General features: G+C 42.3%; 1 pseudogene; it reads left to right on the forward strand.

The window, feature by feature from the left end:
- The first annotated feature begins 35917 nt into the window (after positions 1-35917).
- Positions 35918-38457, forward strand: LOC129501234 (thymidylate synthase-like; annotated as a pseudogene).
- Positions 38458-60948: the final 22491 nt, after the last annotated feature.

Consider the following 60948-nt stretch of genomic DNA (forward strand, 5'->3'; position numbering starts at 1 on the left):
AACTGGATTTGTTTTTTTGGGGGTGCCAAGTTTGATAAATTCTTTATAGACTTTGGATACTAACTAACCCTTTATCAGATATGTCATTTGCAAATATCTTCTTCCAATCTGTAGGCTGCCTTTTAGTTTTGTTGATTGTTTCTTTCACTGTGCAGAAGCTTTTTATTTTGATGAAGTCCCAATAGTTCATTTTCGCTTTTGTTTCCTTTCCCCCTGGCAATGTGTCTAGTAACAAGTTACTACTGCCGAGGTCCAAGAGGTTTCTACCTGTGTTCTCCTCTAGGATTTTGACGGTTTCCTGTCTCACATTTAGGTCTTTTATCCATTTTGAATCAATTTTTGTGTATGGTGTAAGAAAGTGGTCCAGTGTTATTCTTCTGCATGTGGCGGTCCAGTTTTCCCAACACTATTTGTTGAAGAACAGTGTTGTTTTACCTTTTACAATACCTGAAACTTCTTTTATTTGCCTTTTAAAAATATATTTTAAGGTTTTATTTATTCATTCATGAGAGACACAGAGAGAAAAGCAGAGACATGGGTAGAGGAAGAAGTAGGCTACCTGCAGGGAGCCGGATGCGGACCTAATTCCAAGACCCTGGGATCTTGACCCGAGCTAAAGGCAGACACCCAACCACTGAGCCACCCAGGTGCCCCTTTTATTTGCCTTTTATAGTTTTCCTGTTCAACAGGTTGCGGAGTGCAATTCCTAACTTAGGAAGGACAGAGAGATAAAGATTGTTTTCACAGAACGGGTCAGTGTCTGGTGGGGTTTTCACGTTTACCTCAGAACCAAGTACCAATAGGCAGAAAGCAGAAATACTGAGAAAGATTTCAATGTGCTCTCTCTCAGTCTCTCTGTCTCTCTCTCTTGTTTTCCTCTGTTTAGAAAGTTTGGGGAAGAAATCTCCAGCGGTTGCTCCTCTTTGTGCAGTAGTTACCGAGTTTCCTTCACACGAAGTTCCAGGGCTGCCACCCTGAAGCAGTGCCGGCAGCGTACCCACCGGACACCACGGTCGGCGCTCTGCCTCGTTCTGCTTTGGCTCAGAATGCAATTGAGAACGCAACCGGACCGCAGCATCTCCACTAGCGACCCGAGGGCTTGGTTCCAAAAGATGGGGCCCTCAAAATAGCATTTCATCATGCAATTTCATTAGTGTTCTTCCCTTGTCCTTCCCTCCAGATGCTATTTTTCTCCTCCCCTGCCCAGCCGGTGGAGGAGATTTACGGTCTTCCTGCCGCGTCGGGACCCCTTGAGGTTCCACGGGGACAGGAGAAGGAGTAGCTGTCCCTTCCCCTTCAGTAGGAAGTGTAGTCCGCACTCGAGAACCACAAACCAACACTCGCATCACGCTGGGTTCCTGCAGACCCGACGGAGCGCTCCTCCGAGCCTCTCTGCAGGCCCCAGGGGAGGCGGTGGGGTTCCTGCCCCGCGACAGAAGCCGCGCTGAGGGGCCGGGCCCTGACCCCTGGCCCCCGAGGATGGGTCTGCGAGAGGGGCAGAGCTCCCCTTTCCCGCCCAAGAAGCAGCGCGAGGGCGCTCACCCCCACGATCCGGAGACGCAAGGGTGAGGGAGCCCACGTGCCTGCGTTAAAATGACCTCCGCGCCCGTGTCGGGACAGCCGTTTGCCAGAGACCGACCGCAGGAAGACCGCGTGGCTCCGGGACCGGGGCTGACGAGAGAAGCCGCGCGGTTTTCCGACACAGCGGGTGTGTGGCGGGGAGGAAGGCCGGCGTCAGAGAGCACGCGGTGTGGCCCGAGCGTGCGGAGCATCCGCGGAGGTGGGTGGACAGTGCGGGGCCGCAGGTTGTGGCGGAGACCCGGGGTGCAGCTCCGGCCGCCCAGCCTTCCTTGAGGCGGTCTCGGTCCGCGGGGCTCGGTGGCCGCGTCCCTCGGGGTCCTCCGGGCGATGCGGGGCCCCGGGGTCTCACGCCGGCGCCTCCCTCCCGCGCCCTCGCGGCTCCTCGTGTCCGCAAAGGCGCGTCTCCGGGGCAGCCCCGAGGTGCGGCCGGACGTGTGGACCCGGCGGGGCTCCGGACGGGTAAGGCCCCCGCACAGGGTACGGTCTTTCTTGTGGGGGCTCCTTTAACAGAGAAAGCAGAGAGGGAACGGCCTGAGGAGACAATTCCAGGGAGGGCTGTGCGTCATTCAGAAGAACAGACAGACAGCTTATTGCAGAGGCTACTTGTATCTCTTAAAAACAGCTAGTTGTCCCCTCCCTGGTAGTCTTGTCGCTAGGATTAGGTCACCGCCCCAGCAGGGTTTCGATTTCTGGTCAGCGGGGATGTTTTTGTAATGCATCTGTATTTTCCTCCCCAGAAGTGTGGTGTGCACCGAGGGCCCCATAAAGAACTTCTGCACTGAGTTCCTAAATGCCGGGGAGGTCGGGCCCCAGCGTCAGAGACAACTCCCAAGCTGCGATGAGCCTGAGCAGAGATTCCTCTTATTCCACTCACCTTAGTTGGAAATCTAGGTCTCACTTTTAGAATTTCCATCTAATGAGAACTTGGAGCTTCCAATCTCTCTGTGAAAAAAACCAGAACCAGTAAAGTGAAATATACAAAATGTTGCAAGAATAGTAACATCCTGTTATCCCTCCCCTAAGTGCACCAGTTAACATTTCCCCACATTTACTTTCTCCCTCCATCCTCATATTTACAGACTGGACATCATTTGAAGGCACCTGGCAGACATCTCAAGACAATTGGTTGGGCCGCTCTTGCTCCCTCCCTTGGGCAATGTCCCTCCAAACCAGCCTCGCTTGGCATGACCTTTCTTTGGAGCCCAGGGGAGGGCTTTGTCCCTCTGGAGGAGACCCCGCTTGTCCCTTCAGGAACCAGACATCTCTTGCCTCCAGGCTGCAGAGAAGCTTCAGGCAGGTGGAGTGTTACTTGCCTCTTCCGGGATAGTGCAGGCCAGGCGTGCCCTGTGCTTGTAGGAACAGGATTAGGTGGCCATGCCCCCAGCACTGCCTGCCCTCTGGGCTCCTTCTGGTGGGCAGTGGTCCTGCACTTGGTGGTGGCCTAGGATATGAGTAATTAACACTTGGTCTCATGGCTGGTCTTCTGTCCAATTCAAGCATGTACTCAAGGACTGACTTGGGTGGAATGTTCATCATTTTACAATATCCAAATGCCCCAACACCTTCAGACTTGGCTATGGAGCTGTTTATTTTTTTATTTTTATTTTTTATAAATTAATTTTTATTGGTGTTCGATTTACCAACATACAGAATAACACCCAGTGCTCATCCCGTCAAGTGTACCCCTCAGTGCCCGTCACCCATTCACCCCCACCCCCCACCCTCCTCCCCCTCCACCACCCCTAGTTCATTTCCCAGAGTTAGAAGTCTTTATGTTCTGTCTCCCTTTCTGATATTTCTCACACATTTCTTCTCCCTTCCCTTATATTCCCTTTCGCTATTATTCATATTCCCCAAATGAATGAGAACATACACTGTTTGTCCTTCTCCGGTTACTGTGGCCAAGTTCAAAAAGGGTGTTGCCTGAGTTCTTCTCTGGGATTTTGATGGAATCTTGTCTCACATTTAGATCTTTCATCTATTTTGAGTTTATCTTTGTGTATGGTGCAAGAGAGTGGTCCAGTTTCATTCTTCTGCATGTGGATGTCCAATTTTCCCAGCACCATTTATTGAAGAGACTGTCTTTCTTCTAGTGGATCGTCTTTCCTCCTTTATCGTATATTAGTTGAGCATAAAGTTCAGGGTCCACTTCTGGGTTCTCTGTTCTGTTCCATTGATCTATATGTCTGTTTTTGTGCCAGTACCACACTGTCTTGATGAACACAGCTTTGTAGTACAACCTGAAATCTGGCATTGTGATGCCCCCAGATATGGTTTTCTTTTTTTAAAATTCCCCTGGCTGTTTGGGGTCTTTTCTGATTCCACACAAATCTTAAAATAATTTGTTCTAAGTCTCTGAAGAAAGTCCATGGTATTTTGATAGGGATTGCATTATACGTGTAAATTGCCCTGGGTAACATTGACATTTTCACAATATTAATTCTGCCAATCCATGAGCATGGAATATTTTTCCATCTCTTTGTGTCTTCCTCAATTTCTTTCAGAAGTGTTCTGTAGTTTTTAGGGTATATTTTGAGAACCATTTGAATGGTAAATGGTTCTCCAACCTTTTATTTTCAGGTTGTAGGTGTCCTTCTGTCTAAAATGAGTCTCTTGTAGACAGCAAATAGATGGGTCCTGTTTTTTTATCCAGTCTGAAACTCTGCGCCTTTTGATGGGGTCATTAAGCCCATTCACGTTCAGAGTTACTTGAACTTCTTCTTAAAGGGGAGTTTTAAGAGTCCCCCTTAAAATTTCTTGCAGAGCTGGTTTGGAGGTCACATATTCTTTCAGTTCCTGCCTGTCTTGGAAGCTCTTTATCTCTCCTTCCATTTTGAATGAGAGCCTTGCTGGATAAAGTATTCTTGGTTGCATGTTCTTCTCATTTAGGACCCTGAATATATCCTGCCAGCCCTTTCTGGCCTGCCAGGTCTCTGTGGAGAGGTCTGCTGTTACCCTAATATTCCTCCCCATGAAAGTCAGGGACTTCTTGTCTCTTGCTGCTTTAAGGATCTTCTCTTTATCTTTGGAATTTGCAAGCTTCACTATTAGATGTCGAGGTGTTGAACGGTTTTTATTGATTTTAGGGGGGGATCTCTCTATTTCCTGGATCTGAATGCCTCTTTCCCTTCCCAGATTGGGAAAGTTTTCAGCTAGGATTTGTTCAAATACATATTCTGGCCCTCTGTCCCTTTCGGCGCCCTCGGGAACCCCAATTAAACGTAGGTTTTTCTTCCTTAGAGTGTCATTTATTTGCCTTAATCTGTCTTCATGGTCCCTTAATTGATTGTCTCTTTTTTCCTCAGTTTCCCTCTTTGCCATTAACTTGTCTTCTATGTCACTCACTCGTTCTTCCACCTCGTTAACCCTCGTTGTTAGGACTTCTAGTTTGGATTGCATCTCATTCAATTGATTTTTAATTTCTGCCTGATTGGATCTAAATTCTGCAGTCATGAAGTCTCGTGAGGCCTTAATGCTTTTTTCTAGAGCCACCAGTAGCTGTATAATGGTGCTTCTGAATTGGCTTTCTGACATTGAAGTGTAATCCAGATTTTGTAACTCTGTGGGAAAGAGGGCTGTTTCTGATTCTTTCTTTTGAAGTGAGGTTTTCCTTCTAGTCATTTTGCTCAGTGCAGAGTGGCCAAAAACAAGTTGTATTGGAACACGGGGGAGTATCACTGGTCCCTCTAGCTGGTCTTCTGGGGGAGGGGCCTGCTGTGCTGATTTTCAGGTGTTAGCACTTGGGGGAGCTGCTCTGCCCCTGCCTGCTGCAGGGCTCAGCGGGGGTTGTTTACCCGGTCAGGCCCCAGGAGGAACAGTCGCAGTTGCTATGGCAACTCTGGAAGCCTGGATTCAGCCTCCGCAGGAACTACGGGGCTCGGGGCTCTCGGCTCTCCGTCCGCAGGGTCTGGAGGCTCCCGGGCGGGCCCGCTGATCTGCTCAGCTCGGGGCAGGAGCGTCCTCGCTGTCTCGGGCCCTCCCGGCCTCTGCCTGTCCCGGGGGAGGCCGGATCCTGGGCTGTGTCCCGGCGCCCTGTGCTCCGGGGCCTGCGCTGGTGGATTCGCGCTCCCGCCCTGCAGCTCCCTCCCTGGAGCCGCTCCCGAGCCCCTCCGAGCTGCTCCGGTCGGTCCCGCCGTGTGCGCTGCAGCCCTTAGGGAGCTCGGAGCACTCTCCTGCGCTCGCAGGTGTCTGTTAGTGTCCCAGGGAGCCCGAGGGCATCCCCGCTCTCCTGGGTCCTGCTCCAACTCCCTGCGAGCCCCTTTCCGCCCGCCCGGGAAGGTTGGTGCAGCTCCTGCTCCTCCGGGACGGGGCTCTCCTGTCCTGGGGACACTCGCCCCGGCCTCAGCCCGGCTCCTCGCGGGGCCCCTCCCCCTCGGAGGCCTTTTGTTTCTTTATTTCTTTTCCCCCCGTCTTCCTACCTTGATAGAAGCGCGGACTCTTCTCACTGTAGCATTCCAGCTGGTCTCTCTTTACATCTCAGGCCGAATTCGTAAATTTTCAGGATGGTTTGAAGGTTATCTAGGTAATTTGGTGGGGACAGGTGACTTGGGGACCCTGCTCTTCCGCCATCTTGCCCCTCCCTTATGGAGCTGTTTAATACATGAAGTCTGATTAAAGTGTTTGACTTAAAATTTGATCAAATAGAAAAAAAGAGGGGCACCTTGGTGGCTCAGTTGGTTGGGCATCTGCCTTTGGCTCAGTTTGTGATCCCGGGGTCCTGGAGTCCAGCCCAGTGTGCACAACCTGCTCAGTTGGAGTATGCTTCTTCCTCTCCCTCTGCCCCTCCTCTGCTTGTGCTCTCTCTCTCCCTCAAATGGATAAGTAAAATCTCTAGAAAAAAAAAATAGAAAAGAAGAAAGTGACAGAAGCCAAAGGAATCCTCTATTTCTGAAAGAAAGGCAAGGCACAGTCATTGCAGCTTGAGAGGAATAGCCTGGCAGAGCAATGTAATGAAAGGGAAGGGAAAGGTGGGGAGGGAAGGAGTCTCACTGCTCTTGGCTTGCAAGGAGCTCTCCCATGGCTCAGAGTGTGCAAGTCTCCAAGCTTCTGAAGCTTCCAGAAGCTCTAAGATCCAAGGGATATAAACTTTCAATTTGTGTTTTGTTCTAAATCAGGAGTCCTGACTGAGATGTGGGATTCTGAATTGAGGGTGTGAAAATCCTGAGCCCTTGCTTTCAGGGAATGGCAATATACCCTCTAAGCAGGGGCCTCTGCAGTGCTGAGCTCTCATTTGGCCTTAGTTCTTTCTGAAGATATTGTTCCTGGTTGAATTTTGCATATCACATGCCCTAAATTTGGACACAGCAGAAAGCTCTGTATTCAGGAAGAGATGGAGATGCTACAGTGGAGAAGTTGCTCACATGTGAAAAATGAAAGTAATATAACACTGTATGTTAGTTATATTTGAATGAAAAAAGAGAAAAAAGAAGAAAAAATGTCCTTTTAGAAACTGGATAGAATTAGTTTTTTTGAAAGAGTTTAAAGTACTATTTTCTGAAGAGTCTTGCCTGAAAATGCAAGAAATATAAGAGACATTATTTGCATCCTTGGAAGACTCCAAAGGCACCCTGTAAATAGGTCTAAGCTCTTGTTGAAAACAAGTTTTGAGCACACCTTCCAAGGAAGGATACACAAAGAGCCAAATTCCGGCAATACAAGAAAACTACTTTGTAGACAAGTTTTATTTCTTTTTTTAATCTTTTTTATTTATGATAGTCACAGAGAGAGAGAGGCAGAGGGAGAAGCAGGCTCCATGTACCGGGAGCCCGATGTGGGATTCGATCCTGGGTCTCCAGGATCGCGCCCTGAGCCAAAGGCAGGCGCCAAACCGCTGCGCCACCCAGGGATCCCTTATTTCTTTTTTTAAAGATTTTATTTATTCATGAGAGACACACAGAGAGAGAGGCAGAGACACAGGCAGAGGAAGAAGCAGGCTCCATGCAGGGAGACTGACGTGGGACTCGATTCCGGGTCTCCAGGATCATGGCCTGGGCTGAAGGCAGGGCCAAACTGCTGATCCACCGGAGCTGCCCGACAAGTTTTATTTCTAGAGCTCTAGATGTAAATATTTCAGTTATGTCCACAATTACTCCACTTGTTAGGGCTTTATTTATTTATTTATTTATTTATTTATTTATTTATGAGAGAGAGAGCGCCAGCCCACAGGGAAGGGGGATGTGAGGTGTGGGGGATGGGGCAGAGGGAGAGGGAGAGAAAATACTTTACTCTGAACCTGAAGCCTGAGTTAGGGCTGGATTCCCTGACCCCCAGATCAAGACCTGAGCAGAAACCAAGACTCAGCAGCCCAACAACTTTACCATCCACACACCCCTAGGGCTTTTTGTTATCTAATTAATTTTTGAAAGATTTTTAACTTATTTTATTTAAATTCACTTAGTTAACATATAGCATATCATAAGTTTCAGGTGCAGAGTTCAGTAATTCGGCAGTTAGATGTAACTCCCAGCGCTCATTACATCACGTGCCCTCCTTGATGCCCATCATCCAGTTACCCCATCCCATTCCCCTCCACCAACCCTCAGTTTGTTTCCTCTGGTTAAGAGTCTCTTAGGATTTGTCTCCCTCTCTGATTTCATCTTATTTTATTTTTCCCTTCCTTCTCCTATGCTCCTGTTTTGTTTCTTTTTTTTTTCCCAAGATTTTATTTATTTATTCATGAGAGACACACAGAGACATAGGCAGAGGGAAAAGCAGGCTCCCTGCGGGGATCCCAGAACTCTGGGATCATGACCTGCACCAAAGGCAGATGCTCAACCACTGAGCCACCCACATGCCCTCCTCTGTTTTGTTTCTTAAATTCCACATGTGAGTGAAACCATATGATAATTGCTTTCTGTGATTGACTTATTTTACTCAGCATAATACCCTCTAGTTCCAACCATATCAATGTAAATGGTAAGATTTCATCCTTTTAATGGCTGAGTAATATTCCATTGTATATATACCACCTTTTCTTTATCCATTCATCTGTTGGCAGATGTCTGGGCTCTTTCCATAGTTTGACTATTGTGGACATTGCTGCTATGAACATTGGGGTGCAGGTGCCCCTTCAGATCACAACATTTGTATCCTTTGGGTAAATACCTAGTAGTGGAATTGCTAGGTCGTAGGGTAGCTCTATTTTTAAATTCTTGAAAAACTGGTCAGTGCAAATGCCTGACCCACTATATGGGCCAGGGGGATTAAGGTGCGTGTGGAGGGGAGAGGGGGCACAAGAAAGTAACATGGTAGCAGAGATCCAATTTGCTGAAGTTCCCAGTGTTGTTTATTTGTGAGGTGCCATTGTTCTGTTCTGTTTAACGTTGTTGTAGTGACATCTGTGGTTAGGACTCAGTTATAGTAAGTGAAGGGATCGCAGAAGAACGTAAGTTTAGGAATGGGTTCTCAGAATTTGTTCTGGATTATCTGGAATTGGGTCTTAGACATCATTAGATTTGAAGGTATTAAGGATCCTGATGTGAGGGCACACTGTCAGTTTGTTGCAGGATTTCTCTGCGTTTAGTGTCTGCAGTTCCTGGTCACACCCCTTCCAAGAATGATGAGGTAAACTAGACAAAGAACAGTGGGCAGCAAAACAAAGTTTATTGAGCAAGAGTACAAAGCTCCCAAAGAGGGAGGGGGCCTGAGAGGGTTGCCCTTGGAGTTTCCAAGTTTAGGGGGCTTTATGAATTCTTTTGTGAAACTATCTTAAGCAATCGGGGTGTGCTGAGTCGTGCCAATCAGGGCTCTGGTCATGTATCTGTCTACTGATTAGGTTATCGTCTCTGTCCTGATCATCTTTTTTGCTGACATCTAAGGTCTTATGTCTTAACTGCCCCTTGCCCATGGTAGTGACAGATGCTTTGTGGTTAACTGTCTTATTTTAGGATGTTTTGCAGAAGTCAATTCTGCAAAGATTGCAAAGCAGAATGCTAGTGTGGTCCTGTCTGAGCTGTAAAAGAGGATGTTAGTGCTGTTTTATGTTAACTGTCCTGACTCGATATTTTCTTGTTGGGAACCCTGTCCCTGACTACCTCACTGTCCAGATAACTCCTAATAAGTTCATGGCATGCAGTAGCCAAACATTTACTCAAGAGGCTCTCACTGTTCACTTGCTGCGTTGACCAAAAACTTGCACCAAAAAGTGGCTTATTGTGAATGCAGTTTAAGTGCCAGGACTTCTTTGGTATATATTACAGAGGAAAGTATCCAAAGGCTTAGGGAGATCAGGATGCTAGAGTGGATTTACCAAAAAAAAAAAAAAAAAAAAAAAAGAGTGGATTTACCATGTAAGACAAGCTCATTCACCCCATCTATATTCTCTAGAAAGTCAAGGAGAACACTACTTTCAACAAGGCTGTGGGAAATATATTCAAAAAGCCTATATCTCTGGATCCTCAAAGGACTCTATGATGGCTGTTTTGAAAAGGACAGTGGGAACTGCTGCCACTGAACTGTTATCCGTAAAATTAATGGGGATAATAGGAAGATGGAGTTGAGAACGTCACATGGCAATGATTAATCTCCAAAGACAAGGTGGTCACAGTTAATACAATGGATAGCAAACCTGAAGCACTAATCAGAATAGCTCAGCACACTTCGTCATTAACTCATCAATGTCCCTAAATCTGAAATTGATGGGTAGCCTATTAAAGTTTTATTCGATCTGTAAAAGCAAAAACATCTAGTGAATCTAAGTCTGACTTTTTTTTTTAAAGATTTTATTTATTTATTCTTGAGAGACAGAGAGAGAGGCAGAGACATAGGCAGAGGGAGAAGCAGGCTCCATGCAGGGAGCCTGACATGGGACTCGATCCCAGAACCCCAGGATCACGCCCTGAGCCAAAGACAGACAATCAACTGCTGAGCCACCCAGGTGTCCCTCTAAGTCTGACTTGAATCACAATAGCCACAGATCCTCAACAAATTCATAATCATAGAGCCCTTTGAATGAAGGAAAGATAGATTCCCCTCAAGGAAAGATGCTAGTTATATAGCTAAAAATTAATACTCTTAGACTTTTAGCCCAATAGCATATTCATGCCAGAGTCCCCGGAGTAGAATGCTCTATTAGTAAAAAATAACTTTATAACAGAATATTTGACAGTTGAGTACCTGGGTGGCTCAGTCAGTTAAGTGTCTGCTTTCAGCTCAGGTCACGATCCTGGAGTCTGGGATTGAGTCCCAAGATCAAGTCCCACGATGGAGCCCCACATCAGGCTTTCTGCTCAGCAGGGAGCCTGCTTCACCCACTCCCTCTGCTCCTCCCTCCATGCTCTCTCTCTTTTGCTCTACACTCTCTCAAATAAATAAATAAAATCTTTTTTAAAAAAGGACTATTTAGCAATTGTACTGTAATCAATATTACTTTACCTTAACTATTATCGGTTATGCTTAATTGCCAAAAATATTATATAAGGATTATCATTAGGGATATTATTAGTCAAATCAGAATGAGGCAAGTTTAGAGTTTGAACATCTGTTTGACTGTCATGAGATCTACTTTTAGTAGGAAGCCAAAATAGACTAAGTAACTAAATATTTAAACAGCATTTAACAATTTTGTAGGAGCATACAATGAAATTATTTACAGCAACATTTGGTATTTTTAATGTTAGCTATTCCAGATAGATGTGGAGAGATATCCCTCTTTTTTTTTTTTAAGATTCTATTTATTTATTCATGAGAGACACACACAGAGAGAGGCAGAGACACAAGATAGAGGGAGAAGCAGACTCCCTGCAAGGAGACCGATGTAGGACTCGATCTGGATCCCGGGATCACACCCTGAGCTGAAGGCAGACACTCAACTGCTGAGCCACCCAGGCGTCCTTGGAGTGATATCTCATTGTGGTTATAATTTGCATTTGGCTAGTGGCTACATCACTATGTTGAATAGCTTTTCATGTACTTATTTGAAGTCTTTATATCTTTTCACGTAAAATATCTGTTCACCTCTTTGTCAATTTTCTAATCAGTTTGTTATTTTACTATTGATTTCTAAAATTATTTTTATTTTCTAGGTACTAGTCTTTTCTGGATATATGGTTTGAAAATATTTTCTCTTTGTTTTTTCATTCTTTTTTTTTTTTTAAAGATTTTATTTATTTATTCACGATAGTCACACAGAGAGAGACAGCAGGGAGAAGCAGGCTCCATGCACCGGGAGCCCGACGTGGGATTCGATCCCTGGTCTCCAGGATCGCGCCCTGGGCCAAAGGCAGGCGCCAAACCGCTGCACCACCCAGGGATCCCATGTTTTTTCATTCTTTTAATGAAGTCTTTTGTAGAGCAGTTTTTAATCTTGGTGTAGTCCAATTGATCAATCTTTCCTTTTATGGATCATGCTTTTGGTGCGAAGATTAATAACTCTTTGCCTAGTCTTAAACCTTGAACATTTTCTTCTACTTTTTCTATAAAAGTTTATAATTTTACATTTTACATTTAAGCATATGATCCATCTTGAATTGCTTTTGTTAAGTTGTGAGGTTTAAGCTGAAGACTCTTTTTTTTTTTTTGCCTATAGATGCCCCATTACTCCAGCATCATTTGTTGAAAAAGCCTATCCTTCTTCCATTGAATTGCTCTTGCACCTTTATAAAAAAAACAGTTGGACATACTTGTGTGGATATTTGTGGGTTCTCTATTCTGTTTCATTCATCTATCTATATGTCTATCCCTTCACCAATACCACAATGTATTGCTTACTATAACTCTATAATAATCCTATATAATAACCTACCTAATTATGACTTCTCCCAATTTCTTCTTCTTTTTCAAGATTATTTTAGCTATTTAAGAGTCTGCTTTTTTAAAAAATTTTATTTATTTATTCATGAGAGACAGAGAGAGAGAGAGGCAGAGACACAGGCAGAGGGAGAATCAGGCTTCACGTGGGGAGCCCGATGTGGGACTCGATCCTGGACCCCGGGATCACGCCCTGAGCCAAAGGCAGATGCTCCATAAAGACCCGGTGGCGCAGCGGTTTAGCGCCGCCTGCAGCTTAGGGTGTGATTCTGGAGACCCGGGATCGTGTCCCGCGTCTGGCTCCCTGCATGGGGCCTGCTTCTCCCTCTGCCTGTGTCTCTGCCTCTCTCGCTCTGTGTCTCTCATGAATTAAAAAAACAAAACAAACAAACAAACAAACAAAAAACCAAAGGCAGATGCTCAACTGCTGAGCCACCCAGGTGTCCCAAGAGTCTGTTATTTTCATATGTCTTTTTTTTTTTAATTTTTATTTATGATAGTCACAGAGAGAGAGAGAGAGAGAGAGAGAGAGAGAGAGAGAGAGGCAGAGACACAGGCAGAGGGACAAGCAGGCTCAATGCACCGGGAGCCCGACGTGGGACTGGATCCCGGATCTCCAGGATGGCGTCCTGGGCCAAAGGCAGGCGCTAAACCACTGTGCCACCCAGGGTTCCCTCATATAAGTCTTATATGCTTATCTATGTCTATAAAAAATTTTGCTGGTATTTTGATAGGAATTACACTAAACCTATAGATCAGTTTAGGACAGTTGGCATCATTACTACCTTGAGATGCCCAATCATGAAAACAGTGTATCTCTCCATTTGTTTAGGTTTTTAAAATTTCTCCCATCAATATCTTACAATTTTCAGCATACAAATCCATTATTTGCTTTGTTAGGTTTATACCTAAATATTTCATTTTCTTTGGAGCAACTGTAAATTGTATTGTTTTTAGATTTCAATTAAATTCAATTAAGTAATTTTCATGTGTTCATTACTAGTGTATAGAAATGTAATTGATTTTTGTGTGTTGATCTCATAGCCTGCAATCTTGCTGAACTCCTTTATTAGTTCTAGATTTGTTTTTCCCTTGGAATTTTCTATGTAGACAATTATGTCATCTGCAAATAGGGACAGTTTTATTTCTTCCTTATTAATCTACATGCCTTTTATTTCTTTATTCTTGCTTTAAATGCAGTGGCCAGAACTTGCAGTATGATATTGAACGAAAGTCCTGAGACCAGACATCATTTTCTTGTTCTTAATCTTTGGGGGCAAGTGATGAGATAACAAAAGGCAAGCTGAGAGCAAAGGGCAAGCTTACACTCCACATACCACCTCCCCTCTCAAGGTGGGAGTGGGAGATATGTGATATTTCTCAGGCACTCTCAGCTGCCCAAGAACAGAGGAAGGAAGAGACAAATGGTTAAGTGATAAAGATCACAGTCATACAGGACATAAAACTCCATTAGTTTGTAACTGTCTTAATGGTTTACAATAAAAGAGAATAGTCAGACCTCCAGGAACCTAGGCTCCCCTGGAGCCCTAACATCACCTTCCCCTTCATAGGATAAAAAATTGTATATAATCAGTTACTCCTCATACATAAAATGCAGCTTTTTCTGCCCATGGGTCCTATCCCCATGCTTCATAAAACCATTTTTTGCATTGAAAACATCTCAAGAATTCTTTCTTGACAAATTGTTCTTGGACCCAAACACCACATTATATCGGAAAACATTCAGTATTTTCCCACTAAGTATAATGTTAGCTGTAGATTTTTTGTAAATGCTCTTTATTAAATCGAGGAAGGACCTCTCTAGTCCTATTTATCTGAGACTTTTATTCATGAATGGCTATTGGATTTTGTTGAATACTTTTTCTGTGTCAGTTGGTATGATAGTATGTTGTGTCTTCTTTAGACAGTGGATACAGTGAATTATGTAGAGACATAATTTAGACAATAGTCTTGAGCAATGGAAACCTGGTCATGGCAAAAGGGCCCACAGCAAGCCTCTGGCTGAACACAGACAGGCCCATCAGGTGACCTACCTCACGACATCCTTAGGCCCTAACCAACCAATGGCCTACTTACAACTAGGCATGGTTGCTAAAAAAGAGAAAAGTGCATATATTGTCATACCTCCTCATCTTCCTTCTTTAAAAACAGCTCTGACCCCTGCCTTGTGGCAGACAGCCTCTCCTCTGCTGGCGGTATATTCAATCAATTTCTGTCTCCTTTGTGTTCTGCCTTGGGCGAATCCTTTTACCACTCTTGCCACTGGCTTCCACCTGATCTTTGCCCCACACTTAGGGCCCCCCCATCTGATTGAAAGAGAGATACCACAAATTATATCAATTAATTTTTTAGTGTTGAACCAACCTTGCACACTCGGAATAATTCCCACTTTGTCATGATGTATAATTCTTTTTATACATTGCTGGATTCAATCTGCTAATATTTTACTGATGATTCAATCTGCTAATGTTTTTGCATTTAAGTTCATTAGGGCTATTGGTTTACAGTTTTCTTTTGTAATATCTTTGCCTGGTTTAGGTATCAGGGTAATATCAGCCTCATAAAATGAGGTGGAAAGTGTTCCTTTCTCTTGTGTATTCCAGATTAGATTATGTAAAATCAATGTTACTTCTTTAAATGTTTCATAGACGTTTCCAGTAAAACCATCTGGGCCTGAAGATTTGTTGATTGGGAGTTATTTAATTAGAAGTGAAATTCTTCAAGCTTCACAGGATTTTTAGATTGTCTATTTCATCTTGGTTGAGTTTTGTGAGTTTGTAGTTATTGAGGAATTAACCCAATGCTTCTAAGTTTCTGAAAGTGTTCTTTGTTATTCGTAACAAGCTTCTTTCAACCACACCTGAGTTTCTGCTTGTTTTTTTAATAAAATATTTTATTTATTTAAGAGAAAGAGAGCTCCTGAGAGAGCATGAGCTGGGAAGGGGCAGAGGAAGAGGGAGAAGCAGACTCCCTATTGAGTGGGGAGCCCCATACAGGGCTCAATTCCAGGATCCTGGGATTCTGACCAGAGCCAAAGGCAGACATTTAACGACTGAGCCACCTAGGCATCCTTCACCTGAGTTTGTGTTAATGCAGGTTCTTTTGGAAAATCCCTAAGGAAGAGGGCTGGTTACTGAACTAACTGCTTGGAAGATTGGCACTTTCCATCCCACCTTCTGACCTCTGGGGAGGAGAGAGTGACTGGAGGTTGAATCAACCACCAATAGCCAATGATTTAGGCAATCATGCCTAAGTAAGGAAGCCTCCATCGAAAATCCCTGACCTACAGGGTTCAGCGAGCTTCCAGGGTGGTGAACACATGGAAGTGCTGGGAGAGTGGCGAGTCCAGAGAGGTTATGGAAGCACTGCACCCCTTTCCACATACCTTGCTCTATGCATCTCTTCCATCTGGTTGTTTCTGAGTTTGATATAGATTATATATATATATATTATTATATAATCTATCTATCTATTCTTTAAAGATTTTATTTATTTGTGAGAGACACACAGAGAGAGGCAGGGAGAGGCAGAGGGAGAAGCAGGCTCCCTGTGGGGAGCCTGATGCAGGACTTGACACCAGAATCATGACCTGAACCAAAGGCAAGATGCTCAACCATTGAGCCACCCAGGTGCACCTATATATATTTTTTAGTAATAAACCTGTAACCTAGTAAGTAAACTTTTTCCTGAGTTCTGTGAGACACTCTAGCAAACTAGTTGAACCCAAGTAAGGGGTTCTGGGAACCTCTGGTTTATAGGTGGTGGGAAGCGTGGGTAATGACCTGAACTGGTGATTGGCATCTGAAATGGAAGGGAGACAATCCAATGGGACTGAACCCTGTGGGTTCTGACACTATCTTCAAGTAGACAGTGTCAGAATTGAGTTAAATTGTAGGACACCCAACTGGTATTGCATAATTACTTGATGTGTGGAAAATTCACATAGCTGGAGTCAGAAGTGAAGTAGTATCATAATACTGAGACTAAAGGAGACAAACTAGGGATGTTTTTCCTTTACAACAAGTTCATTGTGGGGTAAGTTTCTCTCCTAGTTCTTACTGTTGCACTCAGGATGCTCTTTGAGGAGTATGATGATGCTACAGGCATTCCTCAGTGTCCCCTGATTTTTTTTGAACCTAGCCTGAAGAACATTTTTATTCTTAATGGTAAGAATGGTTGGCTACCACATCCTCTGCTATTATCTTGATTTTCTTTGGATAATTTTCATCCCCCAAACTTGCTGACTTTCTTCCACTTGCTCTCTTAGCTCTGGGCTCTCAGGGCATTGGTTCAGCTCAAGTTCTTAGAGAAAACACACCCAATAGGGGCCACAGTCAAGCTCCACCTGGCATTCCCAGGGCATATTTAATACACTTTTTGGTGCCTCTTGGACTCAGATAAAACAGAGTTGGAAAAGACCTTGAAGAGCTAAAATAATAGCCGTATTTTACTGATAAGGAAATAGGCCCAGAGAAGAAGAGATTTTCTCAAGTTCCCTCACTACTAGATGGCAGAAGAGTCACCACAAAAACCTTGGCCTCAAGTGTCTCTGTCCAAAGCACAATAACACACCCCCAAGGAATCCACATCTAAATTTCAGGGGACCTTGGATCAAACATAGGTATTTCCACTGTTAAAACAAAAAGCCCATCCTAGGACAATTCTTTTTTCTTCTTTTAAAGATTTTATTTACTTATTCATGAGACACACACAGAGAGAGGCAGAGACATAGGCAGAGAGAGAAGTAAGCTTCCTGTGGGGAGCCTGATGCAGGTGGGGCTTGATCCCAGGACCCCGGGATCACAACGTGAGCTGAAGGCAGACTTTCAACCACTGAGCCACCCAGGCATCCCGGACAATTCTTTTATCATAATTCTATAGTCCTATTATTTATACTCAGTCAATTTTCAATTGTGGCTGACACAATGGGATCAAGGAACACAAGTATTAAGTAAAATTTATCACAGCCATAATTAAAGTGTATTGATGTGCTTATCTATAAGACATCAGGCTGCTGCTCCAGAAGATCATCTTCCTGAGAATAGGCACTCTGTCCATATCCCCAGTGCCTCCACAGGAAACTGCCAGTTAAAACATTCAGTAAGTATCTGTGGAATGGATAAATAACAGTTACCAGGAATAACTAACTTTTACTGATGTTGTCCAATCCTAATCATATTTCCAAACAAATCCTATCCTGGGTTTGTACTGAAGAAATAAAAGCATGGCCTTAGGAAAAGCAGTCCAAGACCTGATATATTTATTTAGCTATTATTATTTTCTTTAAGATTTTACTTATTTATTCATGAGAGACAGAGAGAGAAGGCAGAGACATAGGCAAAGGGAGAAGTAGGCTCCCTGTGGGGAGCCCAATGCGGAACTCGATCCCAGGACCCCAGGATCACAACCTGAGCCAAAGGCAGATGCTCAACCACTGAGCCACCCAGGCATCCCTAGGTATTATTATTGTTAAAGTAAGCTCTATATCCAACATGAGGCTTGCACTCACAACCCTAAGATTAGGATGTTACATGCTCTATCTACTTAGCCAGCCAGGCACCCCATAAAGCAGTCCAAGATTTCAGTACCAGCTTCATCACATCTTACATGTGCTTTAGTGGATGATTACACTATCCTCTTTCAGTCTATTCTGCTTACATATAAAATAGAGAAGGAAGCATTAACCAGGAGAGTTTCTGGATGTTCAAATTAACATCAGTAGAAAAAGCTCCCAATCCCGGCATCATAGTCATTGATGTGCTTCTTAAATGAAAAATCCACAGCTAACATCATGCTCAGTGGTAAAAAACAGTTTTTCCTCTAAGATCAGGAATAAGACAAGGGTGTCCACTCTCACCATTTTTATTCAACACAGTACTGGAAGTCTTAGCTACAGCAGTCAGACAAGAAAAAGACATAAAAGGCATCCAAACTGGTCAGGAAGAAGTACAATTTTCACTCTTTGCAGATGACGTCATACTACATATAGAAAACCCTAAGGACTCCACCATAAAACTAATGGAACTCAGTAAAGTTGCAGAATACAAAATTAATATACAGAAAACCTGTTGCATTTCTACACACTAATAATGAAGTAGCAGAAAGAGAAATTAAGAAAACAAGTCCATTTACAATTGCACCAAAAAAGAATAAAATACCTAGGAATAAATTTAACCATGGAGGTTTAAGACCTAAACACCAAAAACTATAAAATGTTCATGAAAGGAATTGAAGATTACATAAACAAATGGGAAAATATTCCATGCTCATGGATTGGGAGAATAAATATTGTTTAAATGTCCATACTACACAAAACAATATACAGATGCATTAATCTGTATATAATGCAATCCCTATCAAAATAGCAACATTTTTCACAGAACTAGAATAAATAATTCTAAAATTTGTATGGAACCACAAAATACCCTGAATAGCCAAAGCAATCTTGAAAAAGAACAAAACTGGAGGTATTGCAATCCCGAATTTCAAGATATACTACAAAGCTGTGGTAACCAAAACAGTGTGGCACTGGAACAAAAATAGATACATAGATTAATAAAACAGAATAAAGAGTCCAGAAATAGACTCATGTTTTTTTTGTTGTTGTTGTTGTTAAGTAGGTTCCATGCCCAGTGTGGAGCCCAGTGCAAGGTTTGAACTCGTGACCCAGAGATTAAGACCTGAGCTGAGATCAAGAGTCATATGCCTAGGGGTGTCTGGGTGGCTCAGTTGTTTGCCTTCGGTTTAGATCATGATCCTAGAGTCTTGGGATTGAGCCCTGAGTCAGCTTCTCTCTCCTTCCGCTCCTCCCTCTGCTTATCCTCTCTCTGTGTCTCTCTCAAATAAATAAACAGAATCTAAAAAAAAAAAAAAAAAAGAGTCAGATGCTTAACAAACTGAGCCACTCAGGCACCCCTAACCTCATGCTTTTATAGTCAAGTAATCTATAACAAAGGAAGCAAGAATATATATGGAAAAAAAGCGTCTTTAATAAAGGGTGTTGGGAAAATTGGATAGCTACATGCAAAAGAATGAAACTGGACCACTATGCCCTACACAAAAACATAACCTCAAAATGTATTAAAGACCCAAATGTGAGACCTCAAATCATAAAATTCCTAGAAGAAAACATAGGCAGTGACCTCTTTGGCATGAGTTGTAGAAACATTTTTCTGGATATGTTTCCTTTGGCAAAGGAAGCAAAAAATTAAACTATTGGGACTACATCAAAATAAAAAGCTTTTGTGCAGTCAAGGAAATCATCAACAAAACAAAAAGAGAATCTACTGAATGGGAAAAGATATTTGCAAATGATGTATCCAATAAGGGGCTTAATATCCACAATATATAAAGAACTTGTACAGCTCAACACCAAAAAAAACAAATAACCCAATTAAAAAATGGGCAGAGGACATGAATAGTCATTTTTCCAAAGAAGACATACAGATGGCCAATAGATACATGAAAAGATGCTCAATATTACTCATCATCAGGGAAATGCAAATCAAAACCACAATGAGATATCACTTCACACCTGTCAGAATAGCTAGAATAAAAAACACTAGAAATAAGTGTTGGCAAGTGAGGATGTGGAGAAAAAGGAACCCCTTACACAAGGGTTGTTGGGAATGTGAGCTGATGCTGCCATGTGGAAAATAGTATGGAAGGTTTTTTTTTTTCATTGACCAAGGTCATTATATTGTACACCTGAAACTAATATGACACTGTATTAACTAATTATACTTGAATTTTAAGAAATAGCTGGGATACAGCCAAGAAACCACATTTCAAACAAATTCCCCAGGAGATTTTGGTCCAAAGGAAAAGCCCCACCATTAGGCAAACAACTTGAAATGAAGAACCCCCAAGGCCCTAATTGTAGTAAGAGTGAGTCAGTGGAAGCATGCAAGTCCTTTGTTCAGGGTGGTCTTTCAATGGTATGTATCCCTGGGAAAGAATGTCTCAACTGATTTGGCAAACAAAGAAAAACACTGTTTCCCCAGGGCATGTCTTTGGCTCCTTCTGCTCCCCCTTTTCTCCCTCTGCTCTAACTGCTGGGTGATCACAGCTCTCGTATGGATCATTTCTTCATGAAGTATCCTGTTATTGTCTTCTCCTCTTGGTGAAAGAGAAGACAGAGAATAGTTTGGATCTCCATTGTTCTAGGCTTTCTGCTAAGCCACCTCAGGGAGCTGAAAGAAATCATGACTGATCTAAGGTCAAAAAAGAGGATCCCAGAGGAGCATGAGACCATAAGGGCAGCCCCTCAGGGAGGATTGAACAATGGCACGGTCAAAATCAGATCTTTTAACATGGGGAAAACATATCAACTAATTATGGAGAGGATGCTGCCATGAAAAGAGAGAGGAGGAGGAGGACCATCCAGAGGAGTGTGAGAAGAAAGAAAAATGTGGATTAAATGAAGATGGAAACAAATGATGCTTTAGTTGGTGGGGAGGAGAATATTTACTGTTGAGATAGTCTTGAGAATCTTATCTGCAATCAGAAGCTTCATTAGTACCCAGGACAATTGAGAGTGCTTACACAGAGAGGGAGGCTCAATATGCCGGAGCTTAAAGCCTGAGGGCTTGCTTGTAGTCCAAGCTCCAATAAAATTGCCAGTTAACTGTCTGGAGTTACAAGCATACAAATAGAATATAAGGAGAGCTTCCTACCCAGAGAGGCTCTCTGCCCCTTGGTTGTCTAGCCAAACCAACGCCCAAAGCAACCTGCTCTAAAAGTTTACACTCTGGGCATTGTCTATTTTATTTTATTATTATCATTTTTATTTTTATTTATTCATGAGAGACAGAGAGAGAGGCAGAGACACAGGCAGAGGGAGAAGCAGGCTCCATGCAGGGAGCCCAACGTGGGAGTCCATCCCCGGATCTCCAGGATCAAGCCCTGGGCTGAAGGCGGCGCTAAACCACTGAGCCACCCAGGCATCCTGCATTGTCTATTTTAGCAGCCATTTGCAGACTTTTGAAACCTTTCTGCCAAAAACTGCCAATCAACCTAAAAACCTTAGGTTTTTAAAGTAAAAACCTAAACTACTGCTGCTTGTTCAATCCTCTATATACAAGTACAATATCAAGGAATACATATTCTCCCCCCCCCCTCCTGCTGCAAACACACCTTTATCAAGGACCATCATAAAGTCATTCCTCATTCCTTTTTAATTAAAATAGGCTTTATGGCTCTTTCTCATATAAAAACATAAAAGAATTTTAGATATTTCTTCTTCCTTGCACCCTTTCCAATTTTCAAATGTTTATTCTTAAAAAAAAAAAAGTAACTAAAACATAAATGCTACTGAAGTATGACTAATTAATTCAGTAGGAGGGTTCCCCCCCAACTTTTGATATTCTTCTCAATATACACCAATACCATTTTCCTTTTCCTTACAGTAAAATATATTGATGTTTCATTTAAATTGAGGCCAATTTTGTTTTGTTTTGTTTTGCTTTACATTCCCATGTTTATTGCGGCATTATTCACAATAGCCAAGACATAGAAACAATCTAATGCCCTCCAATGGATGAATGAGTAAGTAAAATGTGATACACACACACACACACACACACACACACACACACACACACACACCTACAGGAATATTATTTAGCCATAAAAAAAGAATAAAATTCTGCCATTTGCAACCACATAGATGACCCTAGAGGGCATTTATGCTAAGTGAAATAAGCCAGAGAAAGACAAATAATGTATGGTATCACTTCTATATGAAATCTAAAAAAAAAAGCCAATTTCATAGAAACAGAATAGAATAGTGGTTGCCAGGGGTTGAGAGGAGGAAGAAATGGGGAGCTATAGGTTAAGTGTATAAACCTTTAGCTATAAGATATATAAGTTCTGAGCATCTAATGTATGGCATGGTGACTATAATTAATAATACAGCATTATATACTTGAAAGTTGCTGAGAGTACATCTTGAGTGTTCCCAGCACACACACACGAAAAGAGTTAATTATGAGGTGATGGATATGTTAATTAACCTAGGTCTTGGTAATCATTTCATCATCATATTGTACATTTTAAATATATGCAGTTATGGGTGATCCCTGGGTGGCTCAGCGGTTTCCCGTCTGCCTTTGGCCCAGGGCACGATCCTGGAGTCCCGGGATCGAGTCCCATGTCAGGCTCCCGGCATGGGCCTGCTTATCCCTCCTCCTGTGTCTCTGCCTCTCTCTCTCTCTATGTCTATCATGAATAAATAAATCTTTAAAAAATATATATGCAGTTATGTTTTTCAATAATTTTTCAATTATTTCTTTTTTTTTTAAATTTTTATTTATTTATGATAGTCACAGAGAGAGAGGCAAAGATCCCCTGGTACACTTTTGTTCTGGAAATGAAGGGTATCATATGCAACTGATGGAGGACCAAAGAAGTTGTATGTGGGTGTTCAGGGCCAATCTTTTTTTTTTTATTGCTTAATTTAATTTAATTTTATTTTGTGTATTTTTTTTATTGGAGTTCAATTTGCCAACATATAGCATAACACCCAGTGCTCATCCCATCAAGTGCCCCCCTCAGTGCCCGTCACCCAGTCACCCCATTCCCTCACCCACCTCCCTTTCCACTACCCCTTTTTCGGGTCCCAGAATTAGGAGTCTCTCATGTTTTGTCACCCTTACTGATATTTCCCACTCATTTTTCTCTCCTTTCCCCTTTATTTCCTTTCGCTATTTTTTATATTCCCCAAATGAATGAGACCATATAATGTTTGTTCTTTTCCAACTGCCTTACTTCAGTCAGCATAATACCCTCCAGTTCCATCCACATTGAAGCAAATGGTGGGTATTTGTCGTTTCTAATGACTGAGTAATATTCCATCGTATGTATAGACCACATCTTCTTTATCCATTCATCTTTCGACAGACACCAAGGCTCCTTCCACAGTTTGCTATTGTGGACATTGCTGCTAAAAACATTGGGGTGCAGGTGTCCCAGTCTTTCACTGCATCTGTATTTTGGGGTAAATCCCCAGCAGTGCAATTGCTGGGTCGTAGGGCAGTTCTATTTTTAACTCTCTGAGGAACCTCCACACAGTTTTCCTGAGTGGCTGCGCCAGTTCACATTCCCACCAACAGTGCAAGAGGGTTCCCCTTTCTCCACATCCTCTCCAACATTTGTTGTTTCCTGTTTTGTTAATTTTCAACATTCTCACTGGTGTGAGGTGGTATCTCATTGTGGTTTTGATTTGTATTTTCCTGATGGCATGTGATGCGGAGCATTTTCTCATGTGCTTGTTGGCCATGTGTATGTCTTCTTTGGTGAGATTTCTGTTCATGTCTCTTGCCCATTTCATGATTGGATTGTTTGTTTCTTTGCTGTTGAGTTTAATAAGTTCTTTATAGCTCCTGGATTAAATTGAGGCCAATTTTGACCTCCTAATGCCTCACTCTCACTACCTCCTCTGACTGTAGGATGCTTTTGTTTTTGTATGAATATTATTCTTATACTTGTTGGTTTTTCATTTCATTCTGGCTGCATAAGTATAATTAATCTCCTTGAATATAGCAGTGGACACCCATTTTTAAAAAAGATTTTATTTATTTATTCATGAGACACACACACACACACACACACACAGAAAGAGAGAGAGAGAGAGAGAGAAAGGCAGAGACACAAGCAGAGGGAGAAGCAGGCTCCATGCAGGGAGCCCGATGCGGAACTTGATCCCAGGACTCCAGGATCACTCCCTGAGCCCAAGGCAGATGCTAAACCACTGAGCCACCCAGGGATCCCCTAGATACCCATTTTGATGATGATTTGCACATCTGATGATTTTCTTTATTCTTTCATTCAGGTCACCAATATACTGAACATGAAAGGGCTGGTTTGCTAGAGGTTGCCATAAAGCCATGGATGAATATGGCATATGCAATGCCATATGGCCCATGAATGTGACCTTTCTATAGATCATGGTCAAATCCGGCCCTTAGGTATTTGGTGGGTAATCCATAACCTGCATGTGCAGTGGCGTTTAGTGGTGTTGCGGTAGACTGTCAAGGGATTCTCAAGTGTGGTAGGTGAGGGACTTATCTGACCCACCTTGTCTCTCCATTCTAACTGAGGTTGAAGCGTGAGGCTAAGGAGGATGCCTTGGAGTATCTATCTCTATGGTTCTGCTGCTAGGTTGCTGGTACTACATGTTTGATCCCAGGCACCTCCACATGTACAGCAAAATGTCTATGAAAAAGTGCAGGAAGAAAGACAAGGGGAAATCACTCTTGAAAGTTGTTGTCTTACTCTACTCTGCTCTACATTTAGTTATACAGTGCTATTGCATTGTGAAATGTCTCAAACACATTTCTGAGCTCTCTTCTCCAGTGACTATGGGACCTGCCATTATGTTGGAAAAAGACATTCTAATCGAGTCCTTTATTTTAAAAACTATCAAGTCCTAGTTAAAACCCTGTGCTTACATGATGTCACTTAGTGATGAGTTATTAACAATGACAATAAGAATAATCACAGTAACAGATTTAGTGAGCAGTTGTATACCAGGTACTATGCTAAGCCTAGTTCAAACATTAACTCATTTAAATCTCTCACTAACTTTTTAACAAAGACTTATTTATTTATTTGAGAGAGAGAGAGAAAGAGAGCTTGAGCAGAGGGAAGGGGCAGAGGGAGAAGGAGAGAGAGTCCTCAAGCAGACTCTCCACCCATCCCAGAGACTGACATGGGGCTTGATCTCAGCACCCTCAGATCATAAGGTTATTATTAAACATAGTTGACCAGAAAAGATGCTGAAGATTAGGGAGACCAAACATTTATTTGTTCAAGTGCTTAGGTATTGAGGGTGCAACAGGGAAGTGCACCCAGACTATCTATTTCTAAATACTAAGGAACATCTCCCTGCCCAGAAGATAATGTCTAAATTTAATGATGACTGCCAATTTTTAAAGTACTCTTTGTATACATGCCATTGAATTCTATCAACTTAGAGTAGATCCAGATTTTTAATCTATTCTTTTTATTTAATCCACTAGAATACTGGAAATACACCAATTCCATCTTTTCAAACTCTCCCATTTTCAAAATGAGAGAATATAGGTCTAATTTTTTTAAGTGGCACATAATTCTTTTTTTAAGATTTTTTTTTTATTTATTCATAAGAGACACAAACAGAGAGGCAGAGACCTAAGCAGAGGGAGAAGCAGGAGCCTTACAGGGAGCCTGATGTGGGATTCGATTCCAGGACCCCAGGATCATGCCCTGAGCTGAAGGCAGATGCTAAACCACTGAGCCACCCAGACGTCCAAATAATGTTGTTGTTGAGACATTAGTTTATTCATGAGAGACACAGAGGGAGAGGCAGAGAGACAGGCAGAGACACAGGCAGAGTGAGAAGCAGTTTCTTCAAAAGGAGCCTGATGTGGGACTCGATCCTGGATCCATGCTGTGAGCTGAAGGCAGATGCTCAACCACTAAGCCACCCAGGTTTCCTGAAATAATGTTTTTTTTTCTGAAATAATGTTTTTGATAGTATATTAGAAATACTTTTCTATAAGCAATTGATAAATCATTGAACACTATATCTGAAACTAAGAATGTATTTTATATTGGCTAACTGAATTCAAATACAAAAAGAAATATTTTTCTTGATTATAAAAATAATATAGTGGATGATCAGCAGTCATGCGGAGTAGTTTAACATTTGTATTTAATGTTTGATTACAAATAATATTGCCAACTATTAGCTCGGTTGAGCCCCCTCATAATGAAGTGATATTTATGAATCAGTTTGCCTAAGACTGTGAGCCAAAGAATGGTGCTTGCATTAGCAAGGTATTTAGACCAAAGTCTTCTGAGTTTGGATCCCTGATACACTGTCTCTTGTTCACTTAAGCTGGAGTCACTCCTGTCCAGTAGCAACAACAGCCTTTAGTAACCAGGCCATATCCCGAACACCTCTGTCTTAGAATGGGCATCTACTCATCCTTCAGGTCCCTCTCTTACTCAAGGTTGTCACTGAAATCAGAGGAAATGGAACAGAGAGATCTGTTCACAGAGGCAGAAATAGTATTTAAGACAACAGACTTCAGTTAGGAGAACTTAAAAAAAATCTTTTCAAATGTGAGAAGTGATGTTCACGCAGGAATTTAAGGACCAGGTACTACCTATGGCTCTTCCCAAGAGAAAAGACCTCTGGGAAGAAAGGAGAGTCTGTGTTGAAGATGTGAGATGTGTTGGTCTGTCAGCTCCAAACGCTGATTTCCTGAGTACCTGCAAACCAGCTCATTCCCATCAGAGTGTGCTTTCAGGGGCACTAGAGGGCAGGATGATGAGAAGGGGGATTTGCTTTACTTCCTATTTGCTCACTGTTCCTTTTCTTTCTTTTTTTTTTTATTTATTTTACTTGAAAGAGAAGAGAGAACATGAGCAGGTGGAGAGGAGCAGAGGGAGATGGAGAAGCAGACTCCACTGAGCAGGGAGCCCAATTCAGGGCTCCTCCCAGGACCCGGAGATCACATCCTGAGCAGAAGGTAGATGCTTAACCAATAGAGCCAACCACGTGCCCCTACTGTTCCTTTCCTTTTTTTTTTTTTTTTTAAAGATTTTATTTATTTATTCATGATAGTCACACAGAGAGAGGCAGAGGGGCAGAGACATAGGCAGAGGGAGAAGCAGGCTCCATGCAGGGAGCCCGACGTGGGATTCGTCATCGCGCCCACGATGCCAAAGGCAGGTGCCAAACTGCTGCGCCACCCAGGGATCCCTACTGTTCCTTTCCTACATCACTTCAGCAATGGTTCTTTACCTTGTCAGCTGTTTCTGGTAGTTATAGGTGGCCCCAGATTCTAGTTTTTCTCCTATTCCCAGGACAGTTTTTAGTGTGCCCCTTCCTAGATATTAGCATCAGCAGCCCTATGCCTCCTGCTCTGAGTTCCAATGGCAAATGTGCCCTCTTTAGAGGGCCTGAGGGACTGGCACCAGCACCAGTTTGGCAAAGTCCCTCCTTTGAGGTCTCTAGCTCAGCTCTGTGAGAGGTCTTGTTCAGGCTCTGGAGGCACTGCTGAAGGTGGGCTCCCCCTCCTCCAAAGGTGAAAGCTTTGTTTGCACATTGAGCCTCCAATAACCATTGAATCCATTCCACATGCTCAATTATCTGGTGTAGTTTCTGTTTTCTAGACAGCTAAGTACTCAATAGTTATTGCCTGGGCCAAAGCTGTGTGACTCGATGAATGATCACTTGAGGTTTTCCCGTTGGATTGTTTAGCTGTCTCTTACTTTCTTTCTTTTTTTTTTTTTTAAAGAATTCACGACAGACACACACACACACAGAGAGGCAGCGACACAGGCAGAGGGAGAGAAGCAGGCTCCATGCAGGGAGCCCGGCATGGGACTCGATCCCAGGGTCTCCAGGATCACACCCTAGGCTGAAGGCGGCACTAAACCGCTGAGCCACCCGGGGCTGCCCTGTCTCTTACTTTCTTATGGAGGAGAAGAAGCATTTCCAAGAAACCCCACCCACCCCATTTTCCAAGACAGCTATCACTGGAGGAAAAAAAAAAAAAAACAGACAAACACGCTATTTCTGTTGGTGAATAGACAATAATAATCCACATTCTATTTTTGACAATTCATAGTGCCACATGTGTGGTCAGTCTAGAAGGGGCTATTCTACAGCCTTAGACAGGTGGAAAGGCCTGCATGTCACCCTGGGTCTCGGTGCTCCTGTGAGTACACTAGGCTTGCTGTCCTTGATTTGAGCTTTGGGGGCTGGGGCATTAACCCTAAGCTGGAAAGATAAGCCAGCAGCCCCTCTTTGGTGATGAGAGCTCCGTTTCCATCGAGGCTGTCAAATTCTGAGATTCAACAAGGGCTTGCTCTTGGCACTCATCTGCTGCTCTGTAAGTGCTCACATCCTAGCTTTGGGGCCAGTGGTTGGTCAAACTCCCATCCCCACCCCTGCCCATCCCCCATCCTTAGGAGCTTCCACGGAGAAATAGCCTTGTTGTGATGGCACACAGGTCCCCTTGGGGCTGCTTCATGGGCACTTCTCACCAGGTAGGTCCCAGACACTACCAGTTCCCAGCCAGCCCATCAAGGATTTGAAGGATTCCATCTTCCTCTTGGTGTTTCATTTAAGAGACAGGGAGAAGAACTTATCATTTTTTGGTCTGGTATGCAAATTCTCCTAAAATTGTAGCTACAAAGGGTAAAAAGGTAAAAGGCCGGCAGAAGAGAGCAAAGAACAGGAGTGTGAGAACAGAAGATGAATCAGGGAAGAAAAGAGAGAGAGGAAGGGAGTTGGAGCAGGGGATAGGAAGCTTTTGTATAAAATCTCATCTCTTTTCAGATCCAGATGGTATTTTCTGCTGTCAAGGCCCACATGAGACCATCAGAACTGAAAGAGCAATATTCCTTCCTGACCTGGGAAGCCCAGGATCTGGGTCTGGCACTGACTTTCTTGCTTATGTCTGTTGTGTGCAGCCTCCTGCTGGATACTATGGTTCAGCTCTGTTCTGCTATCTTCTGTCTTGGCCCGCAGCTGCTTCTGGAAGTAAGTGCAGAGGAGTTACCCCCTTCAGGGGGGTTTCTGGGCAGCTTCTAAACAAGCATCTCTTTTGCTTTCTTCCTTTCCCCACAGATGCTCCCCCAGGCTACAGGGACAATAGGGAAGACAGAAGCTCCCTGGTTTGCTGACACAATCTCACTATCCTGAAGCCTGATTGTAGGACTGGCCTTCTCGCTGCACCCATGGAGCTGACTTTTGGAGACTGTATGTTGTCACCCTTCTCCCCTGGGTTCAGGAGGACTTCATTTATTCTCAGCCCTGCCACCATTGTCTTTGTAACCTCAACTTCCTCTGCTGTAAAGTGGGCCCATATGTGATTCCTTTATTTCCCACCACTGAGTGCTCAAAGTGTCCCTGACATCTTGGATTTACAACAACAAACTAAAGGAACTAGTTTCGGAGATTAGACCAGCCGTGTCCCCTTTACCATATTCACTGTTGGGACTCTGCCTGTGGTGGACTGATAATCTCTCTCTAGCACTCCTCCTCCAGAGTCCATGTGCTCTGGAGCAGCTTAGATGTAGTCAGGCCTCAAGTGGAGTGGCCTAAGGTGTTCCTCATCTCCTCCTCTGACCTCTCCTCCTCCATCTTCAGGTTTGGTTGTAGTCATTCAGATACATACCTTCAGCGCTCTGCTCCAAATGACAAGCACGATTCATCCATTTGTCATTGCTCTGTAGTATCCACTATTGGAATATACCACAATTTATCCTTTGTATTACTGATGGGCTCTCATGTAGATTTTAATTTACAATTTTAATTAATTAATTTAGAGAGAGGTGGGGAGGGGCAGAGGGAAAAGGAGAGAATCTCAAGCAGACTCTGCATTGAGCACAGAGCCTAGCATGGGGCTCGATCTCATGACCATGAGATCATGACCTGAGCCTAAATCAAGAGTAGATGCTTAGCTGAGCCATACACATGCCCCTGTAGATTCTAATTTTTTACCTTAACCCACTGTGCCACTGTGACTGTTCTACTAAATATCATCTGATGAAGATGGTATGATTTTCCATTGGAAGCCCCTTCTAGCTGTCTTCTATGGTATTTTGATATGTCCCCACCATTCTTTGAAGTCTTCCTTGATTATGGTCTAGTCAAAGCCCATCTTGGCAATGATCTACCTGAACAACCCCAGGGTCAGGTGAAGGCTGAAAGCAGTGTTCATTGACCATGTGCCAATTTTCCCACCATCTAGCCAGCAGACCAACACCACACAGTAGTGTTGTTATATTAATTCCTGAGGGGATCAACGTAGCAGGCCCATTTGGGACTACCTGATTCATTCATGGGGGCAGGGTTTTCTTTACTTTCAGTTGATCATTGGAGGACAGGAGTTAAAATAAAAAGCTTGTGCTGTAGCCAGTCCAAGTTTACCTGAATCTCATTAAAGAGCAGGATCACAAATTATGTATGCAGACTAAATGCATTTTGCTTAACATTTGCTGATGATAATACAGAAGTGGAAAATTGCTTCCTAACTTTCCACCAACCCCAGCAGTACATAGCTGTGATTACTTTTTCTGGGTCACCCTGTAGGTTTGTGGAGATGAGGAGGCCCAGATTCTGCTCATGAGATAGGTAGCTCTAAAGGTTGAGAGACTATCAGACTCATACTTCTTGATGCTTCAGAGAGCAAGACTGTGTTTGTTGCCTGGTTTCTGGAAGTTTGAATTCATAGGACTAGAGTGTATGGCAACATCCACTGAGGTTTGATCTGCAGACAGAAAATAGAAGAAACCTAAACAAGAGTCTTTTAGTCTATCCTACCGATGGCTGGAGTGGGAGCCATGCAGTCCTAAAGACCAAGAACATAGTGAGAGTCTGTAGAAGACAGGCCAAGTGGTGGGATGGGAAAGCAACACTATTGAAGCAAAGGGTAAGCTCCCTCCTTGTTGCAGGACTCAGTGCTCACCACCAGGACTTGGTGATATACCCTGCTCAAGGCTTCTATCAATTGGATGGCTAAACCCATGCCACTTCTTCCTCAGCTGCCAGTTTACTCTCCAGATCCTTCTTTTCTAAAGGGAGTGATGATGGCCTTCTCCCTTTTTCAGGAGAAAGAGAGGTGTTTAACCTTGAATATGCAAACGTACAAACAGCCTGTCAAATTTTACAGTGAACACACCTAACTGGATTTGCCTTTCCATTTAAAGAGAAGGGAGAGAGGTCAGCGAAGAGCTCAAGAATGTAAAAGCTAGTGGGCCTTCAGAGATCAAATAAGTCCTGTTCCGTCATTCACGGAATAGGGGACAGCGGTTCAAGAAGGCTGAGGGAGTAGCTAAGGACACACAACCATCTGGTGGGAGACAGATGAGAGGCTCCAATCCTGAGGGAGCCAACAGTCATCAGAGGCTGATGGGCCACCTTTGTGGGGACAAGGAATAGGCCTTCACAGAAGTCTTGTGTTCTTTTAAAGAGCTTCAGGAGAGAAAGGAACCATCAGAGAAAGCAAAAAAGAATTGGCTAAAGAATTAGCTAAGCCACGACTACCAGATTTTTACCTGGAGATCAGTATTCTCCAAAGGGACTTTGTATCTCATTACACTGTAGGAACATTCTAAGAATATCATGAAAAGCCTAAGCTGTTGTACTTTAAACTATTTCTCTCTTCATCCTCTAAATTACTCATCAGAGAATGGTTTTCTTCTTAGTTTCGTATGGCAGGATAGAGAACAGCATATAGATAAGAATGTTTTTATATTTCAATTTCTATTTAGAGAATTGTTGAGGCCAGTAAAGAAAACATTTTAAAGGATGCATGGGTGGCTCAGTGGTTGAGCATCTCCCTTTGGCTCAGGTCATGATCCCACGGTCCTGGGATCTAGTCCCACATCAGGCTCCCCCCAGGGAGCCTGCTTCTTCCTCTGCCTATGTCTCTGTCTCTCCCTCTGTGTCTTTCATGAATAAATAAATAAAATCTTTTTTTTAAAAAAGAAAACATTTTAAATCTATATTTTTCAAGCTATGTTCTCAATTCATGGGTGGATCAGGAAATCAATTTAGTATGGAAATTATGACTGTGTATAGTAAGGGTAAGTATAATTTTGCAAAATTTTAAGTATTTTACATGTTGTATGAACTGAGTCACAATGTGATAAGAGTTGTGGTGAAGGAAATTTAAGCAACGTGGCTCTAGAAGGGTATCTGTGTGGGAAACACAGTTGACATGATTTTTCTGTTGCTCTTCCACTGATCCTTAGTCCAGGCTCTATAACCATCACTCCTGAGAGGCAAATGCAAATTGCATAAATGGCCTGATTTTCAGCCTTTTCTGTGAATGAGATGCACACTTTGGGACAGTTTGTAGTTGGTTTATCTGCAATGCTAGGCAGTTCTTAATCCTGGCTGTTTATTAGAATCATCTGAGCAGAATTTAAAACTCTCTATGCCACGCTCAATCCCAGATCAAGTAAGTCTGAATTTCTAATAAGTTTTGATAACCATTTTTAAAGGTCTTCAGGTGAATGTAAGGTGCAGCCAAAATTGAGAACCTAAATTTCTTAATCTCACCCTTTCCTTGGATGTGCCTTCTATTTTTCCTACTATAGCACACAGGTAATGCTCTGCCTTCTGACAGATCATTCTCTCCCTTAGGGCCATGGCTGTCTTAGTAATTACTGTTTTACCTTCTTGCTGTGCATCTTTTGAAAATATTTTATTTATTTGACAGAGAGAGAGCATAAGCAAGTGGAGCCTAGGCAGAGGGAGTAGGAGAAACAGACTTCCTGCTGATCAGGGAGCCTCATGCAGGGCTGGATGAGGCTGGTGTGGGGCTCCATGTGTGGTCTGATCCCAGGACCCAGGGATCATGACCTGAGCCAAAGGCAGACCTTTGACTGACTGAACTACCCAGGTGCCCCTCTGTGCATTTTTATAAATCAGGCACATGGATTCCCTTTATCCAAGGCTAAATCATAGCTAGCTCCCCTTTCATACCTTTGTGTGTGTGTTTAAAAATGGCTTGAGGAAAAAAAATGGCTTGAGGAAGTGGAAAGTATTACAAAAGTCTAAGACCAGAACTGCAGCTCTCAGTTGTTTAGGACTGAACATTGGCATCAGAGCTGGATGGTCCCAAATCTTTTAAAATTGACCAGCACCAAAGCTGCTTGAGGACCTGTGCCCCTCAAGTGTCAACAGGGTCAGGCCCCCAAGGGTCAGGCTGGAGGTCCTTCCTGAGAGGTCTGGGACTCCTGTTGGAACAGTGACCCAGATGCTGCAGCCTGGCAGCTCCATCTCTGGTTTCAGTGCAGGTTTATTCAGTTTTATATTTTATTCCAGGCAAGTGCTTATTACATGGATAGTATTGATGTCTCAATACCTCAGCATTTTGCTATACTGAAAACTTGACATAACAAAGACAAAGTTGGGGTGGCCAACTTTGCTCCGTGGTTTGGCATCTGCCTTCGGCCCAGAGCGTGATCCTGGAGACCCGGCATCAGCATCGAGTCCTGCGTTGGGCTCCCTGCAGGGAACCTGCTTCTCCCTCTGCCTGTGTCTCTGCCTCTCTCTCTGTGTGTGTCTCTCATGAATAAATAAATAAATCTTAAAAAAACAAAACAAAAAACAAAGGCAAAGTTGGACGCCTGGGTGGCTCAGCAGTTGAGCATCTGCCTTCAGCTCAGGGCGTGATCCCGGTCCCAGGATCAAGTCCCACATTGGGCTCCATGTGAGGAGCCTGCTTCCCCCTCTGCCTGTGTCTCTGACTCTCTCTGTGTGTCTCTCATGAATAAATAAAATAAAATATTTTTTTAAAAAAGAGTCTTTAGAAAAAACAAACAAAGGCAAAGTAAAAAAGAATGACAATGGGATGGTGTACAGAGCCTAAGGTGACAAGACAAGTGAGGGGCCTGTTGAGGGTGTAGATAGAAAGTGGGAGGACACAAACAGGAGTATGGGCCAATTGTGGGATATTCTTATAATAAATAGTACTTAGCCTCAAAAAGAGACTAATGACTGATACATATAACAACAAGGATGAATTTCAGGAGTGTTATGATGAGCTAAAGAAGCAGGTTGCAAAGCAATAAATAGTTTATGGTCCCCTGGATATGTGGTGGGGGGCGGGGCAGACTCTGATTCAGGCTGGTGGACTGGTCTCATCCTTGACTTCTTCAAAATAACATGGGACCTGGTCATTGTAATAGTATGACTAAGCAGTATTGTGATCTGGTTCCAAATCTGACATGGGCTGTGTTTCCCAAAGCAATCCTCTCTCATTAATTCATTCTTCTGTTTCTTGTTGTCTCCATTGCTTTCCTTTCCCTGAATCCACAGTTACCCATTTAACAGGCAGTTGAGGTACACCTGAGGTGGTTTTCTCCCTGTCATCGTACCCTCTGACCTCAAAAGTCACTGAACAGAGTGCTGGAAGCCCATCTCTTCACCTTTCCATTTTCTTGGCACTGATGTTGGTTGAGAGTTAACCTCTTGAGGATCTCCTCTTGGGTACTGGTCTTCAGTTGTCCATTATCCTTCAAGGGAACTCTCCTGTATGTATACTTTCTCCTGAAGCCCAGTTAAAATTTCTGTTGGCTATCCCTGGGAAAGAGCAACAGACTATCAGAAGTGAGGGGACCTAAAGCATCTGATGCTCTAGGTCTTGAAACCCTGCCCTTTGCATCTATTTCTGGACTGACTTCCCTCCAGTGCATCTTCTAAAGTCCTCCAGGTGAAAACAGCTTTCTTTCTTTTTTTCTTTTAAAGATTTATTTGTTTATGATAGACATAGAGAGAGAGAGAGAGAGAGGCAGAGACACAGGAGGAGGGAGAAGCGGGCTCCATGCTGGGAGCCTGATGTGGGACTCGATCCCAGGACTCCAGGATCACACCCTGGGCCAAAGGCAGGCACTAAACTGCTGAGCCACCCAGGGATCCTGAAAACAGCTTTCAATGAGGCCATGAGATGCAGCTGCTGAACACATGGAAGACCAGTGACAGCACAGCTTCATAAACTTGACACTAAGGAGGAAACTAACTCCAGGTCAGATTTTTCAGGAGGTTGTTTGGGGGCAGAATACAGAGAAGAAAGAAAAAAAGGAAGGAAATAAGATAGATGGGAACATAACAATCAGTATTACAATGGGAAGTCCTATTATTGAGGGGCAGCGAAAGAGGCAAATGATTTTTGTTCATTTATTTTCTCAAGGAGTGCGTTGGTTAATTGACTTTATTGATTTTGGTCCTGGGTTTTCCGGGTAGTAGTGTTTTGAAACCTTCAATTCGAATAAGATAAATAGAGTTAAAACTATGGAGAGAATTATGATAAATCAAGTAGATGTGTCTAGTTGTGGCATTTCATTAAGGAGAGGTTTAAACTCTCAGTCTTTAACTTAAAAGGTTAATGCTTTATAGCTCTTAATGAGTTAGACTAGTTTATATTATACTATTAGGGCAGATCAGGTTTCGAAGTATGATAGGGGGACTATTTCAAGAACAATAGGCATAAAGCTGTGGTTAGATCCGCAGATTTCAGAACATTGGCTGTAATATAGCTCTGGTCGTATGGCTATTAGGGTAGTTTGGTTCAGTCGTCCTGGGATAGCATCAGTTTTTAGGCCTAGTGATGGCACGGCTCATGAGTGTAGTATGTCTTCTGAAGAGATAAGTATTTGGATAGTCATTTCTATTGGGAGAACGACTTGGTTATCGACTTCTAATAGTTGTAGCTCTCCTGGCTTTAGTTTGTGTGTAGGGATCATGTAAGAGTCAAAGTTTAAGTCTTCATAGTCGGTATATTCATAGCTTCAGTATCACTGGTGACCTATTGTTTTTACAGTTAAGGATGGATTATTAATTTCTTCTATTATATTAAGAATTTGTAGAGAGGGTAATGCGATTAGGATTAAGATAATGGCTGGTAGAATGGTTCATACTGTTTCTACTTCTTGTGCATCTATTGTGCTTGTGTGAGTTAATTTAGTAGTGAGCATTAGTGAAATAATGTAGAGAACTAAAGAGCTGATTAGAAATACAATTATTAATGTATGGTCGTGGAAATGAAGTAACTCCTCTATAATGGGGAGGTTGCACCCTGAAGTCCGAGTTGAAAAGGGTACGCCATAGAGATATACAGGGGTTTCACCTATAATTTGACTTTGACAGTCATGTAATGTTTTACTAATATCTCCTAATTGAGAAAGACATAATGGTTATGACATTAGCTTGAAACCAGTTTTAGGGGGTTTGATTCCTTCCTTTATTATTTTTGGATAACATATGTAGGTTCTTCAAATGTATGATACGGAGGGGGACATCCGTGTAATCACTCGACGTTAGTTGTGGTGAGTTCTACTATTGCAACTTCTCGTTTAGATGCAAAGGGCTCCCAAATCATAAAGATTATGAGCATTACTGCTGTGAGTGAGATGAATGAGCCTATAGAGGAGACAGTGTTTCAAGTAGTATAAGCATCTGGATAATCGGAGTAACGATGAGGTATTCCAGATAGTCCAAGGAAGTGTTGGGGAAAAAAGGTTATATTGACTCCTACAAATATAATTGTAAAGTGAATTTTTGCTCAAGTGTCGTTGAGAGTATACCCTGAAAATAAGGGGAATCAGTGAGCAAATCCACCTATAATAGCAAATACTGCTCCTATTGAGAGTACATAGTGGAAGTGGGCTACAACATAATATGTATCGTGAAGAACAATGTCTAGGGATGAGTTAGCTAAAACAATGCCTGTTAATCCACCTACTGTGAACAGGAAGATAAACCCTAGAGCCCATAGTATAGCTGGAGATCATTTGATATTTCCTCCATGAAGTGTTGCTAATCAGCTAAATACTTTAACTCCTGTTGGGATAGCAATAATTATAGTAGCGGATGTAAAATATGCTAGTGTGTTTACATCCATCCCTACAGTAAATATATGGTGAGCCCATACAATAAAGCCTAGGAACCCAATAGATATCATTGCTCAAACCATTCCTATGTAGCCGAAGGGCTCTTTTCCCCCTGAATAATATGTAACAATATGAGAAATTATTCCAAACCCAGGCAAAATTAAAATATAGACTTCAGGGTGCCCAAAAAATCAAAATAAGTGTTGGTATAGAATGGGGTCTACCCCTCCAGCAGGATCGAAAAATGTTGTATTTAGGTTTCGGTCCGTTAGAAGTATTGTAATTCCGGCAGCTAGTACAGGTAATGACAACAGCAATAGGACTGCTGTGATTAGCGCAGATCATAAAAATAAAGGGGTTTGATATTGAGACATAGCTGGGGGTTTTGTATTAATAATAGTAGTAATAAAGTTGATTGCCCCTAGAATAGAGGAAACTCCGGCTAGATGTAAGGAGAAAATTGTTAGATCTACTGATGCTCCTGCGTGGGCTAGGTTGCCGGCTAGTGGGGGCTATACAGTTCATCCTGTTCCTGCACCTGCTTCTACCATAGAGGATGCTAGCAATAGGAGAAAAGATGGAGGGAGCAGTCAGAAACTTATGTTATTTATTCGGGGGAATGCCATGTCTGGGGCGCCAATTATTAGCGGAACTAGTCAATTTCCGAATCCCCCAATTATAATGGGTATAACCATAAAGAAAATTATTATGAAAGCATGGGCAGTTACGACTACATTATAAATCTGGTCATCTCCTAATAGGTACCGGTTGACCTAGTTCGGCTCGAATTAGGAGGCTTAAGGCAGTGCCTACTGTACCGGTTCATGCTCCAAACAGTAAATATAAAGTACCAATGTCTTTGTGGTTAGTGGAAAATAATCATCGGTTAATGAACATAGGTAAAATGGCTGATAAAAGCATTAGACTGTAAATCTAAAGATAGGGGTTTAAGTCCTCTTTTTGTCAAGTCTGTGGTGAATTATTCATATTGAATTGCAAATTCAAAGAAGCAGCCTAGACGCTGCCGGGGCTTCTCCCGCCTTTTTTTCCTATGCAGCTTCAGATTATTCAGGTCAAGGAGGAGACCAACTGCAAAAGGTGACTGACACCATCAAGACCAACCCTGATGACAGAAGAACCATCCTGTGTGGTTGGAATCCAAAGGATCTTTCTTCCTCTTTTTTTTTTTTTTATTATTTTTTATTTATGATAGTCACACACGGAGAGGGAGAGAGAGAGAGAGAGGAGGCAGAAACATAGGCAGAGGGAGAAGCAGGCTCCATGCACCGGGAGCCCGACGTGGGATTCAATCCCGGGTCTCCAGGATCACGCCCTGGGCCAAAGGCAGGCACCAAACCGCTGCGCCACCCAGGGATCCCCGAAAGATCTTCCTCTTCAGGCCCTATGTCCCTGCCATGACTTTTGCCAGTTCTATGAATGATGAGCTGTCCTGCCAGTTGTACCACAGGTCACAAGACATAGGCCTGGGTGTGCCCCTCAACATTACCAGCTACACAGGCCTTGCTCGCCTACATGACCGCACACATCACAGGCCTGAAGCCAGGTAACTTTGTAGGTACTTTGGGAGATGCACATATTTACCTAAATCATGTTGAGCTGCTGAAAATGCTCAAAATGCTTCTAAAAGTTGAGACAATTGATGACTTCAAGGCCGCAGACTTTCAGATTGAGGGGTACAATCCTCATTCTACTATTTTTTTTCTCACTCTACTATTAAAATGGAAATGGCTCTTTAATAAAATGTTTTAAGGAGGTGTTTGAAGGGTATTCAGTCTATAGGAGTTGGATAGAATGCCCAAGTGAAAGCTCATTTGCCCTAGAGGAAGAAGTAATTAGGTCAAAAAGCTTGGGGACCAGCAGTTATTATTCATTAATTTTTAAGTATGTTGCCACTGGCAAACAATCTTGATGGCTCTCTTAGTAACAAAAGGACCTGAGTTTGGGTAACTCACCAAGGATATGTGAAGATGCCAAGATTGGGAATAAAGTCAGGAGAGTGAAAATTTATATACTCTTAAAAATGTGTACATGCATTTCAAGCTCATATTTTTATGAAGAAGTGAGTGCATTTCAAGAAGTACATATAAGCTATTCCCCCAAACTTGAGCGAACTGAATAACACAGGCAGTCATAATAATGTATTTATGATTTGTGATCATAAATATTTAAATTTATATTTGCTTTATATATTGCTGTATTAAATGTTCTGCAAAAAAAAAAGAAATAGCTAATAGAGAAAATTCATTTTTCTTTTAACCTTTTCTATGAATTTCTGGCCATTATGAGTTTTATGCTTTCCTCACAAATTTTCCTCTTTATAGGCATTCAATACATGTAGACAATTTTTAAATAAGAATTTATTAATTTGATCCATTCATTTAAAGATACCTCCAAGTTCACACCCAAGAATGCTGTTCGATAGGGCTGGAAAGTTCTGGAGACCATTCTTCTAGACATCCAGACATCATGTCACAAGACATCTTGAGCAGAGCGGGAAGGGTGACTATGAGCATATGAATGAGGAGTTGCAAGGGAGACACCTGGAACGGACTGTCTGGTGCCTGAGGAGGGAGAGACAGACCATGAGACTCTCTTCACTGACTGCTCCAAGCAGAAACTGATGTTCCCTTCCCTCCTCATTCATACTCAGGGGAGGGAGAGAGCCCAAGCTAGTATCCAGTTCACAGCCAGTGACTCCCTGATTATCTGCAAAGATGGAGCAATGGACTAATACAGGAAATGTGAATTTCCCAGAATAATTTGCTCCTACACCCCTAGGGATGTGTAGATGGGACCTTATAAGCAGCAGCAGCCTTTTCGAAATTGGGAATAACTATTACAATTTGGGCCATGGTGGGTCTGGGCAGTTTTTGCACTTTCCACCTTCTTCTCTTTGCTTCTGCAACTGGCTACTGCTGTGGAAAGGAGGAACATGGAAGTGAGTGACTAAGTTGGGGTTTTGCCCTCTGTAAGTCTGAAAATTCCACTTTGCTTTCCCAAAAGCCCCTTCCTTGTTGTAGAGCTGAGGTACCAACTCCAGGTTCTATCCATGGAAACCAGATGTGGATACTGTCATAGGGAATTTAAAAACCCAGCAAGTCATACGTTCTGGAGACAGATGCTCTCAAAGATCTGCTTTCCTGGGCAGCCCGGGTGGCTCAGTGGTTTAGCGCTGCCTTTGGCCCAGGGTGTGATCCTGGAGACCCAAAATCGAGTCCCATGTCGGGCTCCCTGCATGGAGCCTGCTTCTCCCTCTGCCTGTGTCTCTGCCTTTCTCTCTGTCTCTCATGATAAAATCTTTTTTTTTTTTTTTAAAAAAAAAGATATGCTTTCCTGCAACCAGCAAAAACCTGGGGGCTTCATGCACTAGCACAACGGTGTGATGTAGCTGAGTGACACTATAATGGGCCATGCACTCATGGGCAGTGGCTGAAGTTCTGGGATAGTCTTTCTCATGAATTAGCTATTATTGTGATGTCATAGGAGGTATCCCAGTGACAGCATTACATGGAAAGTATGGAACCAAGGGCCACTCACATCTGGGAAATGGCAGGTGGCATCCAGGACACGTGGTAGTGGCAGGAAAGTGGATATGATCTTCCCTCTGCTGATGTGGGCATCATGGAAGTCCTGGTTCTACCACTTGTAGTCAGGCCACAAGCTAGGCACTGCACCAGGTAGTGTAGGGAGTTACAAGAGTGGGCATCAATCATGTCAGATAGCCCTGAGCATGAGCCCTAGCCCACCCTGGGGCGAGATGCTTAGTGTTTTCATTTATAAAGTGGGAACAATATTGCCTGTCCTGTTTCCCTCTCTGGGAAAATTGTAAGGAAGACTAGGCTATTGCATGCACATTGAGTGCCTTTTAACTGTGAACCTAAATGCTCTTTGAGGCTCTAGATATGGACAGAAGTTTCCACCCTTCCTACTTTTTCCTTGTTCCGTGTTGCTGAGCACATGTTCCAGCCTCTTCTGCAGGCGATCATTGATGCAGATGGACTCCTCCAGGCGCTGGCGCAGGTTCTGGATCTCGACAAGATTCTTTTCCAGTAGGTCAGCCCCTGTTGCATCCCACCAAGACATGGGAGAGGTAAGAGGTGAAAAAGGCCAGTCACTTGTGGGTAGCTATGGAGCCTGCCCAGGACTTCTCTTCGAGATCCCTGTCCATCTCACCTGGGCACCAGTAAGCACCACCAGGCAACTTGTTTAAAGAGTACCTGGGCTTTCAAACACAAGATGGCCCTCTGTAAGGAAAGCGGACAGGGCCTCTTCCCAGATAGAGGCTGAGTCCATCTGACGGGGATGGACACTGGCTGGAAAACAAGGATGAGAAACTGCTACAAGCCTCTAGGTAGGACTGGCCTACCCATGAAAAAGCTGGTCCACCTCCTTTTGGTAGCAATCCAGAGGGCCTCCTTCCCTATCTCATACCTAGGCTACCTGATGATCCATGGCTTGAAAACCTTTAACATCCACCCACTAATAGAAAGGCTAAGGTAATGCATATGAAATTAAATCAGGCAGTGAATAGTGGGTGATACTGTGTTTTCCTTTAACTGCTTTTGGTGAAGAGTGACAAGGAAGGGCCTGGGAAGGTATCAGGACCTGAAGAAGGAACAGGAGATGAGGGAACCCCTCTGAGGAAAGGATGCGCAAAGGTAAGGGGAAAGAGACAAGAATAGGCTTCATCCACCAGGACATCTGCTTAGGGCCAGGTTTTTCTCTCAGAATTTAATATGTCTTATTGTTACACTGTCTGGTCCTACAAACTGAGCTGCTCAAGCCATTCCTCTTGTTGGCTGCACCTCTAATCCCTGGGTGCCAGGATGCCTGGCTCTAAACTCAACAGCAAAGCTTGAGAGGTCAGACTGACTTATGGTTGCACACAAAGGGTGTGTGTGTACCTGAGAAATACTCTCCCATCCTGCAATAAATAGCTCTTGACCTAAGGAAGAGCTCTTCTATGGAAGCCTGAACTGGGAATTCTAAGAACAGTCTCAAACTAGGCCTAAGAAGATTGTAGCACAGAGAAAAGGGAGCACATGAATGTGAAGCAACTCATCCTCTCTGCAGAGTACCTCAGAACACCCCTGACTTCCTTTATTCTTCTGCTCAGAGTGAATTGCTGGGAGAGGCACTTAGAAAGGACCGGCCCTGGGCTGGAATCTCATTCTCTGGCTGAGCTACAGGATACCACCCCCTTCATCTCACCCATTTCTGTGAGCCAGGATCTAACAGGGGAATAAAAAATCCTTGGGCCCAGAAAGAATGTGTTCACTCCCCTCAATGGGCTCTATTTCACTAACTCCTCCTTTGTGTTTACCAGAGGGCTTGGAGTTGGGCTGGTATGAAGAGGAGAAGGAGGACAGGTGCCCAGATGCATTCATTTTCTGAGGCCTCATCTTGTCCCATAGGCCACTACTGCCATGGTGCCCTGGGCCTGGTGTCCCACTCAGTTGTGTGGTGCCACTCAGAGGATAGAAGGGTTGGGTAGATCTGGCATCTGAATGGTTGCTAAGCAGTGAAGCTGAATCAGCAGGAGTGGCTGGGCTGACATCTGTCCAAAAAAGAACATGAGGGAGAAACCAATGGGAAGTCAGAAATAAAGTGGTTTTTTTTTTTTTTGTTTTGTTTTGTTTTTAGAAATGAAGGGTTTTAAAGATAATTATATTGGGTTGAAAAGTATCTTCCAAAAAGTCATGTCTACCTGGAACCTTAGAATGTAACCTTATTTGAAAATGAGGTCTTTGCAGATGTAATGTGTTAAGATGAGACGATACTGGATTACAGTGGACCTTCATCCAATATGATTGATGTCCTTATATAAGACTGGGAAAGGAGATACAGATAAAAAGACACATGGGGGAGAAGACCACATTACAAGGGAGTCAGGAGGCAGACACTGGAGTGATACATCTACAAACCAAGGAAGGCTCTCAGCGACCACCAGAAACTAGGAAGAGGCAAGGAAAATGGAGCATGGCACTGCTGATACCTTGATTTCAGACTTCTAGCCTCCAGAACTTGGACAGACAAATGTCTGTGGTTTTAAAATACACAGTCTGTGATACTTTGTTACAGCAGCCTTAAAAAAAAACCAAAGTAATCCATGGAATGAAGACTAGAGCAGATGTCAGAGACCTCAAGCACAGGCAGTGATTTCTCTGACATGAACCACAGCTACATCTTTCAAGATAGGTCTCTTTTGACAAGGGAAACAAAATCAAAATAAACTTTCAGGACTACATCAAAATAAAAAGCTTCTGTGTAGCAAAGGAAACATTCAACAAAACAAAAAGACAACATACTGAATGAGAATATTTTGCAAATAATGTATCCAATAAGGGGTTAATATTAAAATATGTTTAAAAACTTATATAACTCAACACTAAAAAGCTCCAAATAATCCAATTAAAAAACGGGCAGGGGACATGAATAGAGGCTTTTTCAAAGAAGACATGCAGATGGCCAACAGACACTTGAAAAGATGCTTGACATCACTCATCATCAGGGAAATGCAAATCAAAATCACTGTGAGATACCTCCTCACACCTGTATGAATATCTAGAATAAAAAACACTAGAAATAAGTGTTGGCAAGTGGGAATGTGGAGAAAAAGGAATCCTTGTGTACTGTTGGTGGGAATGCAAGCTGGTGTAGCCACTGTGGAAAACAGTACAGAGGTTCCTTAAAAAGTTAAAAATAGAACTAATATTATCTATTAATTCTACTTCTGGGTATTTACCCAAAGAAAACAAAAACACAAATTTGAAAAGATACATGCATCCGTATGTTTACTGCAGTATTGTTTACAATAGCCAAGACATGGAAGCAGCCCAAGTGTGCACCCATAGATGAATGGATAAAGAAGATGTCATATTTATATACAATGAAACATTACTCAGCCATATAAAAAAGAACAAAATCTTGCCATTTGTGACAACATGGATGGAGTTACAGGATATAATGCTAAGTGAAATAAGTCAGAGAAAGACAAATACTATATGATTCCACTCATATGTGGAATTTAAGAAACAAATGAACAAAGAAAAGAAGAGATAGATTAAAAAAAATCAGACTCTTAAAGATAGAAAACAAACTGGTGGTTTCCAGAGGGGAGGTGAGTGGGGGAATGGGTGAAATAGGTGAAGGAGATTAAGAGCACACTTATCATGAAGAGCACTGAGAAATGTATAGAATTGTTTTTGTTTTTGTTTTTTTAGAGAGTGTGAGAGCATGAGGGAGCAGCAGAGGGAGGGGGAGAGAGAGAGAGAATATTAAGCACGCTCCATGCCAAGTGTGGAGCATGATGTGAGATCATGACCTGAGCTGAAACCAAAAGTCAGACACTCAACCAACTGAGCCACCCAGTCGCCCCACGGAATTGTTGAATCACTAATCGTACACCTGAAACATAACCCTGTATGCTAACTATACTTGCAGTTTTTTAAAAAAAGAAAAACAAAAAAGTAGTGGTTACATGTAGTATCTGAGGGTCACAGTGCACATCCAGAAGGGCAAGGGCCCCTCTCCTGGCTCCCTCTATGATTCCCAATGCTGGAACAATCCCAAGGAAGTACTTGCAGAAATGTCTTCTCCAGTAGCAGAACTCACTGCCAATCTTAGAAATCATGAGATTAAGGAAATGAAGCATTTTGTGGGTTGTGAACAGGTAATACACTCACTCACCAGTCTATGCCCTTGCCAGCAACACAGTGACTAATCCTTCATGAGACTGTTCTACATTGGGGGTTGTTGGAGGAAAAAAAAAGGGAAGATAGCCTCCATTAATAGCCAATGTGTGGAGAACTTAGGTTGACATTCCTGGTGCCTCCCACTCCTCCTGCCTCCTACTCTGGATGCCTGCTGAGGCTGAGGGATCTCTAAGGAAGGCAAGTGGTGATTTGGATCCCACCTAGCATGGCTCACAAGACTGTAAAAATAATTCTTAAATATAGTTTAGCTTGTCTGGCTCCTGTCCAAAGAATGACTGGGTTATTTCTGCATGGGCGATTGTAGAACCAAAAATATATGGCATCGGCAGCCCCGGTGGCTCAGCAGTTTAGTGCTTGCTTTCAGCCCAGGTTGTGATCCTGGAGACCCAGGATGGAGTCCCAGGTCGGGCTCCCTGCATGGAGCCTCCCCCCCCCCCCCCCGTCTGTCATGAATAAATAAATAAATAAAATCTTTTAAAAAAATGGCATCAATGATGCTGTGAGAACCTGGCCATGCCCTTTGCTGTCTCCCTTTGCAAGAAAAACCCACCTGGGTAGGAGGGCCACAATTCAGCTAAAAGTGTGAGTCAGCTCTTTTTCAAAGATTATTAACAAGGACCGCAGAGTAGGCAAGTTTCTCCTCTGAGCAGGTGGGAGTGAAGTCCTTATTTCCCTTCAACCAAGTTCAAGTTCCTCTAAGGAGCTGTGCACTTCAATCAATATCCAGTAGGTCTTCTCCTTTCATTATGGATGATATTACAGAATACCAGATGGAATTAGTATTGATGTGAAATGAGGAGTAAGGTAAACTACATGAATCCTTCAGCACAATGCCCAACAATGTAGGAACTCAATCAAAAGGGGATTCCCAACCCCTTCCAAACCTCCTTTATCCCCTCTCCAGAACATCAGCTTACTCTCAACCAAGGCCATAGGAAGTCCCAAGTCCAATCAGTAACAACGATCAGCATTTTCATGTCCCGGTCTCCCCTGGCCACACAGCACAGAAAACATGCGTAGACTGTACACAGAAAAAGCAACAGAGAACAGCCTCTGGCAAGAATAATTCTGCCTTGCAGGGCAGCTGCCACACTAGTCACATTTTTGTTAACTACTCTAGAAGTTCAAAAAACAAAGGAGGAGCAGTGATAAGCCATTGTCCCTCTGAGAAGATAATGACTTTAGATGGAAAAAAGAAAAAAGAAGAGTTTCAGTCTCCCTCAGAAAAGAGAGAAGTGGCAGAAAATAAGGCTGATGCCACCCCAGAGGCCACATCTCGTGTGACCGTTCCTACAAGTCATGGCAGGAATTGCAGGTGAGGGGAAGGTGTGTTTTCCCTTCTGCCGTCTCTGGGGTAGCAATGAGGTGGAATCAAGACTTTGGGCACCTGAGTTCAAAGATATATGTAAAACCCCCATTGGCCCCTCAGAAGAGGTCATGTAAATATCAAGGGCACTGCACTTATATATGAATTTTGGATGAAATTGCAGTGTGTATAGGGTCTTGTCTCATGTGCAGAGGCTAGACCTTTGTCACAAAGAGTGGAGTGAGGAAAACACCAGCTCCAGAAAACCAACAAAAGAGCTGTAGGAAGAGATGACTCCCACCCTGCTTAGTCCCTAATTGCTTGGGCCACAGCGCAGTGGGCAGTCTGAGCTTTCCAGTCAGTGGGGTGAGCGAATGTCACCCTGGTGTGGGTGCTCTTCAGTAAGTTCCCTGACTTCACTGAGCCTCAGTGGTCCTTAGCTGTGTTGTAAGATTGGGACACCACCACCTACTTGAGAGGATGGTTGCTGATTAAATGAGGCAAGATACGTAGTCAATACTGTGAACATAGTAGATGCTCAATAAATGTGAATTTCCTTTTTCTTTGGTTGCTATATCCTAGGGGAAACATTATGCTGCTCTGATCCTCAGGGTGAAATGAGAAACAGGAATAGTACCAGGTCAAACCCATCATGGCTCATTCATTGCCTAAAACAGGCAATCTGGAAAAAAAATACCAGATATAGCCAGACACTAAGGATGGTTTCTCAGTTTTGCCAGAATTTGAGATTGATATAGTTCTCTAAAGATGGAAATTCTTTTCTTGGGAGGCAAATTAAAGAGAAAACTGAGCAGGAGAAAATTAAGGTTTGATTTTAAATGTACTCTCCTCCTCCAACTCTCACCAAGGCTACCCAAGGGCCCTTCTTGGGGGCTTCTCGGGGATTCAGCCTGGACCCAAGACACATCCCAGTTAATGTGGGTTTAGAGGACATTATAGCTCAATTACTAGAATGATGGATGAGATCTGTAAATCCACAAATGATTACGGATATTTTGTGGTAAACAGAAAATAGGAAACGTGACTGTTTACCCAAGGATTCCAAGATCAGAGGCCCAATCTCAGTGATGTTCATGTTCATGCCAGTGATCTGAAAGATGATGTGATCAGGTTACAGTGACGAGGGAGTGTTTGCCCCTTCCCCTTCCCAACTCATGACTCCTCCCCTCAAGTCCAACACCATGTATGTGCCAGAGGGGGGCTGGTGGCTGATGCTGTGTAGGACTAGGAATGAAAGAGAGCTATCTGACACCCTTGGAGGCTATGCTTGGCACTGAGTCCCAGACCTGTGCTCTACCAGGGACCTCACAGTGGATCTGCAGGGCCTGGGTGCATAGACATCTCATGCAGTGTAGACCAAGGAGCAAATACCTTGCACCTGGACCCCATCTGGGTACTCACTGGCCACATCCACTGAAGGGCGTACTTCTTGCTCTTCATGAAGCAGGGAAGTACTGCTGGAGGAGAAATGGGCAGCAGACTGGGCCTGGTCTCTGGAGTGGATCTGGGGCAAAGTCTGGGGCTGGGCCTCCTGCCTGGTCTTTAGGACTTCTGTCACTTTACCCTTCTTTTGCATCTCCCTTAGGATACTGGAGGGGTAAGAAAGACAATGGAGGGGATCCCTGGGTGGCTTAGCGGTTTGGTGCCTGCCTTTGGTCCAGGGCGCGATCCTGGAGTCCCGGGATCGAGTCCCGCGTCGGGCTCCCAGCATGGAGCCTGCTTCTCCCTCCTCCTGTGTCTCTGCCTCTTTCTTTCTCTCTCTGTGTCTATCATAAATAAAAATAAATAAATAAATCTTAAAAAAAAAAAGAAAGAAAGACAATGGAAAAATAAAGGTCACTTGATACAGCTGTAGTGATCTGGCAGCTCACAGGATGAGCCCTGGAAGTCAAAGAGACTGTTCCTTTGGAGGAGAAGCCAAACAGTTTATGTCTGTTTGGGGGTGGAGAGTGAGGGACAGGGGAGAACAACAGTTGCCCAGTGCCTTGGCCACATACATCCCGAGGAAGGGAGAAGACCCACTCGGCCCTTTAAATAATACTCCTGGCTCCTTCACAAGACAACCAGAGGTCCATAAGAGTTCAACACACTCTGTGAACATGATGCGTTCAGTAGTATTTGCAGTGGCCCACTTAAAACTGTTTCCCAAGGTGATGTGGCCTCCCAGGCATCTTGTAGTTTCTAGACCTCCTTCTGTAAGTATTGTCATACAGTATAATTTTTTTTCTTTTTGTGCAAGGACAATTTGTAACTATTTAACATCTGCCAGCACCTCTTGGGTCACCATTGAAGAAACTAGATATAATCTCAGTCTTTAAAGATGTAAGGGAAATCAGAGGGGGTCCCTGGTGGTACAGGAGACTCTTAAGAGTGGATAGTTAGGTTAGAGCAGCTCTGTGTTGCTAAATCGGTGAACTAATATGAGAATGGGACCAAAATAATAATAAATTTTTAAAAATAGGAAACGAGATCACTTCATCACTAGGGATACATAATAACTGGATGTTATAATTAGCCATTTGCTTTTATTGGGTGTGAGATCTCCCTCTTCTTTGAGCTTCTGGCCCTTGCTTCTAAATCCTTCACCAGATTATATGTTTCACAGCCCCTGAAAATTTGGAGTTACCTGAGGGTCCTCAGCATCTGTCCTGCTTCATTCTTCTCATGTGTACAGGCATCTAAAAGCCAGATTTAAAAAGGACTAGTCATAATTTAAGCAGGTCTCATTTCCCAGATTACAAGCCAACACTGAATTTTCTCTGGGATCAGATGTGACTACTTGATTTTCCAGTCCAGGATACTCTGAATTTCCTCAGGAGAGGAAATTGGGTTGAGACTTTGGAGAACTTGCCCAGCAGGCTTTCCTGAGCCCACCACAAAGGTCATCATCTTTACTTGCTCTGTCCTGGGTCAGAGTCAAAAGCTAAAAATGTCTCTTTTCCTACAGGCCAGGAGACACTTGTCCAGAGGCCTCTGGGCCACTCCAACCAGAGCCTCCAAGTCCTGCCACAAAGGTGGTTCCCAGTCCCACATCTGTATGCCCTGTCACAGCTTTCATGCAGAACCTACTCCTGTCTCTGTGGAGGTGACAGACATTCCTGACCTACCTCTGCATCTGCCATCAGATGACCACACAGTGGCCTCCAGCCTGCTCTTACTATGTGCCCTCAGGTGCTCTAGAGAATATTCTATGAAAAAGGCACGTGAAATAACTAACGTTCCACCACCGGGTAATAGTATATACGGTGTCTGAACCATGCCCAAATCAGCATGATTCTTTTATCTTTTTTTTTTTTTTTAATGAGCCAATGAATGCTGCTGATTTGAACCTTAGAACAATCATGCTGGTATCATTCGACCTAAATTTTTAGGTGAGGAAACAGAAATCAAGAGAAGTATGAATGTGTCCAGAGCTAATAAATGAACACATACAGGCTAAAGCCTAATTCAGGGCTCTATTCACAGCAACCAGCTACCTCCCCTCTACCTATCTTTCTGCCAGTTAGTTTCAGATTAATGCTATCACCCCCCAGAGTTGCCTTTTGTCCTAGTGGCCATATTCCATGAGAGATAAAGGAGCTGGTTATCATCCTGGCATCCCCATTCCTGCATGCTTCTCCTCATTGTTCCTCACCAGCCAGTCCTGACTGGTTCCAGGATGGTGTCTACGAAGTGGAACATCAGATTGAAAAGTCACTTGTAGATGTGGGCTTGTCTGAACCTTGGTCCTTGGGAGGGACTGAAGGTCCTCCTGAGCCCTGGGGCCAGCTTACCTGTGCCGAATTTGCTGGCAAGGCTCTCTGCCAGCTGGGTCCCCTTGGTCAGGTGCTCACGGAAGTGCTGCTCCATGTAGTGGTCAACTTTATTGCTGCTAAGGAGTTCCTCAAAGGTTTTCATGGTATTCCTGACATGCTGGATGAGAAGGGATGAGAAAGCTCTCCCCATCCTCATCTTTTGCCTCAGGTGGGTCAACTCCCGAGCCTGATCCTGGATCAAGGAGTGGTATTTCCTAAAGTGGGAAAGAAACAGTAAGGGGGGGAAAGAGGGGCTGATTCAGCAGAAGGCACTTAGAGAATTTCACCCCAAAAACCCCTACACTGAATTATATAGCACATGTTTAGTGACCTGAATGTGGTAAAAGGAATGAAGGAAAACAAAGTTTTCTTCTGTTTGAAAAATCCCTTCTACAAGTGTCTTTCCCCAGCCCCATACTTCTGAAAATGGAACCAGCCTTTCTTCTCTAGTTCTGTTTTAAAATCTGCTCTCATGGGATGCCTGGATGGCTTAGTGGTTGAGCATCTGCCTTTGGCTCAGGGTGTAATCCCAAGGTCCTGGGATCGAGTTCCACATGGGGCTCCCTGCAAGAGGCCTGCTTCTCCTTCTGCCTATGTCTCTGCCTCTCTCTGTGTCTCTCATGAATAAATAAATAACATCTTTAAAAAAATAAAATAAAATCTGCTCCCCGTTGCCTGGGTGGCTCAGCAGTTGAGCATCTGCCTTCGGCTTAGGGTGTGATCCCGAAGTCCCAGATTCGAGTTCCCATATTGGGCTCCTTGTGTGGAGCCTGCTTCTCCCTTTGCATGTGTCTCTGCCCCTCTCTCTGTGTCTCTCATGAATAAACAAATAAAATCTTTAAAAAGAAAATCTGCTCCCAGTCACTCTCTTTAGTTTATAAACCATCTCAATACAGTAAACAAAGCCAGGCGTTAATCGGAAAGTTGAAAGGAAAACATATGAGAAAAGAGATCACTTGTTGTAGGCAGCAGGATTTTACTCTCACCAGGATGGACCTTTTTCTTATAGATAGCCAAGGCTCCCTTGGCAGGGCATCTTCCAGTTCCTTTAATTTAACCACTGTATTCTGCTGCTTCTGTATGCTCCAGGGTAACGAACCAACAGTGTTTCACTCATAGAGCTCAAAAGAATGACCCGAAAAATGATCTCCAAAAAAATGATGTGAACTAATTTAGTATCCCATAATATCCTGGCGAACATGACTACTATATGTTATGGAGGAGAGTAGAAGGGAAGGTTTTGGTTCATCTTGTTTCTGAGAGATGGAATGCAGCTGAACGGATGAAGCAGGAAGCAGCAGGCCTGGACTGTAACCCCAATGCGCTTTACCCTCCCACTGCAAACCCAGGAAGTCACTTTACTACTTTGTGCCTCAGTTTTTTCATCTGCTAAGTGAGGGTAAAATAACTACTTTTCCCTTTTAGAAATATGGTCAGGATTGAACTTTATTTTAAATGTTGGGATGAGTACAGCAATGCCAGTAAAGTATTTATCTTATCAAAAATAAAACAGATGATTATCACTCATTACTTCAACAATGGTGGATTTATCAGACCAACTTGACATCCTCTGATTTCACCAGTTTCTCTTGGAGACTTTGCCAGTGTTGTCCGTATTGTGCCAGCACAGGTGCTAGTTGTTTCCTGAGAAGCTGAAATTTGCCTGAGGCCCAGAGTCACTGGTCTAGAACAGGTAATCCAGGCATCAGAAGAGCCAGGATGGGGATCAGGACAGGTCATCCTCCAGGTAGCATCAAACCCTATTTGGACTTTTTAAACCATGCTATACTTTATTCACATTTCTGACCAACATTGCTCATATCATCAGGCAGCTGCTTCCTAGACTAGGAGCTCTCTCAGAGCCAGGAGTGTTTTAGTTGTCCTATGTACACAGCCAAACACAAAGGAGGCTCTCAGTAAACATTTTTTTCCAACTATGGGAAACAGAAGTCCTTACAAACCTCTACTCATCCCTCACTGTGTTCCTGTCCTAAATGTCCTAAATGTTCCTGTCCCTAAATGTCAGGGATACTATGCATTTTCCACTGATGCAGAAAACCCTTGCCCCTAAGAAAGATTCTGTACTCTCTTGGGGAGTTCTATGAAATGGGACTTCCTCAGACTTGCAGGATATTGTCAATCCTGGGTCCCTAACATTTCCTAGGTAGCTTCTCCACTCTAAGCACAACACTCAAGAACCTCTTCCTTGGAAAACAAATATGAGGAAACCTTTACTGAAATTAAATGGGCTTTACAGAATCCTCCTGCACTTGGACTTCCTACATTACATTGTTTGGTCAAGAATGTAATAATCAAGTATTGGGAGCCCTTACTCAAGAAGATGAAGGAAAAATAAGTCCTACAGCTTATTATGGCTTACAATTGCGTTCAAAGACCAGGACATACCCAAACTGTTTAAAGGGTATAGCTGCAGCTGCTAAAATGACAGACTTCTCCTTAAACCTGTTCAGGGAAATAAATTAAATTTATAGGTCCCTCATGCTGTAGAAAGTTTGCCAAACACTGAGTATACACAGCATTTCTCAGCTAGTAGACAACATTTTGTGAGATTCTACTCTTGTCTCCTCAGTGTTCTTCCCTGCAACTCTCTCTTTTTTTTAAATTTAAATATTTATTTTAGAGAATGAGCACAGGGAATGGCAGAGGGAGAAGGAGAAGCAAGCTCCCCAATGAGCAGGGAGTCTGATTCCTGCAACTCTTTAAATGCTGCTACCCTCCTACCCTTACCCAACAAAGGAGAGACTCATAACTGTTGACTTGGTCTCCTCAAATCAAATTCCTAGATTAGATTTATGAGAAACCCTATTAGTCAATCCGGATTTAGTACTCTGCATTGTTGTCTCCTATGCCAAAAATTCTGAAGGAAAATACCAAGCTAAATATGCTGTCACTCCATAACATGAGTTATTAGGAAGAGGAGACTTTTCTTTACTTAACTCAACCCAACCTGCAGAGTTGGTGGCTCTCACTGGAGCCTGTAAATTGACAAAAGAAAAAACCGCAACTATTTACACCAATAGCAGGTATGCCTTCTGAGTAGTTCATGACTTTGGTATGCTCTGGAAACAATCTTTTTTCCTTCCAAGTAATCTCTACACCTACCGTGGGGCTCAAACCCAAAACCCTGAGATCAGGAGTCATATGCCCTAACACCGAGCCAGCCAGGTGCCCCTGGAAAGAAAGATTTTCAGCATCAAGTGGTACACCTATAAAACAAGAACTCCGGTTGCTGACCTCCTCTCTACATTATTATCACCCTCATAAGTTGCTGTCATAGAAACTGAGGCTCATACCCTCCCATCAGACCCTGAATGCCAGGGAAATGCAATGGCTAAATTCCATGCTAAGGCTTCTACTCAAGAGATTCCTAATGTACCAAAACTTAAAATAACTCCGTAAGATGGCCAAGGGATAGATACTAAACCTTTTGGTAAAGCCATTTTCCTGAATTTCCATAACCGATGGTCTACTGTAGATCCAAATCAGATTACTTAAGACGATTTGTGTAATAGACAAAATACTGAATGCACCAGGAAGGATGCAAATTTATCATAAAAAGAGAACTTTGAAGGGCACATATGACTGGCTGGTGCTTCCCAAATCCTTCAATTGCCACTCTTGGGAATGCTTCAAGTGACTACCCACCATGGAATTGGCTAAATGTCTTGAATTATGAAAAAATATCAAGAGTGATTGTTCTAAATCAGCATGACAAATTTAAATCAATATTTAACCTGGGTAAAACCATTAAACTAACCCCAGGGGCTGCTCTCCTACTACCTGGACCATTTGAACATTTTCAATAATTTGAACAATTATACTTTTTCAATTGTCTCCTTCTATGGGCTACTAATATGTACTTGTAGTAGTATATCTTTTTTTCTAGATGGATAGAAGCATTCCCATGTGGGCAAGCTGATGACACTACAGTAGCAGAGAAATTATTAGAAAATGTTTTTCTATTCAGGAGAATCTCAAATGAAATTTCAAATGATAAATGACTTATTTTCCCTGGACAGGTTATTAAACAACTAAACAAGGTTATTCAAACATTATGGCACTATCATTGTCTCCATCATCCTCAGTCTTTAGGGGAGGTTGAATGTACCCATGATATTCTAAGATTAAAACTGGAAAAATTGACTGAAACCACAGGAGTACCTTGGCCTAAAGTGTTATCCTTAGCCCTTATGACAATGAAGTCAACAGCTTTTGGGAAACATAAATTAATACCTTATGAATTTATCACTAGGCAACCCATACCTTTGATGATAGAACCCCATGCATATTCTGCCCTTGTAAATTCTAATATGACCCAATACTTAATTTAAATTTTTTTTTATTTTTAAAAGATTTTACTTATTTATTTGAGAGAGCTCAAGCATGTAAGAGAGCACAAGCAGAGGGAGCCATGGGCAGAGAGAGAGATAGAAGCAAGCTCCCTACTGATCAGAGGACCAAACATGGGGGCTCAATCCCAGGACCCTGGGATCATGATCCTAGCCAAAGGCAGACACTTAACCGACTGAGCCAGCCGGGCGCTCCATGACCCAGTACTTTAAAGTATGGATCCTGTATTCAAAAACATATTCAACAAGTCAAGGAAGCTTTTAGAAGCTCTCTGCCTGATGAAAAGTTTATACTTCATACACTGGAACCTGGAAACAGAGTGTTCTGAAAGAGATATCAATGAAAAATAACACTTATACCTTGATGAAAAGGGCTCTACCAGGTTCTATTTTTTCACACAGCAGTTAAACTATAGGGTATTGATTGAACTTTGGAACCATGCCCCCTAGTTCTCAATTTTTGGACTTGTCACCCTATGGCTAACTTAAAATTAATGATTTCAAGGAAAAACAAACAAACAAAACTTCCCTTGAGGCACACAACAAGGCAAAGTAGATAGTTTATACCTAAGATCACAGAAAAAGATTCTGCTGGATCCCTTTTTCCAGGACTTATTTTTATAACAATTATTGTAATATTACTTCTTTACAAGCTAACACAAAACATTCACAATCATGTTCCTTATTCTGTTAGGGATTTTCTCTACCCACTAAGGCCTACCACTCAAGGCATACTCTACTAATCAAAATGATTGTTGATTATGTACCCACTTACATGTTCAGGAAGACTCTCAGTTAATATTAGAACTAGCTCCTATACATGCTTAGATGACAGGAAAATGGCTTTACAAAAATATTTGTTATCTATTTGTTGACTATGTTAACTAACACTTGTGGCCAATTAATCTGGCACTGGGAGGAAGCTTGGAAGTTATAGGATGGCCCATAACCACTGCATATGTCATTGCTGGGAATCTGTCCCTTTGCATAGAAAACCTTCAATGATACTGGACCTAATTTAGGGCATGTTTTAGACTCACTCTATAATCACACACTTTGGTTTGACTCAGATGATGGAGACTGGGTTTCTGTATATAACAACACAGATTTTAAAATAGATAATGACAATGATACTTTTGGTTATGCTATTAGGAAAATCACTGAATCCAAACTTAGCTTATTCTTCCAAAAAAGTAAATATTATCTTGGGCCACTTCTTGCATATGCCTCTGAAAATCATAGATGAAATTCAGATTGTTCCCTTGTTCCCCCAAATTGGCATGAGATAGTCACTTTAAACCAATCCTCAATCATTAGGAAAACTCTAATGATATAATCAATCATTGAAAATAATAAACAACCTCTGCATTCTCACTATATAAGCTATCTTATAACAATATACCTTTGAGCCTCATTTCACTGTCAGTTTGAGAGCTCCCAGGTGTAAACTATTTTTATGTGTACAATAAACTCTAATTAATATTTTAGTGATATAATGGTTTCAATCTTGCTATTTCTAGATTTTTTGACACTCAATTACCTCTAACTTTCTCATTCACACCCCAACTTTGGCTACCCAACACCCCCAGCACCTCTCCCCTTTTTCTCACTCTCTTTTCTGAGCCAAAAAGATGCTCCCCTCCATCTGCTCCTTCAGATCTGAGATCTCAGGATATAATGCTGGCACAGTGTTCCTTGCAAAATACACATACATGCATACATGCACACAGGATCATAGACATACACTAGGGGACAGGGCTTAGTCCTGGCTGCAATTACTAAGTTAATAGACCTTTTAACGTCCCAAGTCCAACAAGATGTAGAAAATACTAGTGCAGGAAGAGGCCTCATCCTATTTTATAGATGAAGACATTGAGACCCACAGAGAGCAAGAAATACATCTGATATACATCAATAATATCTCAATAAACCTGGAATAGGGAGAAATACACCTGAGCTCCCATCATTAGTTGGTGGAAGAACCATTATTAAAAATGTTGGCTCCAGGGATCCCTGGGTGGCGCAGCGGTTTAGTGCCTGCCTTTGGCCCAGGGCACGATCCTGGAGACCTGGGATTGAATCCCACATCGGGCTCCCTGCATGGAGCCTGCTTCTGCCTATGTCTCTGCCTCTTTCTCTCTCTGTGTGACTATCGTGAATAAATAAATAAAATCTTAAAAAAAAATGTTGGCTCCAAGCTCTCACTCTAATATTCTTTATCAGTACCATTAGTGTCCTCTTGCTCTGAGTTTCAGGGGTCTCTGAGATAAACAAGGCTATTCTACTTTTAAAACAAGGCCTTTTACTGGAATACATTTATCATTCTGGATTCTATAAGGTCTATTATTTATCCTCAGCCAGTTTCCCAATAATAGATAATATTTATCACAATGACAGTTAAAATGTATTTAGGTAGGGGTGCGTGAGTGGCTCAGTCAATTAAGTATCTGACTCTTGATTTTGGCTCAGATCATGATCTCAGAGTCATGATATTAAGCCCTGCATTGGACTCCATGCTGAGTGTGGAATCTGCTTCAGATTTTCTCTCTCTTTCCTTCTGCCCTTCTCCTCATCCCCTGCTCATACATGCTCTCTTTTCTCTCTAAAAAAAATTTTTAAGGTAATTCTATTTTTAAAATACGGTTATTTGAAAAGATCAATAAAATCAATAAGCTTCTAGCCAGACTAAGAAAAAGAGAGAGAAGACACAGATTACTAATACCAGAAGTAAAAGTGGGGATCACATAGAGCTGATGGACAATAAAAGGATGATAAAGAAATGCTATGAACAACTCTATACCCACAAATTTGATAACCTAGATAAATGGTCCAGTTACTTGAAAAACACAATCTGCCAAGGTACACACAAGAAGAAATAAACAATCTGAATAGACCTACGCCTATTAGAAACACTGAATCAATAATTAATAACCTTCCCTGGTGCCTACGGGGCTCAGGCATCCAACTCTTGATTTCAGCTCAGGTCTTGATCTCAGTGTTGTGAGTTCAAGCCTTGCATTGGGCTCCGTGCTGGGTATGGAGCCTAAATAAATAAATAAATAAATATTTAAGAAAATAATTAAGAACCTTCCAAAACAGAAAGCACCAGGCCCAGATGAGCTCACAGTAAATTCTACCAAACCTTTAAGAAAATAATTCTCTACAGTCTTTCTACAGAAGATAGAAGCAGAGGAGATACTTTCCAACTTATTCTGAGGTTAACATTATCCTAATATCAAAACCAGACAAAGAAAACAAAAAACCTTTCAGAACAATATCTCTCATGAGCACAGATACAAAAATCTTCAGTAAAACATTAGTAAATTGAATCCAACAATGTATAAGATGAATTATACAACACACCAAGTGAGATTTTTTCCAGATATACAGAGCTGATTTCAGTATTTGAAAATTAACTAATGTAATTGAGCACATCAACAGGCTACTGAAGAAAAAAAATCACATGATCACTAAAACAAAACAAACAAACAAACAAACAAACAAACAAACCTTTGGCAAACTAGAAATACAGGGGAAAATTTCCTCAACTTGATAAAGAATATTTACAAAAAACATACAGCTAGTATCATAATTAGTGGTAAGAGACTAGAAGTTTTCCACCCAAATCAGAAACAAGGTAAGAGTGTCCCCTCTCACTACTCCTTTTAAACCTTGTATTGGAAGTCCCAGATAATGCAATAAGACACACACACACACACACACACAAAGGAACTATAAGGTTTACAGATTGGAAAGGAAGAAATAAAACCATCTTCGTTTGCAAATGACACAACTGTCTACATAGAAAATCTGAAAGGATGACAAAAAACTCTTGCAACTAGAAAGTGATTAAAGTCAGGTTGCAGAATACAAGGTTAATGTACAAAAATCAGTTGCTTTTCTACATACCAGCAATGGAATTTAAAACTGAAAACAATATCATTTACATTAATATCTCCCAAATGGCATACTTATGTAAAAATCTAACAAAATATGCACAAGATCTATATAAAGAAAACAAAACTATGATGAAAGGAAATCAAATGGAATTAAATAAATAAATATTTCATGTTGATGGATGGGAAGATTCAGTATTATCAAGATGTCAGGTCTTCCCAACTTCATCCAAAGATTCAAAACAATTCCAATCAAAATCCCAGCAAGTTATTTTTATGGATACTGACAAACCAATTCTAAGGTTTATATGGAGAGGCAAAAGAAGCAGAATAACCCAAAAGAAGAACAAAGTTGAAGGACTGACACTACTGACTTCAAGACTTACTACAAAGCTATCAGTAATCCAGAAAGTGTGATATTGGTGAAAGAATTGAACAAAACCAATGGAACAGAATAGCCCATTAAAACATGAAACAGACTCATAAAAATATAGTTGACTGATCTTTGACAAAAGAGCAAAGGCAACACAATGGAGGAAAAAAACGTCTTTCAACAAATGATGCTGGCAACTGAACATCCACATGCAAAAAAAAAAAACAAAAAACAAAAAACAAAAACAACCCACCAAAAAACAAAAAACCTAGACAAAACTTAGCTCAAAATACATCATAGACCTAAAGGTAAAATATATAATATAAACCTCCTAGAAGACAACAAAGCAGAAAGTCTAAATGATCCTGAGTTTGGTGATAACTCTTTAGATACAAATACCAAAAGCACAACCCATAAAAGAAATAATAATCTGGACTTGATTATAATTAAAAACTTTTGCTCTGCAAAAGACATAGTCAAGAGAACAAGAAGACAAATCACAGACATGGAGAAAATATTTGCAAAACACATATCTGATAAAGGACCATTATAAAAAATATACAAAGAACTCCCCAAACTCAACAATTAGAAAATTAATGGGGTGCCTGGGTGGCTCAGTAGGTTAAGATTCTGCCTTCAGCTAGGTCATCATCTCAGGGCCCTGGGATCGAGCCCTGTCTTAGGCTCCCGGCGCAGCAGGGAGTCTGCTTCTCCTTCTCCCTCAGCTCCTCCCCCGACCTGTTCTCTCTCTCTCTCTCAAGTAAATAAATAAAATCTTAAAAAAAAGAAAATGAACAATCAATCAAATAATGGGCAAAAGACTTAAGCAGATATCAAATAAGATACACAAATGGCAAATAAGTGTATGAAAAGATGCTCAGAATCATAATTCATTATGGAATTGCAAATTAAAATAACAATGAGATACCACTACATATTAGAATGATAAAAATCTAGAACATTGATAACACCAAATACTACTGAGGATGTGGAGCAACAGATCCTCTCGTTCATTGCTGGTGGGAATGCAGAATGTTACAGCCACTTTGGAACATAATTTTGCCATTTCCTACCATACTAAACATACTCTTACCAGCAGCAATTGTGCTCCTCACTATTTACTCAAATGAGCTGAAAATTTATGTCTGCATAAAAATCTGCATACAATACTTATAGCAGCTTTATTCAAAATTGCCAAAACTTGGCAGCAACGAAGATGTCCTTCAGTAGGTGAATTTATAAATAAACTGGTATATCCAGAAAATGTAATATTATTGAATACTAAAGAGAAAGGAGCAATCAAACTGAGAAGACATGAAGGAACTTTAAATGTATATTACTAAATGAGAGAAACTAATCTGAAAAAGCTACATAGTGTACCATGTACTATTGCAACCATATGACATTCTGGAAAAGGCAAAGTTATGCAGATAGTAAAAAGATCAGTGATTGCCAGGGATTAGAAGGAAAGGAGACATGAGTAGGAAGAGCACAGAGCAATTTTTTTTAGATTTTATTTATTTATTTGAGAGAGAAAGAGAGCAAGTGGAGGAGCAGAGGGAGAGGGAGAAACAGACTCCCCACTGAACAGGGATTCCCAACTCGGCACTCGATCCCAGGATTCTGAGATCATGACTTGAGCTGAAGGCAGTCGCTCAACCAGCTGAGTCACCCAGGTGCCCCAGAGCATTTTTTAGGGCAATGAAGAGCCATTCCATATGTTACTATAATGGTGAATACCTATTATATATCATATGTCATATATATATATAATATATTTTTGTCAGAAGTACAAAAGAATGTACACCACTAAGAATGAATCCTAATGTAAACTATGAGCTTTGAGCGATAATGATGTTGATGTCCATTCAATTGATTGTAACAAATATATCACTCTGGTACAGCATGTTGACAGTGGAGGCAGAGGCTATGAATGTGCTGGGACAGGGGATTTATGGAAACTCTTTGTAGTTTCCACTCAATTTTGCTCTGATTTTAAAACTGCTCTAAAAATAAAGTCTTTTGTTTTTTGAGAGTAATCATGTGATTATAGATTTTTAACATGTATTTGACAAAGTGGGTATAGGCTTTGTGCATTAAGAGTTCAAGATTCTAATATCACTTTTGCCAAAGGCTGCCTTTGATCAAGGGACCATATCTTTGGGACTGAATGTTCTCTGGTCTGAAATGAGGAAATAAGATGAACTGACTCTAAGATTATTTTAGCTCTAACATTCTTCTCTGGGTCAGTGAAATTTAAGTGGTACTTCTTGACAGTGAACCCAATGGAGCATGAGCAGAACTTTTATCACCTTCAGAGCTGTGTTTCAACCCCTAAGCATGTTAGTTATGATTTAGTATGTCAGTAACTGGCATTCACAGGCAAATATACACCGGATTAACTCCATATTATTGTAATACCTTCAAAAAGTTGTAAACAAATAGCCATTAAAAACACTGACAAATCTAGCCAACAGGTTATTATGTGGCAATTTTGTAAGCTTATTTTAAGAACTGAGCTTATCAAAATTGCCATTCCAGAAACCAGGGACAATCTGACTGCCTGAAATCTCCTGGGGTAACAGGAGATTCTTAGGTGCTTCCATCAATACAGAAAAGAGACATTATGGCCATGACTGGAAGATTGCCATGAAATCCCAAACATGCAACAAAATGATATATTTGATGATATATGCATTGTTATT

Source organism: Nyctereutes procyonoides, unplaced genomic scaffold, assembly GCF_905146905.1.
Source record: "Nyctereutes procyonoides isolate TBG_1078 unplaced genomic scaffold, NYPRO_anot_genome, whole genome shotgun sequence".
In the NCBI taxonomy this organism is placed as follows: Eukaryota; Metazoa; Chordata; class Mammalia; order Carnivora; family Canidae; genus Nyctereutes; species Nyctereutes procyonoides.